We start from the raw sequence: 72,089 nt of genomic DNA on the forward strand, positions 1-72,089 counted from the left end.
CCTAAAAGGCGACCACGCAGCATCCTACCTGGCAAGGTAAAGTTAAAGCTATGTCCTGAAGATTTATATTGATTTTTCTATGAGATGGCTGTGGGGAACTCAGTATGTTCGACTGTTTTCCCCTCTACATATTGAATATCGCTTGCAGAACAACCTTCTTTGTTCCCTCTTCATGTAAAGTTGTCTAACACTCTCTGTGCTTTCCAATGAGCGCTACTGTTGTCCAAATGGGTGGAGAGAGGAAAAGGAGGGGAGAATAGTAGTTTGTTCTTCCTGCAATTAGCATTCACGGTTAGCTAAGCAGAACTAATGCAGCGAATCTTTGAGTCTCACATTACCTGTCCTCCACTGCTGGAGTAACTGCAGGGCAGATTAAACTGTAGCAAGACGACAAACCCCCGTGTATCCATTACAAGTCTTTTATTATTAGCTGTGTTATTGGTAATTCCTTTTGAATTGCCATGACAAAAACTATGCAATGGCTAAGACGGGCTTCAAAAAATAGGATACTGCATGGGTGTGGATAACGTGCTAGTGATACTGTAATTTTGAAAACAAATTGAGAGTAAGAGTTACGCCTGCACTGCTGTGGTATTGTTTGGCAGTGCTGACGGAAGGCGTAACTCCCAGCGGCGCATTTTGATCTGGCCTGTTTTAAGTGATGGGCTTCCCATGACAACAGTTAGCCCTGTCACATGTCAGGACAAGAGGCATCTGCCCTCAAACGTCAACCCTCCTCGACTTTCATTCATATTTTATGGCCCTGTCTTTCTCATCTATTTTTTTAATCTTCAACCCATCAGAGATCAGTTCGGTCAATTACTTTTTACTCATGAAAGGAGCAATTTGCATTTTCTCATGCAACATAAATATAAAAGTTAGTGAATTCAATCAGTTCAGTAAATATTATGTTGCAGAAGAAAATGAGAAATTGAGACAATGGGCTCGTGCACAGTATGTTCTTTAACATCTGGGTCAAAACTGAATCTCATGACTCCCTTTTCATGTGGGGGAGGATCAGGGTATGGGCTCTGCGTGTCAACATTATGGGATATGGATGAAACTGTGGTGATCTCATGAGTCTTCAGTGACAACAAAATACCCACTTACTACACCTTGTCACGCAAGAAAATATCACAATGCAATTTTCAGCTTAAGGATTTGTGTTCTTGTTGGGCATTATAGTTAAAACACCCCTGTCTAATAAAATTAATAATTGTGTGTGTGCGTGTGTGTGAAGCAAAATAGTGAGAAAACCAAAAAGAAGTACTACAGTTTAATTAGAAGAGAATCAATGTTGCTCTTCCATATTTTTCTTCATTTGCTCCTCCTGAGTATCTTGATTTGCTCTGTTTATCCTCAGCTAATCATTATCAGTTGTCTGAAGTGCTGTCTTATCAGTTACAAACAGGTACAAGCAGCACAAGTGCTCCCAATTGATTCACTAAAGGCCCCCAATGTGACGAGGCCACTGTCTAGTCACACGGAGCCCAAGAAGAGACACTGCTCAAAATCAATAATTCTTCTTGTGTCACTGGCTCTTCTAAAGTCCACACTTCTTGTAGCCCAGCATTGATGATATTAACTGCACAAGTTGTTTTATGCAATATGAAACCCAAGTGATGTAAATATAGTTTGAGTGCACTTTGAAAAACTGGTGTTATGCTGGGCTACTGGAATTGATCTGGATATATGTTTGATTTTATTTTCCACTTTTTTTTTTTTGGTCATGACTTCTTCTACAAATGTCTCCTCTTTGGCTTTACCTGTGCTATACTGCAGTTCTCTCGTTTATTATTGTAAGGGACTAAAATATGCTTTTCAGTTTTAAAAAAAGAAAGAAGTAATAGTTGTTGCAACAATCAATGGGCAGTAATTTCTGGAAACGGTTATGGCACATTCTACCAAATGGTTAGAGGCAGTTTCATTAATTAATGGTGTAGTCTGTGTTTGACGTACATGGTTTTAGCAGACAACTGATAATGCTGCTGGACAGCCAGGCTCAGAAACCTGATGCTATTTGCAGGGGCATTACAGGAGAATCTTGTTGCAGCATATGGATTTAAAAAATAATAATCACATTTCACTTTGATTGCCTGGTGGACACAGCTTATATTTGACTCGGTGATTTAGTTTTAACCAGAACCCGACCAAATTTGACTAAACACAGAGATCTGATGGGTTTTTCAAAATATTCCGCGAATATGTTTTGAAGATTGAGGTACAACTCCAAGTGCTTCTGTCTCTCACTTACATATTTCTGTTTGTATCACCATGTCTCCTTGTTGAACCACAGCTACTTCCCTCTACTTGATGTGCAATCTAAATAAAAAAGATTGTAATATAATAAAGGACCCATAGTCCCTACTTATACGGTGCTTATTGAGTGGAACATTGAGATTTATATAACTCCTCTCAATGAGAGAGAAAAGGAGAGAAAGAGGGAAAGAGTATTTCTCCATGATTGCGAAGGGGGTTTAAGGTTACCAACTAATTTCCCAGTCGTTACTGCCGACAGTGCCACATCCGGCTTCCTCAGTGTTTTCAACGGGGAACAGTACAATCTGTTATACTGGAGGGATCATCAGCTCTTCCTCAACCAATGATTACAAGTAATTACCTGTTTTTCGCTCCCTCCATCCATCCCTCCTCCTCTATCTCTCTGTCTCTGTCTCTCTCTCTCTTCTCCTTTCTCCCTTGAGCTATTACCCTAACTGGCTGTTGTGGAGCAAAGAGGAGGTGTGTTGAGAACAAGGCAGGCTTTTATGGACTCCCCACCAGCGCCACTCCACACCGCTCCATTTTGAAATTATCGGGTCCCCTTGCTTTTGAAGTCTCTGTAAGCGCACCCTCCTATTTACGAGATGGCTGTGTACTTAAAGGTCACAGATTGATCAAGAGGTCCTAAAGATGGCCTTTTCACTGAAAGCACTGCAATACTGTGGCTTCCACGGGCCACATCTGTAGGGAAAAAAGGAAAATAAAATGTATCACTCCCCCAAAGTCAGGCATATTCAGACTTTAATGTACAATTCCATTTACCCTGGAAAATGCCACAATTGAGTATGGAATTCACAATGAGCACAGCAATTTATCAGTGCTTTTTTGTCCATTTCTGCTGGCTCGGGCTTAAGAATATTTTACTTACTGATTACCTGCAGGTCATTTTATAAATGTGTCAGACTCTAACTTTGTTTGAACAGGAGACCTTCACTCCATTGTTTTGTCCATTTTAAAAAATGCATTTGACACACTCACAGGAAACAGCAGCATCAATATATTTGACAGTGTCTATGCTAAAAAACAACAACAATGATCTGCCAGCAGTATCCTGAATTTTATAACCCAGTATGATTTTATTGTAAAATCCCCAGTTAGATCATTTTACACCTTCCGGGATATCTATACCTTTTTTTGTCTTCTTCTTATTTTTAAATGAATCAAGAATTATTTCTAATTCCTAAATCAATGACGAGCTTGTTTCAGTTTTCTTAAAGTATTTTATGCAATATGAACATGTTTTAAGTACATTGCATTAACAAAAAACAGGTGCAACATTTTGTATTCATTTAATATTTTTTTTGTCATTAACCAAAGCATGTTGTAATTTCCACAACATAAATAAATATATGATTTCTAAGAATAATGACAAAGCACCGTATGGAGACTGAAAAAAAACTCCTACAGATTTGTGAATTTGTTCATTTTTTTATTTTTTTCTAGGCTGTCAGTTTATATTTTTAAACTCAGGTCTGTGTTACAGATACAAAATAATGCTCAGTGCAGAAACGTCACTGACTTTAATTTATGAAGCTTTTTATTTTTCTGGTAAAAGCCCCCAAAAGGTCAAGGTAAGGATTTTTTTTTTTTTGAAGACTTTTGTGTTACCTGACAAAAATGCTTGCTTTACTGCCTTTTGGATTACCACAGAATACACTTTATGTTCCTTCTGATGCATAAAAAAACATTAATATGTTCATCCAGTCATTGCATCCTGCCAGTTGAGAGACCCCCCTCCTCCCGGAATAAATAGGGTAAAGGAAAGATGATGTGTCACTTTATGTGATGCATTTCGTACTCATTGCTCATTTTAAAAGGCTGAGAACAGCATCCAGCTCTTGGTTTTGATCACACTCTGGCTTTTCTGCCTGCCTGTGACAGGCAATATTAGTTGTGTCTCAATCTATGGTGTTATAATCTGAACCTGCGATAAGGCGCACCAGTTCAAGATCAAGGCAGCATCATATAGTCAGTATAAAACTTATTAAAACAACCCATTAACTTAACTCAGGTTTAACAGAAACTATCAAAGCCACAGGCTTTGATAGTTTCCCATCCTAAAAGTTGCATTAAAAATAGGTCCTACAGTGGGTCTTAATTTAGATCTGTGCACATTCAGCCACAGCTGAGGGTGTACTGATTTTCTCTGTATTCACAACCACTGGTGGTGTCTTTTGTCCCTTCTGCTTCCCCTCACTCCTAACCGGTCGCTGCAGATGGCTGCCCCCTCCCTGAGGCTAGTTATGCTGGACGTTTGTTCCTGTTATAAGGGAGTTTTTCCTTCCTACTGTCACCAAGTGCATGCTGATAGGTTGTTGTTTCATTGTTGGGGTTTTCTCTGTATTACTGAACACAAAAGATATTTCAAGAAAAAAAATTCTTCCAAACTCCCGATGTGATTAGAGATAATGTCGCTATTAGCGGACCAATCAAAACTGATAAAAAAAAATAAAAATCATCTATAGCGTTTCCTTTTAAATTTATTTATCTAGTAATAATATTTACTCTCATTACAAGCAAGAAATAAACCAGTTCCAGGCTCCAACTATTTAAATCCCAATGGGATGTTGTTGTTTTTTTATTATACCAACAGTTATCGCCTCATATGAAAATTTCTTGCTATAAAAAAATCAACAACTGTGTTACCTCAGTGGGAAGATGGCATTTTAAGACAACAAAGTTAATTAACCAGTAATGTATATGCTTAGAATATTTCAGCAGAGTTTATCCAAACAGGATAGATGGACTGAGGCAGAGACCATGGCTGATCCCAGTTGTATTTTTGTTTTATTAATGTAATTAATCTGAATGTTTGTCTGAGACTTACTCGCCCAGAACACCAACATGTCAGCACTAAAAACAAAAAACGAAAAGCTGTTCAAAGGCATGCAAGCTTTGTTCATCATAACAGCCTCAAACTTAACTCACTCTGTTATTATTATTGATAGTCGGTGCCTTCAGCGTGTCTTATTAACCCACTGGGAATGAATGAGAAATAGCCAGGCAGCACCATGCCAATTTAACTCTGTTTTAAAATATGCACGCAGGATGGGTACCTTGGCAGTGGGGCTGACTCTGAAATGTTATTGATCGTATCACTCGTTGATAATATGACGCATGTCGCATTCAACAACGATATAAGAAGAGGGGTCAGAGCTGTAGGACTAATGAAACTGTTTTGCGAGGTGAGAACGGAGAGATGGATGTTGTTTTCTACAACATTAACCTTGCAAATGGCTGCCAGAGAGCAGCTATGTCTCACGCCACACATGCGCGCACACTCACACTGTCAACTCTGGCAACTTCCTGATGGTTGACATTAACACCACGCCAAAAATCTCAAACCATTAAAAACACCTGTACTCATGCAGGGAGCTAAAATGAAGCCATATATTTCCAAATAAATGAAAATCTTATTAGCATCACAACAACGCTCGTGGCAAAATACTGGGTGATTTGAAAAGTGTCTCCTGCTGTCTGCTAGCGGGGATGACAGATGAGGTGAGGACGATGTAAAGGAATTGGTGTGGAGAAGGGTTGGGGTTGGGGTGTTTGGAGTGGCTGCAGAGAAACAGACCCTGAGTTAAACCCCTTCAAAATGAGTAATCTTACATAATAATATCCTCATGTGTCTTGATAAGAGCAAACCCTGAACAAGCCGACAGCATCCATCAGCATATCTATGAAAACCCACTAACAATGTTATGGATCCTGAAGGCAGCTATATCCATGGCAAATATGCTCTGTGAACCTCTGATTTGGAAAGCATATCTTTAACGACACCATTACCAGTGACTATCACGATTACTGCATCCACAGCAACAATCCTCGCAAAATCCATGATGTGAAACCACATTAACGCAGCTCCCATTGGCTCAGGATGTTGCTGTGCTGTTACACAGATGTACAGGCTACAAAGTCAAACAACCAAAGGCATTAAATGGTCTCTACAGACTGCATGGGCTATCCACTATTGTTTTAACAGGGAGGTAATTAACTGACTTTGTCAATAGGTGGGATGGAGAGCCAGTCTGCAAGGTGTTTATAGGTCCCAAGAGTCATTTCTGGGGTGAGGGGGCAAAGCAGAGCTCATCTATCCAAACTCAATGACCTGACAGATCCTCAACTAAAGGCTCACACTCATATCAATTATTGATGAGATAAAAGAGACTTTATTTAGGGACAAACCCCCCCCCCAAAAAACACTGCTGTCACCACTGTGCAATTTGAATGATACAGATTTGTCTGTGTGCTTGACTGACTGTGCCCATGTACGATACATGTTTGTTGGAGGACGTGTTTGAATGTGCACAACTGTGTGGGTGTGTGTTAATCAGACATACTGAATGTGCACCCTTTTTATTTTCTAACACTCTGTATGGAAAGGTGCTGCGAATCAGTAAATGGCTCCCTTTGCTAATCATCTCTGCTGTAGCAAGGGAAAAAGGGAGAGATAAATGTTTGAGTGGAGAGGTTGAGGGCGTCTCTTTCAGACCTGCCCCTGCTGTCTGTGAATAAAAGCCTGAAAAGGAGCTACGACGACAGGCTAGAAGTGAGTCCAACTGGGCTTTGAAAATGCTGCCTCTTCTCCAGGCCTTGGTGCTAATGCATCTGACTCAAAGGCTGTAAGCCAGCGAGAGAGAGAAAGGCGGGAAGAAAGAAAAAGAGGAAGAAAGGGGTTGAGAGACAGGGAACTGGTGCTACAAAGGACAAAGAACTCCAAGGTGTGCACTCGGTATTCAGTAATTGGTAAAAGAAGCTTCATTTCTTGCAGTGATTTCCTGTCTTTTTACCGTCTCTGACAACCGTGATGCTTTTAATAGGGGTATGAGTAGGGGCTATTCTGTGCGTCCACACCCCCCTCCCCTCGAGTCCCCTCGAACACCAACCTGTCTGGCTGCTCGGTGCTCAGCCTGACCACCCCTCCCGTCTCCTTCTCTCCTCACAAAATAGAAAAAGAAAAAAGCATTAACCATATTCTTTCTGTCATTCTCTCTTTTTGAATACCTCAAACCCCTTTAGCTTTAATCATTTCTGGATCAGGCTCAGTCCAAATAAGCCAAGCCATTTTCTGCACTCAATTACTCCCTTAACAGCATCAAAAAGAGAAAGGATTCAGGTATAGTGAGGAGAGAAAGAGGGTGAGAGGGAGAAAATTGTGAAGCATCTTCATCTGCCGAAATGCTTTGAATGCTTCAAAAGGCTTTCTTTTTTAATGAAAAACCAGTAATAAGAGATGGTTCTGACTATAACAAAATGTTTACTGTCTGTTCGCTAGCTGTGAGCTCTTCACTCTCCCCAGATAAATTGTTGAAGAGGGAGAGGGGGAATAAAGGCTTGAAGAAATGGGCCTCCAAATTACTACATTTCCACCGAATCCTACTTTCATTACCAAGGAAAATATATCAGAAGGTACTTCACTCCGAAAGGTATTTTAATAATACATTACTTTTCTCATAACTACTCTTAACCTTTAGATACAATGCATTTTGGATGAATGCATCTGTCACAGCTTGGTGTACAGATAATGAGACATCCAAATCTTATTTACTGTTGTCTGCCTGAGCAAGATATTTCGCACATTGTACCGTGTGGCTGGCCCTTATCCAACCATATATGGCATATGTATATATATATATATATATATATATATATATATATATATATATATATATATATATATAACAACTCAGCCCAAACTATAGGCCTGAATGAACTGAATAAAGGGGCAGTTCCATCCATTGCTTCGGGGTATTTCATGAAATGTATGCAGAAAGTGCATCTAAATAGGTTCCTCTTTTTCATGAAGTAGCACTCAATCTATAAGCATGGGCTCCGGGCTTGAAAATGCTGCCCTGTTTTTCCTCATTGCCCAAATTGCCCACATTGTTCTAAATGCCCGCCAGTAGATACAAATCAAGTATGAAATGTGTGAACACCAACAGAGGTCAATAAAGCATGTCCACAGTAATATAATGTGATTGATTTTTCTCTGAAGCTCTTTCTATACTGGATTCTGCAGTGTGCACATTGCCGATGATAACACAAAAACTGCTGATGGTTAATCATAATGGCTCAGGGTGAGCACTTTACTTTCATACTCCCTCCTTCTCATACCCCGCGCTCATTTCCCCTCTTAGCCAGCTGATGGCCAGTAAGGTCAACATGACATGCATGCATCCCAGAATGCCATCCATACAGGCAAGAGCGGAAGCTGCTGTTTGGGTGCCTCACAAAGAGCCTCTACTGGCACTGGTAGTTTCTCTCTACAGTCTCTCATTATATCAGTAGTGATGCAATGGGGGCTGAGGTCGCACACTGAGCGCAGGGTGGCCGCTTTTCTAGGGTCCTCAACAGAAAAATAATATCTTTGCCTGCCAGAGGAATGCAAACAGTAAACAGAGAAAGTAAACAGGCAGATGTGAACCTCTTGTGCTGCAATCAATACCCCGCTCTGGACCACCAAAGGAACAATTCCATCAAGTGCTCACATGTTCTATTTTAAGTTACTTTTTATGTTTTGTTATTCTTGACAAAATGTTACAGTGTCATCCTGTTTTATGCACTGTTTAATTAAATTGTTATCTTCAATTTGAGTCAGGGAGTTGTGTGTTTGCTGCTAACAAACCTGAGGATTACACATATTCTTCCCCTAATTAAGGCAAATTACAAAAACAGGGACAGGGAATGAGTGCAAGGGTAGTATACTGCGTTGGAGTCTAATAGGTTACTTTGGTATTTTAAGCTGGCAAAGAGAAGTTATGCATTTGGGCTATGAAAAGAAGGCATCTGCAATGTCTCTGCAAAGCACCTTTTAAAAACATACTCAAAATTATAGCTCTCTTCTTTGCTAAGATGATCATTTACAGCACACGAACAAAGCTGCCAGCTATCTAGGGTGTTAATTAAATCTGGATGCCTTTTAATGCATTTAAACACCCACTTTATATTGTCCGCTCTTCATCTGTCCACAACGTATTTTACCATTCCCTTATTATGCTCTTTAAAGAAGAAAATCTGGGCCAAATGAATGTTCACAGAGAAGAACAGAAGCTTTGACTCTTAATGGGCATGTTAGCACGGCAAAGTCGCTAATGGACGATGTTAATTATCACAAGCTTGGAAGGTCTCACAAAGGGAGTGGATCAATATGTGATGCGCTTGTTCTACTCATTCATAGATGTTGGATGATGACATTCGCTCGCACTAGACAAGAGTGCATTGTATGGCTGGGATGATGGCAATGACTGGGAGGGTGAGGACCAAGAGTGTTCTGCTCTTTCATTTCCAACGTGTGTTGGCTAATGCTTACATAAAGGCAGACAACGGGTGGGGGGAAGAGTAATGTGTGCTGGTGGATAAAGGGAAACGAGAGCCTCAGTCTTAATGAATGTGGTTGTAGAAAAGATGTAAACAGGTAGCGCCTAGAGAGAAAAGTGGTGCAGGAACTCTTGAAGATGTGTTAGTCATAATTTTTCACAAGCTACAGCATATGCCTAAATTTTTAAAAAATATATATTGTTCATTGTGATCATTGATTGATCATCATAGAGCTATAATTGTATTAAAGTGATATGCATTTATCTTCTGTCTACATGATAGAGGCAAAATATCAGGATTTCCATGTTGATGCCACAAATCTATCTATTATGAATGTATGCCTGCAAGAATTTGATTGGTTAAGACAGTGCGTTTACCCTATTTTGGCACTTGTTCATGCCATTTTCAAACCTACTAGTTTTCCAGATTTATAGTGCATCTGCAGAATTGCAATCTGCCAAGTGATCATGTCTTAAAGAAAATGTTATCAGGTAGCAATTCCACCACCAAACTTGAACTAAACTGAGTCCAGATAGACCTTTTTTGTTCTTTACATTGTCTTTCTAGACCTCAGCAGAATAAACCTTGTTGAACACTTCTGTTTTATTGTAATCTGTAATACTAGTCTCAAAGCCATGTAGGTGTGGGGTGGGCATACAGCCAAAACAGACAAGTGAACATTCAAACTGAAACATCTGAACAGGTAACTGGATCCCACACAACTTTGGGGGTAATTTGGACATGGTGTGGCACACTTTCTTGGGGGCAATATCCTGCTCTGGACCCCTCCTCCTTCCTTCTCGGCCCAGAGAGACCCATTGATCCACTGTCTGGTGAGCCCTGTGTCTCCAGTATCAGGATAATTCCAGGTGGGATTGGTTTTCCCTTGTTACCTTGTAGTTGGGAGCCCTATTCCTGCCCCTTCCTAATTCTCTCCGCCTTAACGTCCCAATGGCAGTGGACACGGCTAGCAGACAAGAGTTTCTTTGTCCCTTGTTTGTGGCAGGAAGTAGAAGAAATTGAGTTGGGAATTGAAGAGAAGTAGCTGAAAGGTCTAAAGAGGCAGCTTTTTCTTTATCAACAACATGCAAAAGTACTAAAAAAATTGTGAAGGCATGCCATTGTACTGTATGAAGTACCTGAAAATCCATGTGAAAAGTTCTCTCAGTTATCCAAAGTTATATTGCTGAGACTGATTTTTGTGTGACTGAAGTGCTATGCTTCCTGAGAATTACAGTAGCTAAAAACAGACAAAATTTTTGTTGTTTGCTACAAGATTTTTAAAAATGTAATTTAAAATGTAATTAAAAGAAGACCCAACGTTTCAGTATTTTGTAATACATCTTTGCATTCACAAGTTAGATCGCTATTTTACACAAAAGTAATTTGTTATACTACTTGTTAAATTACTTTTATGTTACCTGAAATGCACTGTCACATTTTCCAATAAACAATATACACCCACAGGCTCACACACTGACACAAATCTCTATCTTAATGAAGACACAGCAGACAAACTTTCTTTTAGTATTTCAGTGTAAAAACAAAGCAAAGTTGAAAAAAAAAAAGAGACTTTCGTGCAATCACCATCGATTCTACTGCAGCTGTGCATGTAGAAATAGAGGCTACAAAGCTATGACCCTAACTGCTCGTCTTAGTTACTGAAGATCAGGATCTGGCTGCTTAGTTTGGTCAGCATATACTCAGGTTTAACATCACACTGGGTTCTTCACAACTTTTGTGTTAGTGTAGTACCTGTGCAGAATGCTGTTTTCTCTGACCTGGATGCAGTTTGCTCTTTTCCATCGCACACTTGTCCTTTCAATCGATTAAAAATAAAAGTTATGTCAATATCTGCATTTCCAAAAAATTCCCTCATCAAAAGGTGAAGACCACACCACCATTTTCCTGGAGAAAATTTTTTTTTTTAAAAATCTTTTTTATCAGTCCATCCTGCAGATGACTGAAAAACCATTGTAAGAAAAATAACAATATACATGTAACTCTAGCATAATTAATGAATTAAGTACAGGATTGTGTTATATTAGTGTGTTACTAAATAAAATGTAATGTGATTGCAGTAGAACAAGTGATAAACAAGTTCAAGTTTGGTTAAGACATATCTTTAGGTAGGGTAAGGAAAGGTATCTTTGGATTGCTTGGATTAAGTTGGGTTGAAAACATATTATGACCAAAGTCTTCCTATAAGTCAGTTTCACCCCTTGAACACGTGCTTAGTTTTGAGGCATTATCTAAATTATTTTAATTTCAGTTTTCACAATGACAAAAAAGGGCATGTGTGGAATCACCAAAGACATGTAGAAGCTATACTACCATCATCTTTACTTTCCTCAAATTCTCAAATTACCTGGCATCTGCCAGATAGATAAATAAATAAAATCTAAATAATTTTCAACAGATCCTACAAGTCACAAGTCACATGGAATATTCCTATTCCATGTGACTTGCCATAAGGAAATTTAATAGAAACAAAATCAAAAAGAGCAAGGGTTATATGGCCTAAATATTATTTCATCTTTAGAGGTAGAACGTATAGATGAGTGCTAACAGTACAATGACTCTCTTAAAAATATAGTTATTTTCCAAAATAAGAATTTGGGCTGCCTGTGACACTAGACATCTCTTTTATCCTGCTCTTCTTTCCTCTTGCCCCAAATAATGCCACGAGAGCTTTCTCTACAAAAGTTCCCAGCACACAGGCAATTCTTATTTTCCTTTCATTGTCCCTGCTGGACAACACAAACAAGCAAACAAGCTTGAAAGCGCATCATTTCATTTCCATATAGATGAAATGTGTGCAATGAAATAAGCAAGTGTCCATTTGTACACAAGGCACAATGGTTTTCATCTTGATGCTTCAGTATTGTTCAAAGTGCTCCATGAATTACCTGAACAAAACACTAGATAGGATACTATTCACTGCATTGAAATTCTCAAAGGGTACTAATAGATTTTGCCAGTGTCCGAGCACTTGAGACATGAAAGAGGTTAAAGCAACACTGGAACTGAGATGATAGTACCCCTCTTCATTCATTCCTATTTACACCAGATGTCATTATACTCACTTATCCACACTTGTGAGTGTATCCAGTTCCTTTTGGGTCTTTTACTATTTAGTGTATGTGCAGTCTAGGAAAGATTCTGTATGGATCAAATTGTAAAGCTACGTGAACTCTTTATCCCCACTGGGCAAACAAATATCTTTAAGACTGAAGGTAACCTTCCAACCTAGCAACTAATATTTTTCAAGTTTTATCAAAACAGGAAACCTCAAGTTGTTGTGGCAAATGGTCCAAAATAACATCTGCTTATGCGGAACAGTTAAAGCTCTGAAATGATTCCATTGAAGAAGGAAACAGTGCGAATTTGATTATGCTGGCATAGCCAAAACATCCAAGAAATTCCGGTATTTACAATGCAAAGCGAGCGGGCGCATCATGCCACAACACATTTTAGGTAATTTGCACTGAATATTCCCCCTTCGATGCCTTAGTCGACAATATAATTCACTGTTGACTATCTGAACTTGGGCAAATTAACCACTAATAACTTCAAAATAAAAAGCCTGCACACTGGTCATGCTCCTGAGCTAATGCACCTTCTTTGGGCTTGAATACTGTGAGCTCCTACACTGAAAACTGACACTTTTTTCTAGGTTAGAGACGGAGATCCACCTCTCGTCCGTGTAATGGCCCTCAATATAAGAACTGGGTTTAACACAGAAGCTGCTGCTTGCTCTCTGTACGAGGTGTATGGACAAGCAGACAGAAAAAGGATTTCAGGGTAGAATTAGACTGCTTCTGAATCATTTTCTCATGGACTAGCTAAGAGCCTCAAAAACAAAACGTTGCTACATTCAACGGGCGTCTATGCCCGTTGAATGTAGCAAGCACAGTGGAACAATGGTTAGAACTGCCGCCTCGCTGAACCTTGCATGTGGTCACTGTCCCTGCAGCGATTTGGCTTGAATCACTGAAAAGCACAACTTCTGTTGGAGCTATTTACACTGTGAGTTCCCCTTTTTATATGTATTACTTATACACTGAGGTGTGGACATTTTTGTTCTTTGACTAAAGGTATGATTCTCATTGCAACACGGCATACGGTGTAAAGCCTATAGTGTACATTTTACAGGAAAATATTAAAGTCTTTATTTTATTACAGTTACCTGACAGCTTTGGTGAGTAAATATGTTGCAGTGGAAGAGGCTGAGTAGGTTATACTCTAATCAGAGAGTTGGTGGTTCAATCTCTGGCTCCTCCAGTCTGTATACCAAATATCCTTGGGCAAGATACTAACTTCAAGCTGCTCACTGATGACTCCATCAGAGAGCGAATGTTTGACAGAAAGCACTTAAGCATGTTAAAGCGCTTTGAGTGCTGAGGTAGAATGGGAGAGCGCCATATAAAACTAGTCCATTTACCATATTCAAATTTTGACATGTAAAATACACCTGTGACGTGTAAATATAACTGTATACAGGTGAGGTGTTGAGCAGATATGCTGGTAAAGTACACAAAATATTTATGACACCTGCTTTTTACATGTGCCAATTTGTTAGTTTCCCCCTTGATAATTGATAGGTTTAAGGTGCTGGAAGGAAAAGCAAGCAAAGTCACTTTGAGTGCTGGAAGTTTTTCTTTAAAATTCAAAGGTTTCTGACACTTACTAAGGCTGCAGCAAAGCAGTTTGAAAAACATTAAACAGGCAGCCTTTTCAAATGCAGAGTGTCACTGGGCACCTGACAACTGAACAGAGCATCCCTCTGGTTGAACCACCAACTATCACATGACAGTCTGAACACTGTCATATGGCAAGAAACACAGGTCAAGTTTTTGTTGTTGTTATTATGGTTTTCCTTTATTTTTTTAACCTCTGGGCCTCCTCATCCGTGAGTCCCACAAAAGATATACATCAAAAACGAAAATGTCTGAGAGCTATAGGGTTATTTTGTTTATCTTTAACAAATAGCCTTTGCTCTGCCGTTTGCACATCCTGGGTGTAAGTGAGAGATAAGGAAATCTGGGAAAAAGTAAATAAAAAACAGGTAAGCACTTAACTAAAAGCCCTGTTCTAAATTTTGATGATATTATTCAATCTGAACAAAATGACAGACTGAAATATTGGTGAATTTTTTTTTAAAAAGTTCAGACTTCAGAAACCTACACACAGCTCTGATAGATGAATGATCAAGGTTTATATTCCTTTGATCTGCACAACCCCAGTTCTTTACCAAACCTCTCAAGACCAGTTTCTGGGCTTACACACACCAGTATCTCTCATCTTATGATGAAAAAGCTTGTGCGGTACACACAGCTAAACAATATTTCACTCCCAGGTTCCAGGTCCCATTTGAAGAGATCACATCGGGACATGAAAGCATTCTTTTTTCCTTATATCCAACCCCATTCATGCTTGCCTGAAGCGCCGATCCTCTGATGGTGGTAAATGAGTTAGAGACAATCCAAGTCTTGGGTAAATGGAGTAGTGAGCTGTTAATGCTGCTCGAGTGGTTGTAACAAAGCACTGAAGAGACATAAAATGCAGAAATCGAAAAAAACACCGTACTGTCTTAGACATGTCGAATGATTGGAGATAAGCACAGACAACACATTAGTGAGACACTCAGATCTGAAGAAAGCCAGCATGTGCATTAAACTGGACCCTAAACTTACTACAGTTTTAGTATCCAACTGCTGACAACAGTTGTTAGTCAGTTTTCATGATTATTGTGGCAATGTCTAATTAAGCATCCCGGGATAAATTATGCTAATGTAACCGTTGAATAACTTTTCTCCTCTCATAAGAGGTTAGTTGTTTTTAATCTCGCCCAATTAGCACATTAAACACAAAGCGCTACAGAACCGAGCAGCACTGGAGCAAATGAGCCCACCAATCTAATTGGGAATTAATGAATGCTTTAAAGTGCTAGAAGCCGGTGCAATTGTAATTCAAAACAAGACAAAATTAATCACAATAATTTCTGGGAAAGAAAGTTAGCATTAACATAATTGAAGCAGAGAGGATAAAAAGGCCACGGCAGCGTAGGGGAGTGTGACGAATCAGTAATCCTCTATGGAGGAAATTGTTTGTTATTCCAATTAATTATCCACCGTACTTAATCACCTAAATTGCAACTGAAATCAATTTTTTTTGGCCTTTTTCTCTAGCTTTCATATCACAGAAGATGAACTGTCCAAGAGTGTTTGCTGGTGGGTGGGAGAGAGGTCACTAAATTGGCTGCAATGGGAGCAAAAGAATCTGAGTGTGCTGTGACAAAACACTTCATGTACATGGTTTAATCTAATAACTAGCAAGTTTTAAATATGTATGCATTCCCTTTTCTCATTCTTTTCCCCTTACTTCTAAAGGCATCATTGCCTTTCAGCTTCCTATGGGATAAGATCACACCCAATGCTTATGAATCATCAGCTTGAAAAATTGGAATTCACTGGCAGCGTTACAGCCTTCTGTATATCCTTTGTTTTTTACAGTCCCATTGCAGGTATGATAGTCCTAAACAAGCAGCAACATTTATCCTGGACATGGGCATGATTGTAATGATGTTGTGAGAGAATGTATCTGTTGCTTTCAGAGCATCTGTTGCCAATGCAGGCGCAATGGCATTAGCAGCAAAAAGCCATGGAACATTAACCGCTCCCAACAGAACTTCCAGATGGATTTTGTTCTAATGGCATCATTATACGCTAAATTAAAAGGCGGGTAAATGGAAGTGTAAAAATTTAAATGACTGAGGAAAAAAAAAATCTCTCAAGCTTGAGCTGTCTTTAGTGGAGGCCTCCGACAGAGAGATTGGGAGCTGAGCCATGCAATGAGTGTTAATCATACGCATATATAAAATAGTAATGAAGAAATGAATAGTACAGTAGGGTTGCAGTACACATTACACTCTGTTATGTTTAACGCACCAGCTGAGGCTGAAGCGTTGGCTTTGCAGACGATGCGTAAAGCTTACATTTCACTTGTTAACCTGTTAGAGCTTTATCAAGATAATGTGATGTCTCTATTAAATCTTGAGTTGTATGTTTGTTGTCACCGATTTCCTGTTTGTTTTCTTTATTTGCAAAATCATTTATTATATCTGTGAATATGGTTTTTGGTTGTTTTTACTGTAACAGTGTTCATTAAAAATAATAATAATGAAGAAACCTTACATCCATCTGTGAATTTTCTTCCACGTGTCTGATTGAAGTTGGCGGGGGGTAATGGAGCCTAGGGGACACCCTGGATGGTCGCAGGGCTAAAAGAGAGAGAATTCAGACAATTCAGACAAATATCAAAATAAAGGATCTGGGCGTAATTTGGAGCTGTAAGAGTTATTGTCACCCTCAATTCTAATATTACTATTATTAAAGTCCACTGTATTACATTATGCTACACGGATACCTGAAACATGCCATCAAAAATCATATTTGCAACCACAAATTGAGTCAAAAACAGAATATTTGAGTTTTAAATGCCTGATTTTCTCCTGGTGCAACAAAGAAGGGAAGCCACAGTGAAAACAGTGCCTAATGCACAGACATGAATGCAACAAGCAACTGTGAGTGCAGACCTGGGGTCATTTGGGGTCTTGACCCTGACTGAGACCTTATGACCTCTGTCTGTGCTCCAGCAGACACTCGTGGCCTTAACCTTTACCCTTTGACAAGCTGTTATGTCCAAAATCATCTACAAGATCCATGTCTAAGGTCTGGTTCCTTCCTGGATCGATCAAGCTCAAGGAAGGGACGTTTCCGAGTAAGGATCAAGGCCTTCTGCATATAGAGGTCATCACACGATACCACAAATCTTATCTCCTGATTAGAAGCTTTCGACCACCCTTTAGAAAATACTCGTTTCTCTAAATTATAAAAAGCAGAGCTATTTGAACCATACAATCATAACTAATAATGCCTGATTTATATACTTTTCATGCAATCGCAGATTTTCTTTGTTCAATCCACTCTCGGGAAAGAGCTCCAACGAAAAGTAATTGAGGCAATGTTTTACACCAGCAGTACAGAGCGTTCTGTATTGCTGTGGGAAGGGTCGGCAGCACTCACTGTTGTGAAGAGGGATGAAAAAGAGGGAGTTTGAGCTGCTACCCTCTGACCTGATAATTAAAAAGGAGAGATTCAACAAAACGCCATTATCAAAACAACTCTCCTAAACCCATTTAACACGACTTACTTCCCGAACACATAACAGCTAATGTAACTGAGCAACCCTCTTGGTAATGATTGTGACTAATGTTCATATTGTCTACATTTAGCATATTTTTTTAATTGTGTGAATATTTTTTTTACTCACTGCACTCATGTGGTTATGACTGCTATCATTCACTCTTTATCTCGTCAAATAGGGAAATTTCAGTCATGTTTTCTCTGGACCCTGCATCACAACTATGCTGCCATTAACATTTATGTGAATTTAACTTTCATGTGAAAGATCATTTTTGAATGATTTCGCCCATTTCTACCTCCTGCTCCTCACCCAGTTTTGAGTGTCCCTGCACCATGTTTGTCTGCCTTGACAAAAGCTTCATTAGAGAGCCCCAGCCATCTCAGTAATTGGGCCCATTTATTTCAAAGGTACATTTAATGGTGTCTCTTATTTTTCAGCGGCGTGTTGAGGATTAAAGTACAGTAGATCACAATGCTCTTTTTCTCGTGGTTCTATTTTCTTCATTTTAGAGGTGGTCAATTATTAAATTATTTTCACTTTTTCTTTCATCTCCAACATACAATAAATTGTACGAAGCTCTTTGGTTAATGGCACTGGCAGTGGGTGTCTGTGTGTGTTCACACCTGTGTGCACTGCATGTATGTGAGAATGCATACTGTGTCTGTATTTGTACATGTGCTTTTCTTTCCCCCTTTTGGTTATCTAGTGTATTGTATGTACTATAAATGTGTGTTTTTTCTCTCATGTGAGACTGTATTTTTGTGTGCACCATGCATACTCTGTATCTTCTACATTTACTTGTCTCTGTGTGTGTCAGTGTGTGTGTGTGTGTGTGTTTTTAAAGGGCATTTCAATATCTACTCCAAAGGCGAGTCGTGCCAGACACCCCTCAATCCTTTTATTATACACCCCGAAACATCAAAAGCCACGTAAGCAACCAAGGTGGAGAGAAATTACTTTGTGTGTGATTTCTCTGCCTCTGACTCTCCTGTCAGCTCTCCCCTTTATGTCAGTAATTGTGGGTGATTATTTTAACTGTGAAAAGGGTAGCAGGTAATAGAGGCTGATTAAATCCAATGGACAGCAGCCCAGACAACCCTTAAGACACAGCCGTGTAATAATAGTGAGAGCCGGCATCACCTACACAGCCCGTCCACTCACCTTATTTTCAGTGACATGAGGCCACATGCAATTTAATGCATTTATTGTGCTGTTGGTCCATATATTGACAGCTGTAAACAGTTGTGGTTAAACTGAATCTTGCCGTCCTGCCATAGTTCTATGGTAAAGCTTATGATAGTGACACAATGTGCTGGTATATTTCAAAGTGAAAAGAATACACACACACACACACACACACACACGCACACACACACACACACACACATAAAGGAGATGATATACTAACATTTGGCAACCACAGACTGACACAACAGGGATTAGTGTCAGTGCCGAGATCTTTCTTTGAAAAAACCTAATATGAAAACTATTATTGCCAAGAAGCTCCTCATTTTTCATTCCCAAACAAGACACCTTGTAATCTCAACTCCACATATCCAGTTAAAAGGCCTGTTGGAACAAGTGGAGTACAGCCATAATAGATAAGCAAATGACTCCTTTATGTAAGGAGATTATGCTATGCCAGTTTATGTATCTTATTCAAGGGTAGCATTTACGTGACTGAAGACACAATGAAAAACGTGTAACTGATCAGAGGCTACATACTTAAAATTACACACATTCAATGTGCAACAGAAGGGCAGAAAACGGTACCTTTACACTGCAGATTACGCCATTTCTTTAGCTACAACACATGCTTCAGAACTGCTGAGAGTTTAAATTTCTTAGACCAAAACAGAGATTTTTTTTTTCAAAAGCATTCTGTATGGAACCGAAAGAGTTAAAAAAAACACTCCACAAAGCTTTGAATTAGTGGCTTTCTAAAGGTGAAACAGGCAGGCAATAGTTTAGCTGAGCGTCAGAAAGTCCTCATGAAAATGACCTTTCGTGTTAATGGGCAGTTGAAATGGCTCACTGTATTGTTGGTCACAGGGCTTCAAAACAAATGGAAACTTCCTGTAAAAAATATGCAACATATAAACCTCTATTTTTTCCACGCAGGAATTTCCAAACTCTAAAGCCAAAGAGAGTTGTATGTTTGTGCTAGCATACTGATATCTCAGAGCTCCTTCTTGCATCCTATCTCAAAAAGTTTTACACCAGGAAGAATAAAAAATCAGTCCTATTGCCTCAAGCCACTTCCAAAACGTGGGTGACTATTTATTTAGAAAAACTCTGCAGAAATTAAATCACCATCTACTGAGTTTGGAGTGAATTCTAAATGTGATCTTTATTGATGAACAGAGCTGGTTGAACAGGCCACGAGCACAAAGAAGTCAGTCTGTTGGTGGTGGTTCCAAAGCTGATATAAATCACGTCTCCTCCATGCTATTAACTTTTGGAGCTATAGGGAGGTTAGGAGTGAGGCTGAGACATCCCCTACAGAGACCCTTGGTGGATGGGGGACTTTACACCCAAGTAAACAACTCACCCTGCCCAGAGGGCAGCACCACCAATATCCCATCCATTACAAAGAGTAGAGAAAGAAAAAGGGTGGGAAACAAGGAAGGGAAAGAAACAACAAACATTTATTTACTGTCACTGTCGTCATTTTTGCAGCCATTTTTTTCATGATTTACGACTGACTCAGAGAAAGGCTTGAGGTGAATTGATTGGGTCAGGTGAATTGGTTAAGGTATGGAAGCTGCTCAGAAGTTGCTTTTGGAAATATCTAGAATATAGGAGGGAATAAGAGAGAGAGGGGCAACTTTCATCATAATGACAAAAACGTGAAAACTCACTTTGTCAAAAGCTTGTAGCGCTGAGATACAATAAACAAAAGTAGGAAAAAAATGCATGTTATTATGTCAGGTATTACCTGTAAGTAAGTAAGTAAATACTGCATCACAAAGTTCTAAATGAATATATCTAACCACAACTATATCATTACAGAAATAAACGTCTTGTTGTTCAGAAAACAAAGCCAAAAAGAATCCCTAAATCAAACACAATTCTTCCCATTGATGAATGAGACCCACCTGTCATCTTCACGGCTCTTGCGGGTTATGAATTATGCCTCTTGTCTCCTGTGGTTTGTGCGATAATGACAGTCTGATTATTTTAACTACTGCTGGCCACCAAGCGCCTCAAATGAGGAGGATAAACTCACATTCCAGAAATGTCTTCAGATGTACTATAACTTCTTAGGATAGCTTAGAAACCGCTACGGCGTTACATGACATCCAATCGGCCTGAAATTGTGTTCGCTGAACACACACATACATTCATAATGTGCGTATATTCAAAGGATTTTGATCTCTTGGTCGTATCTTTGCAACATGCACGTGTAAATCAACAGTAACAGATCATGTATAATACAGTATAACCCTGTCCTCTACATATGAAGTTACCTGGATTATGTGACCTGGCATAGAATGTAATATATATTTATTTTCAGTAAAGTCCCATGCTGGAGCTATTAAATGAAAGAAAGAATGAAGTAATGTAAATACAGGAGAAAGTTACTTGAATTTTTGTTTTTGAATCTGGGAATCTGAAAAGTTTATATAAATTGTCCCACCTTTTTTCTCTGTATGTGTTTCATTTTCTGATGTCTCTACCTTAAATGTGACACCGTTCACTTCAGACTTGAAGTGCAACAAACTTAGATATAAGACCAGCATGTTTTTGTTTTGTTTTTTACCTTCAGACTAATGCAAATGGTACATACCTCAAAGGAGCTTTTTTTCCCCACGACTGAAAAAATTGGATAAAGGATTGAGATAAATTTTAGGCTTTACTTTTAATTCTTTCTCACTATTTTTGACAGACGGTTGACCTATAAGCCAAAAGTTGCGATGAGAAATAGAAAAACAAAGGTAAAATGGCAGTGTGGAGAAAAGGAATGGAAAGAAGAGGTACCGCGAGTGATTATTGAGAAGACAAAGACCCCGCTGTCCTGGGCCTGACAGCACCCTCTACATCAGGTGCCCCCCATCCCTCCCTCCATCCATCCGCAAGCTCACCATCCAATTCCATCGAGACAAGGGAATTTCCTCCTCCCCACCGCACACCCATCATCCATTTATTCCTCCATTCATCTCTCTGTTCCCCAACAAATGGAAATAATAACACACAACAACACAACAACCAACAGTTCGCTATCCCTCCTTTCTCCAACCTCACATCCAAATCTCAGCTCCTCAGGATGATGGCTCTTTTGATCAGAGCTCTCAGCTCAGTCCCAGTGGGGGAAATGGATACATCTGAATCATGCAAAGAATGTAACTGGCAGGTTTTGGTGTGGTCTAGTCATCCTGTCTACCTGTGAATTCCACACAGTGCAGGCCAACAGTCGAGACGCCTGTGCTAAAGCAAGTATTTGGTGTCGCAGACAAAGCTGGTTTTACATTACATTAGATTATTCAGACACTTTGAGACAACCGGCCAACTCACAATAGAATTACAGATGAAGCGCTTGCTTATAGAGGTTTACATTCTTAAGATAAGCAAGGACAAGAGTTGTTGACTGTGTGCCTAAACACTGTCTGGGTTGGTTTCAAGGGACGTGAACTGACTACTCTTACCTGTGGATTTCCCCATGCCTTCAATCACAGCTCAGGCTGCTGTTACTGAATAAGGTGTTTGTGAAGCATGAGCCACCCGAGAGCGATTTTTGACTCACAAACACCAATTGTAGCTTTGTGTGAAAGGTCAAAGAGTGTAAGAAGCTTTGTTGACTAATGGTACAGATGATTATTTAACAAGCAACGCATGCAGAGATATATATGAATATTGTGCAGCAAGTCTTTTCTGTTTTCCCCAAATCAAGACACTTTTTGCTGGCATCGTGAAGGTTTTCAGGCTTTTTGTGTTGTTCATTCTACTTGTGAAAACTTGTCATTGTAATTTTAAAACCACACACATGCACACACCACACATTTCACATGCTAGGTGTGTTTCGGACACATAATGTTTCATTTTGAGCAACAGGCAGAACAAAACTAATATACAGTTTTTGTAATGATGATATTGACCAACTAGTGTATCAGTCAGGTTCTAATGGCTTACAGTAGAGTAAAGATAGGATGGCAACCACCTTGTGACTGGTGGTGGAAGGAGACAAAATTCAACTGTTGACATGGCAAAGGCTGCCTGATGGGAAGCAAACTGTCTCCAAACCATCATAGACCAATTTGGACAGACTGTAATCGCTCTCAGACAGACTGGCAATGGTTTGTAAATAATCTGTTGTCCAATTAAAGCAGAGAGATTATTAACAGGTTGCAATCAATCGCAGTCTGTGCTGATGAGTGCAACCTATTTGCAACACATTTCTTTGTAATAGGGGACTCGACTTAACCGGTTGACCATAGATTGTATTCTGGTTATGTTTCAAAATTAAAGCTTAAAGTTGCCAACTGCCTATGTTATTTTGCAGTTAAATCATCATCCTGCATCAACTACTTGCCAAGGAATGTCTTAATTTCTTCAAATCAACAAGTTTCTGTCTGGATTCTGAATGTATGCAGTTAATGTGAAATTATGTGTATGCAGACAGCAACAGGTTTATGATTTTCAACCATTCATCACAAGTAATCGCCATATTAACCCAAACAGATTGCATTCACCTGCACGTTGATATCAGACTAAGAGCAGAACAAGACTGCAAGGTCACTGCATGCAATCATGATAACTTTGGCTATGTCACGATCTCCAGCATTAACAAATACCATTAAGAGATATAAATAAGAAGTCCAATTTTTATAGCTTTCTTTTAAAAGCTTGTGTCCATCAAACAAGAATCGAGGTGTTTAGCACAGAAAAATAGTCTTTATTAAATTTTGGCTATACTTTGGTATTATTTGTACATAGAACCAATTCACTGTTAAAAACTTTCAGCGCACTAGTATGCTGCAGCCAGTGCATTTAGAAAAGGGTGCATTCCAATATCTTTCCCAGCTAGGAGATTTAAACCCTAGGGGCGCAGACGTTGGACAAAAGAGTTTTAGCTCACACTTGTGACCCAGTGAGCTATGTGCCCTACAGCGTGAAACACAAAGGGAACAACACAGGTGATTCTACACATGCTCCTGTCCTGCCTTTTCAACACTTGTACTCTGTGTCTCTGTCACCCTGTGCTACTCAGTGACATCAACCTTTGGCACACTGACAGCCTAGTCCAGGTTTCAATTTACAGAGCAACAGTAAGTATACAGATATCCAACGACCTTTTTAAAAGTAATTCTTTCACAAATTTCGATTAATTTATTTACAATTTGTATTAACTCTGTGACGCCCACAAGTATCATAGCGTGTCACTACATAGATGACACACATCGATAAAGTCTTTGATGGAGAAGATGACTTTTCCTCATTTTATTTGGATGATGGTGTCATTTTCTTCTTCTCTAAATTTAGTTTCAATTGTACCAACGGACAATACAGTGGTCTCTGGAGATATGACAATAAGAGGTCGGGACTTGAAACTAAACCCATGTCCATAGTGTTTCAGGCGTGGCCAACGTTTCAAATTATTTTTATCCTCCACACCAAAACAAATACTACGCTGGATTAATGTCTTAAATGCTTCTTAACGTCTCTCTTCCTAATTTGACTATTTATAAAAAGCTAAAGCATCACAAAAAGCCCCTTTCAGTCATGCAGTCATTTCCATCCATCTGACGGAAATGTTGCTACCCAGATTTACATATCGCATCAACAAAGCACAGGACTAAAATTCATGCTGTCAATTTAGTAGACAGGCATTCGGTTTATTGGTAGGCTATATACTTTTAAAACGTATTTTTACATAAAGGGTTTATTCTGATAAAACTGTTGTTCTTATTCCCATCATATTTCTTTATTGACTTATTTATTTCTATTATATTTAGTTTTTTTACTTGCTATATTATCACATTTTTTGTTCAGGTCTTATGCCATGTTTTTATTTTTATAAGCCTTTTTACTTTTAATTGTGAGCTTTTTTTTCTCGTTCTGTATGGCACACTGAAAACTGTTGGAGAAAAGTTTCGTAATTATTATTACTATTATTATTAGAAAGCCTCAGATCAGCTGAAACACTCAGTTTATTTAAATCCAGGTTGAAGACTCACCTGTTCTCAGCTGCATTTGAATAAAGCACCAAATCCACACTTTAAGCTTAAATTTCAAAACTTACATTTAACTACTGATTTTATCTACTGTTCTGATTTTATCTGTTTTGATTTTATATACTGTTGTTTGTTTGTTTGTTAATTAGTTAGTTAGTTTATTTGCTTGTTTTAATCAATTTTAAATCATGCTTTTTATTTGTTCTTGTTTCTAATGTCTCTGTAAAGCACTTTGAATCACCTTGTTGTTGAATTGTGCTATACAAATAAACTTGCCTTGCCTTGCCTTACTGCTACTGCCTAAGATTATCATTGCACGTCTCTCATGGCAGGTACTTGGTTCACTTCAAAACCTCATTGTTTTCCAGGAGGCCCTGCAATAACAAACCCATAACACCTTGTCTAACCATCTCCGTTTCTCATCTACGATGCACTCTCTCTCCAGTCCAGAAAAAAGATCTCACCGTCTGAGTTCGTGTGCAGGCTGGGGGCAGCTATAACTTGCTGCTGCAGCAGAAGCGCACATAAAAACACAAACAGACAGACTGAGTTGCTGTGAAAATTGCACGGCGAATTAAACATTCAAAAATGTGATTGCATTTGAGTCGATGCTCAGTGCTCAGTGCAACAGATATTTTGCATGTACTGCGTGTAACCAGTGGCTTCCTCGGTCACCAGCATAGGTGTGTCTGACTTAAACTCTGAGGAACATTTATGTGAAAGTGACTGAATATTCATGAATGACAAAATGCCACCACTTTAACAGATGAAGAATAAAAGAAAGATAAGCAGACAAAGAGAAACTATAGGATTTTATCATAGACAGTTTGACTATTTAACTGGCATTGAGCAATGACACATACTTTGTGTGCGCCTGGGATGTGTCATCACTGGCATATTTGCCATTAGATCCGCACAGGCTTTTCCTTGTTAATTTACACAATAGCTGAACATGAGCATGCATGGGGCCACAGTTTTACCTGGAGCCAACAGTGTTGAGTTACAAGTGAACCCAACTTAGAAAGGTAAAGCTAAACCTGCAAAGTCTGAGAACTACAGTGTTCAAGGAATGAAATATGTTGTGTCTGCACGAACTGTGCTTCAAACTACCTAAGGTATGTGGTGTGACCCTGAAGAGTGAGTGCAAATTAAGAGAAAAGGAAGACATGTCAGAGAGCAGTGACCAGAAATGTGAATCCTTTATCCATAGTGTCTTATTACTATAATACTATGTCTGATGGGTAACTATATTATTCCCCCTGATATAGACACTGCTTTTTTGCCTTTTGTCAGATTTTGGGAAAGACACTGTCTTAATTTAATCCACGTTTGGGAATTCCCAGAGTATTTATGGCTATCATTACCGTCTGGGCTGCATTGTGTGATGAGCTACCTGATGCAACCAGACAAACAGTATGCCTGCACTGACAGCATTAAGGGAAATGGATGAGGCACACACATGGGTGGGCTTTATGTGCATTCACATACAAGTACGCACACACACAGATTTCCCCATTCTGGCAGGCTATATTGCTCACAGTCCACATTCTACTGGATTGTTTGGTCAAAAGCCATCCACTCCAACCCACACCTGCTCTGCAACACGACTTAGCATGTAGAGCACTGAAAACCCTCTACAAACATCTGTTTTCAGCAAAAGCCCCATTAGATGTCTAACGTGCTGTTTGGTGACATGCACCCTTTGCCTTAATCACCAGATTTGCAAAGTTACGACCTCAATCACCATTTCCAACTTTAAAATAGCTCTGCCTTCAGCCCGACTTGGCTAACAGGAAACCATTAAAGCACCCGCAATTACCATTCCCATCCATCCACACGGTCCCTATTTTATTTTAATCTGTTTAAGTGCATTTTCTACGCAAGGTTAAAATATGAATCCCCGCCGCCCCCTCCTCTCCTCAACGAGGCAGGGTTTTTCTGGCTTACTTGAGAGCACAATTTACGACTGATTTAATTTAGCCTCCGCAAACATTTCTAATGACATTAGGCCCGGTACATATACTGACTGCCTCTCCCTCTTATTCCATTAACTCCTAAATCAGGTTTAAAGACCATACTGATGCTGGATGCTATTATGGGTGATTATCAAAACAACAGACAATGGGGCAAAGTGTTTACTAACTGGTTTAGCCATAATTTTGCGTAACCAGGACAGATGGGAACACTACAAATTACAGATCAATCTTTTTAATAATGAAGGACCTTCCAGTGCGCTCACTCGGTCACGTCTATTGTTCCATGAAGCAACACATCATGTACAGTTTTTAACTAAAACATTTTTAAACTAAAATTGTCCTCATGAATAAAACACATCATAACAACAGATGCCGGTTTGACTTTGTGTGGACAGGAACAAAAATACACTCTCGTATGATCAAGAAAGCAAGCTAAATGCTGGACCTTTCTAAACTGTTATCCATTCATGGCTAAAATTTGAAGTGCTCTCTTAGATCACGCTTATTCAGCTTGTTTGACAAGGACTAATGATGGCCGTCCATCTGCATACATGCTTACAGCTGTCTCCTGTCCTCATCCAGGTAATGATTGTGTTATTAACCCTGAACCCCTTTTCAAATTGTTATTAACTGCTGGGGGAGAGAATGAGACTCAAACTGTCTCCGCTCACCTGTCACCAAAGCACTGCTGAGGATGGTTTGATCCCGACTGGCAATCTGTCATTGTCAGAGATAGACTCAGGAAGAGGGGATAGATAGACAGATAGACTCACATCCTCACTTAGATGAGATTTTGAATAATTTTTTTTTAGTTTTCTGAAATTGTGTTTAAAGTGTCTAAATTAGGGCTGTGCCATATCGCATCATTTGCGATAATAACGAAATTAAATTTTATGTGACATCAGTATAACATCACGGAAGAGCTGGAGCCTATCCCCGCGTCTGAATTGGATAAGCGGAAGAGGATGAATGGATTAAGTATAATATCATAAATTATTAATACCGTGACAACATCTATTTATTTCCTTAGCACATATAACAATAAAACAAACCCAGACATGTCTAACAGCGAGAGCCACGAGGAAGCCACATCAACAACTTCCAACAAAGCACAGTACTTTGCAAAATAAGCAAGAAAACCATTCCTTCGAAAGGTGGGAACAACAAACTTGTTTCACCACTTTAGTACAACCAGGCTATGAAGGCGTGCAAGGAGCAGATAATAGCAGCTGGTGATGTGCAACTTAAAAGTAAACAAATAAACAAGTGACTCAGTGTCTGAACACTTAGTAGTTAAACTCGTTATAACAGGGGGAGAAAAACAGTGGAGGGAAATTACAGATGCGGTAAAGCAGGTCTTTAAGCAGCTGGTTAAAAAGCTCAACCCAAGATGCAATAGCTCAGATAGAAATGTTTTTCAACGTCAATTTTATTTTGTGACAATATTCCTTAGGTTCCTGAAGAACTACAAGGTTAAGTTCCTGTAGTTATTATTAGTGTTAAACTACCCTAAACACACTATAGCACTATAATAATACTGCTACTGGCACCTTCTGGCAATAGATTTACACTTTGAATTAGGTAGTCAGTCAATGACAGTTAGTTCAGTGGACAATGGCATAAAATCAGCACATGTGCAAGCTGCAATCACATTAAAAACATTGTTCAGCACTTCGATTTCACCAGAAATATCATTATTGTATCATTATTTGTGCAAATTTCCTCGTGGTATAATTTTGAGGCAATACTGCCTACCCATAGTCTACATATAAGAGGTTGGTTTAGCAGCAAATGATTCACAACTATTAAGTATATTCATATATTTTCTTTTGTATGTACCTGTGAGAGCCAAAAGGCTCACTTCAAATTGTTTGCCACTCCAGTTTAACTGCAAAACAGAAGAAACTCTTTTAAGAGTGAATGCAGAGTACACAGTAAATCCCCTTTGAAAAGTATAAAGTGAATCTAAATTGGAAAGGCACTGACTTTAAAAAAATATATTTAACTTATAGAAAAAATAAAAAAAATAAAATATAGTTTGAAGTAGACAAAGAGTTGTAATATTCATATCTATTACCTACTGAATGCCTGAAAACAATCTTTAAAATTATTTTTACATTATTATCACTTTTGCTGGAACAATGTGTTATAAAAGTGTCAAAGCAACTTTCCAGTCCCTCAGCTTGAATATGCAAATAAAATATACATGTTTTTTTTTCCTATCAGTGTGGCAGAAATTACTGCATTATGAGGCATGCAGTGAATGTTAAAACAAAAACATAAGGCTATTGCACCCGTATTTGTGAAGTTTACAGAGCATGTAAAATTATTTCCTCACTACTTTATGCAAATGCTCCTCTCCTACTTGGACTTGCTATAAAAATGAAAGTTTACCTCTGCATTTGCTACTCTTCCAAACGCAACCACAACTTGAACGGTGGGTTATATGCTTAGATTTGTGCTTTACATATACATTTGGACTTGTATTGTCAATTCCAGTTTGATATGGGATGAAATTTGAGGACTGAAATTTTTGTCAAACTTGATTTCACTCATTCATTCTCAAATGTTAGGGAACAAAGAAACTACATGACTTTACATCATTATTGAAGTACACTTTTTAAACCCCTACAATCACAAATCACTAAGCTGTATGTGCTGTGGTTGTATCTCAAGTAGATATACAGGAATACAAAAAATCTACACCCATGATATATCTTGTGCTGCTACCATTAAATATCTACTTACTATCCATTTTGTCATTTGTCAAGCTAAATATACCACTGTACAGATCAAGGCTGTATCAGAAAAGCATGATGGTGCTCATTGCCTGTAAATACTTTCAAATTTTTCTGACTCGGTTTCCAGAAATACTACCCGATTCCAATAGGTCTATGTGCCAAAAACCAGTAAAATCAAATACACGTGCACATTTCTGTGTGTTTACTGTAAGTTATCCGAGACACGTGAATAAGCTGGGAAAAATGTGTGGTTCTGTGCGTGTAGATCTGAAGAGCAAAAGGTGAGGTTTACAGCCGCAGGTTGGACAGGCCCTTGTGGCCTTTCCCAGTGATAGATATGCTAATGTCCTCCATTCACTCTACTTCACTCCTTTTATTTTCCTCAATTAAAGCAAACGTCAGTGAAACTGTAATTAAGCTGTGTCCAGGCAAAAGACTGCCTGCTGCTTTTAATGAAGCCCCATTGATTCTCTCTTTATTTGCTATTGGTCTCCCTATAACATCAACAGGCCTGAAATAAATGGAAGCTAAAAGTGCAGCTCTTTTTGCCCTAGTTGTACATTGTACAGGACTGTTTAATTAAAAAAAACAAAAAAACAGAGACGATTGCTCTAAGCACATACGGGGATAGCACCATGTGTACTAGAGGTTTGTTCCTCTGTGTACGTGCGCATATATTACTGTGTATCTGAGTAGCTGCATTCATGAGCCAGCCGGTCTGTGAGCTAATGAGCAGAACTACGGTTCCTTCTCAATAAGCCTGAAAGGATGAGAGCCTTACAAGTTTCCAAACAAAAGCAAAGCAAACTCTCTTATTTGTGAAACAGAGATGACCTTGTGTAATCAATAGCCTACAATTTAAAAAAATGCTGAAACCAATTAGCCAGATTGAGCTGTTGCTAAAGGCAAAATTGGTCTGATTGGAAGTCCAATGTGAGCACAATTAAAGATAAAAGGTTTGGTCAGGCAGGAGGGCAGAGTCAAACTGTCAATTGACTAGAATCACAGCTGGAGATACACTGCAGTCATTGTACATTAACCATAATATACATTTCAGTTACAGAACTTAAGTCTTAATCAAACTCAGGATATGCAAGCACTGCCAACATATTAAAAAAGTTCAAATAAAAGTGCATGTAGCACAGCATTACAACACAAGCTGAACCCTGTAAGTTATAAATGCTACATCATTTCTGTAATCTGTATATGTGTGTAATCTTTGCATTATTCTAAACAAGGTCACATGATGCATTTTAGCTATACTTTCACAGTATTTAATTTGAATATGCCTGCATTTGGCAGGTGCTGAACCGGTAATATATTTTTACATTACATAACAGGAAGTGTTGAGAAGGTTTTTGCTAGTGTTAAATTTGCATACAGTTAGGGTCACAGCTACCATGTCGACATTTTCATTTTCATGTCTTCGATGTCAAAATGTGCACTTTCTTCACAACATTATGCCTGTATGACAATGGTAGATTTTTTTTAAGTTCAAACATTTAATATGTTTTCTGATTAAAATGTGAGTTTATGATTATTTTTTTTTTAACACCTTCTGCTTGCTTTCAGATGACTGCCTTTCAGACAGCAGCAGGTAGGTACTTGTGTCAACTTGACTTGAAGGAACAGTAAGACAGGTGTCACAGTGAACTTTGGGCTAAATTTTATATTTGTCAAATTTAAATAAGATTCTCTTTGTAGTACACCTGAATGTGATGATTGATTTCAGGAACTTGCTAACGCTCAAAGACTTGGAAAACATCCAAAAACGTACAGCTTTTCTTGGAAAAAATTAAACAAGTACATTAAACAAAAGCCAATTTAACAGAAACCACCAAATTCAGATAAAATGAAAGATGGCTCATTTTGTATCACTTTTCAGGAAAGACTAATGTAATCAAAAACGGATACAAGTGAAGACTTGTGAAGCACTCAACCAGTTGTTAAACATCTTTTTACTTGAAGTTGAAAAACATAATTCTAAATATTTTCAAAATTTCTTTAGGAAGTTTGGTCATATGTTCCCTTAGATTCATCCATTCATTTGCTTCATTTTGTCCGGGGCTCGAACCAGCAAACTTCCGGTTACAAGACGAACTGCCAACTCTTTGAGCCACGATCGCCCCATAATGGCACTCGAGCCTGTACCAGCTGTCATGGAGCGAGAGGCGGGGTGCACCCTGAACAGGTCACCAGTCTGTGGCAGTGCAAACCCAAGGCTTACATTTAGAATCCCCAATTAACCAAACCTTAATGTTTTTGGACTGTGGGAGGAATCTTGAGTACCCAGAGAGAGCACACAGAAAGTCCCCAGCTGGCCGGTGGATCCAAAACCAGGACGCTTATGCGATGAGGCTCCGGTGTTAACTACCCCACCACCTATTCAATTAGATTTGGGTACATAGAGGTCAAGGTCATCTAAAGCTGGGCATATACTGCGTGATCTTTGGCCCATTTTGAGCCGAGTTTTCAGTCGTGCAACCGTTTTGGGGATCGGCCCGAGTTTCACCTTAATCGTGTGCATCGTGTAGTATACATGGGGCACCGAGAAGCGATTAACACCTCACGACCAGCTCCCAATCAGCAATCGTATGGTCGCAAGAAAATCAAACCTGTTTGAAATCCTGTCGCCCCTGGTGAGGGTATCAACGCAGCCTCTCACACTGCGCACGCGCAAACACAGAAATAAAAGTGAAAAAGACAGAGTGCAGCGTGTGATCTGGACACAAGCCATGGATGCCCAACTTGTAGAACTTTGCCAAGCTCATCTGAGCCTTTTCGATGTGGCCTCACAAAATTATCACGACCACAACAACCGTGAAAATAGTTGGATGGACATTGCTGCTCAATTGCAGCTGCCTGGATTTTCATTAGCAATTTAGCAAAGTTGATGGTGGTGGTGTGTGTGTCTGTGTGAGTGAAAGACAGAGAGAGAGAGCGAGAGACAGATTTTGTGCTGTAAGCTTCATGTTATGGACGCACAGTGTGAGCACTCAGCTCGCATCAGAGCATCGGGCCGTATAGTGTAAGACCCAGAATCGTGACCTTCGAACTTCTAACCCCTGAGATTCAATTGTACAGTTTGAGCAGGAGCTGAATAACGCGACTGAAAAAACCCCACAGTGTATGTCCAGCTTTAATGTAACTACGCATGTTTTGAGCCACAACTCAAGATATCATCATATGTTATAAAACATTAGGAGTTATGATATGTAATATCAAAAGGTCAAAAGGCAGCATCACTGAGGCATCGCAACATTCTGGAAAACACTAAATAAACCAAAACATTTTTCAACAGCGTAACTTTATTGCATGAGAAGAGGCCATGCCTATGTTTAAGTCCAAGAGTTCAGTATATATAATTTGAATTTGAACAGGCATTCATGTAAACTGCAAAGCAATCACTCTGAATTTGGGTCATTTAAATCCGCTTATTTCATATTTCACTTCCTACACAACAGATAGTCAGCTGTATTAATACAGGTGCAAATAGTTTTCACTTCATTTAAAGATCCGACATATTTGTTTAATTTGTAAATATGCAAACACAGCAGTTTGGCTGCACGCCTTTCACCACGTGCACATTTCATTTTCATACTGACTGAAATAAAGATGTGTTTACAGCTTCAAAGCAGCAAATTTGTGAAAAAAATACATTTAAAAAATCATATCAGTGTTCTCAGTGTGCACATGTTTTGACTGTATTTATTTATACCTTGCAATACTCTCATTGACATCAAAAATTCTTCCTGCAGCACACATTTGGATATGCAAATCACTCCTGCATTCAGTTTCTGAAAATCAGCACCACTACCAGTCAAATTTTTTGTTTACTGGCAGGTTTCTGTCGCAGCCAGCGTATATGTTTTTGTGTGTACACCTATGCAGACCTTTGCAACATAAGAAGCTCACTTATAGGAAATAAACATAATAGAAAATAATGTCAACAATTTTTGAAGGCAGTTACAATCTATTGTTGAAAAGACCAAAATAAGTGAACATAAAGACTGCTTGAAACTTCCCAAAGTACAGATGCGGAACAACTGCAAGCAAATTGCTTTTTAAGTTAAAAGACCTTTCTCATTTTGTGCTTATTTTTGACGCTTGGACAAAAGTAATGATGTGAAAGATACTTGCAAAGTGCTTTCACCATTTTTTTCCTTCATTTCTTCCCCCATTCAGTTAACTGGCAGGGATAACAAGGCCAATATTAAAGCACATTTCTCAATACACCGACCTGTGTATTACATTGTAATGGGTATTACATCAGAACTGAAGGTACATTAGTTTAAATGCAGGGTAGAAGCTTCTTGCTCATGCCTCCTATGGTTGAAATGTGCACAGAAGTGACCACAAAACTAATATCACCCTCTAATGGATTAATAGCAATATCTGATTGAAAAAAACCATTATGAAAAGTAAACCAATAACAAAGAAAGATCTGGCTGGTGGAGAAAAAAGCAGATTAGTGTACTAACTTTAATGGTTTTCCACCTGGGGGAAAAAGAGTAATTTACACGCTTATATTGTACTCTTGTTAAGTACATTTTGTCTCACCACAGAAAATGGCTTCTTGTTTTTACCTGGATAAACAAAGGGAATAGAGGCACTCTAATGCACAGCATCATATCTGCCAAGATATCATCCGCAACCTTGAAATAATGCATATCTCCCCAGTCCCCTTTCTCTGAACTAACCACTAAGAAACAACCACAAGTAGTTAATGTAAGAGTCCTCCTGTTCTTTACAGTCTAAAAAGGTTTGGGTAGCAGCCAAATGTCACTAACAAGTAAAATCAACAAGCTTAATCTAAATGCAACCCCTTTAAGACAGATATGAAATGCATTCTTAATAACAAGAGCCTGATGATATCCTGTTTCTCTGGCAACCCTCATCTTCCTCCACTGTTTTCTCCTCCTTTTCCCTTTCCGCCCCCATCGTTCCTAACAGATCTTCCAACAAATTAACTGCTTTTTAGTTTGCAGCTCCGTTCCCCATTAATCCATACGGGGGAAGTGTAGTCAAGTTACACTGGAGAGAAAAGAACTGGTGCATTTTAGCGATGCAATTAGGGCCCATTAGTCTTGGCTTTAATTAGAAGGCTGGAGCGTTGATATTTCAAGTGCTGGTTTGTGCTGGTGTTGTGTTTCCCCGCAGCATCGCTCGTCTCCGTCCTGAATCAGGAGTCTGTCTGGCGCGAGTGACTCTCTGTGTTTTTTTTTACTTTGGTTTCTGCGATGTGCCGTTATGTTCTGATTTCAGCTTAGTTGCATTTTTAAAACAAAGACATAACCTCAAAAAATGGAGGAAACAAGGAAAAACTGAAGGGGAAAAGATATTATAGAAGTGAGGGCATTAGAGGAAATTAGAGGTTAATTTGCCAAAAGGGAAAATAAAAAATTCAGGAGAGAAAAAGCGAGCCAGAGAGATTTTTTTTTAAAAAAAGAAAAATGAGAGAGAGTGGGGAGAGAGAACATGGGTGAGAGATGAGTGAGGAGTTAAAACCTGAAGCCTCAAAGTCAAATTGATCTGCTTGAGGTGCCACATTTAATTGTTAGCCAACAGACAGACATGACATCTTAGCTCTGCCGCTCTCTCCCCAGCCACATTAGCCAACCGCACCGCTTCATGTTCACAGAGTGGAGGCAGACTGTCTGGAGGAGGAGCAACACTCACCATCACTCCATCCTCCTTCCTGACTCATCACTGCTCTTTTGACTCTCAGCCCACAGCAGCAGGGACAACAGGAAAGGTCACAGCAGACCAAAGGCACAGTGTGGAAATCACATCTGTCTTTGTTTAGATTGTCAAATATAAAAATAAAAATATTTACAATATAAATTTAGGCTGAGTAATGCCCAGCTGCCCTTTTACACAAGGAAAGAGCATGCAGTGTTTATATGAAAGCATCAACAGGATTTTTCAACTCGGACTACTCTGTCCTCTACCTCCCACCACTCTACTTGTTCACTTTGCCAGGAATAGCTTATTAAAAACAACTGAGCTCATTACAGCCAATTAAGTCATGATTCATCTGTCTAGATGGCATTAATATGTTAAGCAGACCACAGCATGCACACATGTTAACTGGCACACACACACACACTCACTTAAAAAAAAAAAAAAAAAAACCCACACAAATTTATGTAGAAATAGTGTCGCTATGAACAGCATAAGCACTTATCATAATGAACATTTTCAGTAGTCAACAATTATATTTTTGGTCTCTTTGGTCATCATTTAGACTGCTGACACTTTTTGTAATTACCTTGGAGGAGGTTTTGTTTCAAGCGAGTTAGACTGTACTGTACCCTCATACCTCACCAACATACTCCATCACTGCGGTGCTTTGAACAAACTCTGCTCCTCTGATGCTCAGTCAGGGCCAAGCACCAACCCCGGAGCAACAGACTGTTCTCCATGGCTGCTGCTTGATTCTCAAAGTCTCCCCACAAGCACATTGAAGGCTGCACCAACACTAAAAAGAAAAGAAAAAATTATTGGCGCACCTTATTCAAATTAATGTATTGTTTAGTGGAGTTTTATCTTTCATCTTAGGGTGCACTGAAAAGTCTTCACTAACCAAATATAATATTATTATTAATAGCAAAAACAGTTATGTCTTCTATTTGCAACTACTGCAAAATTACTATTCATATATTACAGTACAGTGCTGAACATTACTGATACTAAGTGTAGCTTCTGTGTTTAACAAAAGAGGTATCCTTAAATATAGTTAATTCATTAATTAATATTAATTACATTAATTCATATTAATTAACTGCAGCTAGCCTACTTCTTCATTATTAATTAAGTGCAATATTAATCTCTTTTAAACCCTACTTTACTTTGCTATTTATTATCATTGGGATTACATTACATTAGCGGTAAATAATAAATTTAACATACAATTTATGTAGTAACATAATGGAATATTCAATGCAATGCCAAAATTTAATTGACCTCACTGAAGGATTAAAAAAAAGTGTTATGCATTTCCTTACATTTTTGGAAAAAGGTTAATGCACTATAAAAGCCCCGAGCAGCACTTACAAAGCTGTTTTGTACACGGCATCTCATTCAGATTGAGAAACCTGTTCGTTCATCTCAAGGCACCAACTGTAAAAGTTATGAGATCTTCCTCTCAGACAACAAATCTGTAACCTTTTGAGATTACGGCGCACCACTGACACTGTCACCCCATTTAAGCCCAACTATTTTCCCATAGAGGTTTTATCTTTCCTCTAAATATGTTGTACAATGTAATTAGGCTTCCACTGAAAGCACCAGCAGGCTGTCAGTCGGTTCACGGACCCGCGGCCCTTATGTTGACAGGCCAAGAAGAGGCCCCGGGGTATGACGGAACCCAAACAACAAGAGTGCGTCTGTGTGTGTGAGTGAGAGTGGGAGACAGAAAGAGAGAGAGAGAGTCTGTGTGCGTGTGTGTGTGTGCGTGTGTGTGTGTGTGTGTGTGTGTGTGTGTGTGTGTGTGTGTGTTTCCAAACTGGGAAGTATTTCATAATAAAAAAAGTAAATAGCAATGGGCATGTGAACATTGCTGGTATGTTGTTAATCCTGATCCCAACTGTCGGTTATGAATATACTTTATTTTCCTCCATTACAATGAGTGTGTTAACAAAGTTTCCAATTACATCAACACTGACAAAACCATCATTTCAACAGCTGTCTAACATGGCAGGGTAGTGGAAAAAACGTGTCAGAGTCACGAGGTTGACTGTGTCCATTTTTCAGGCAGTGAATCTTTGGCAGCTCGGAGTGAGGCTGAGACCAGAGCCCCTTCATGTCTCTTTCTGTTTACAGGGCAGGCAAATCAAAGATGCGTCTCATTTCAGAGGCTGTAAAAGTGCGCCTAGGGATGGATCAGATGTCTCTGATACACCCAATCCTCCCTGAGCAGCTTCTACTTACAGGCTACCAATCCATGTATCCTCCAAATGAACACTGCAAACAAGCTGTGTAATTAATTGTTCTCAAAAATAAACTGTTATCTTTTCAAGTAACCTTAAAAATGGCTTCCCAGTCACGCCTGCTAAAGAGCTTTCAAGTACTTGTTGAAATTAAAATCAACTTTGTCTTGATATCAATTTATATTTGGCAAGTGGAAAATGTGAATATTGCAAAATAATATTCAAATCAACCTGGAAAATTTCTGGCTTGACCGACTATGACATTTTAAACTTTCCACTGTTGCAGTAACACAAACAGGGCATTTCAGTTTATCACATACAGCTCTGTTAGTGCTTTTAGAGCATCAAAGCTATGGACTTTTTCCTCTTTCTATGAAAAAGAAAATCAATGGAGGTTTTTTGTCGAATTTTCCCTGGCAATATTTTGTTTCTTGTGGTGTATTTGTTTCCTGAGTGGTTACAAATAAAGCCTATCTAATCGAAACATCAATTCATTATCTGAAAGTGCTTGTTATAAAGGGAGGGGGGGGACGTAACAAGCGTAGCTTTTTACTGGAAATTTCACAGTCTCCCTTCCGCTACAGGGTGGCTCCAGCTATGTGAAATGAAATACGACTTAATGTTTTTGATGCACTTTCAGTCATCAAGGTTTGTTTCTATGGCGGTAAGAGAAGGAGCCGTTGGCTTCTGTTTGGGCGAGTGGCTTAAACTCACAGAGTGCACACATTGGCTGCCTGAATGAGACAGAAGCAGTCCCAGCCAAGCGCCTGGATCATACATCTCCTGACATTTATCCCTCCTCCCAAAGAGGGCCAGCTGGGAAATAGCAGCACGGACAGGCCCCCCATTACAGACAAGCTAACGGCTTCCATTTACAAATATTTTTTTGTAAATACTATATCATGTTCTTAACACAGCAGGTCCCCTGGGCTGTGCAAAGAGCCCTGTGAGAGTATGGGTGGATGTCAGTCTTGGGGCTTGTATCGAACTGCAAGCATCTGGAGGCTGGAAGTCTATGTCCCACATTCACGTGGGGAGTGAGGGTCCGTAGAGAACATCCTGGGGGATCTTGCCTTCTGCTGCTTTGAGAGATTAAGATGCTCATCATCTCCCTTGCTAACACATGGACACATGCACACACACGCACACACAGTGCCCACAACATGTGGCGGCCCTCTACCTCTCTTCATCCTATCCAGCCCCATTTTCAATACACACACACACACACACAAACATACACACAGCTGAACACTCCCCCCTCTGATTAGCTCATAATGGACGACTGATGTCCCCGAGACCCTCCGGACCTCCCCAGGGAGCCCTCCAACTCTGACCCCTATCTCCACCCTGCACTCCAGCTTCTTAAAACACACTAAATAATCCTTCATTTGACAGGAGCTTGAATGAAATTCAGCTTAGAGTCGCACCATTTACCCTGGACAATAGAATATTGATAAACGAGCCACTTTAATGCCATCTTTTTTTTCTTCTTTTTGCACATGTAGAAGAAAGGATAGGCAGCCTGTTCTTAGCACATCATCTTGTTAACAATTATTGCATCTTGGTCCATGATTATGTTGTTGCTGCATCATGTCTACTAAGTGACTTTTCTCATTATTCTTAGTTGTGCTGTGTCACGCACATCAGTGAACAGTGCCTAAGTCCATACAGTCAGTGTTTTAACATGTAATTCCATGTTATAGAAATCAGATCATGAAAGTAAACATGTTTTCATAAACCTTGTTGTGGCTGGGCCTGTGCCACTATGGAAACAATATCCAGCAGATTCATCAGAGCAAGCAATTAATCACCTCGTTCTAAAATAAACAAAACAGGGATCCTAAACATGTGCCTATTAAATCAGCAAGCAGGGTTGGATGGCTGCTTTTAGATGCAACATTTACATGTAATTATCTTCTTATATAATTAAGTGCATTCAGTTAACAAGCATCTTGCTAACGGGCCACATTGCTTACCCAAATGAGCGGCGGGCAGCCCAGAACGCTGAGTGAGTGAGTAATTAGAGCTCAGCATGCCAGTGTTAATGGAAGTGATCTAAAAAAAAAAAAAAAAAAAACCATCACTAGAGAGATGTGGGGGTAGATGAGGCGAAGGAGAGAGGGAAGGAAAGAAGGAAAAGATCAGAGTGGGTGATACAGAAAGGAAGTTTTGGAATTAATGTAAAAGGGCATCGTGAAAGCTGAGTGGGTGTAGTCATTGAATTTTTGGGTTGATGACCCCAAATTTCAAACCAGAGAAATTAATATCACTCAACATGAAGCTACATTTTTGCAATTAAGTTGCAATACGCTTCAGGAAATACTCCAAAATGAGCAAATATACTGAACCTTAACACTTAATCTCTAATTGCAATACAAACAAATGCCTGAGTACTTCAAAGTATAAGTACAAATTGCTAAAATTAAAAAAAATAAAATATTGACCAAGATGAGGAAGTAATTTAGCCATTCACTTTATTAGTCTGCTCTTTGAAGGAAAGTTTGACATTTAGGAGAACACCTTTACCTACTTACCTGTTAATTATCAAGCCTTAGAAATGCTGACATTTTCATCTTTGGAAAGTGCCACGCACATCATCTCCTCTGATTTCACTGTTTATCCAAAGCTACGCTAACCATTTCATCACTTAACCTTGAGATATGAATGTGGTATTGATATTCTTATCTATATATCTCTAAGAATATGAATACACCAATTTCCACAAATGTTACACCGTAAAATGTTAAGTGACGCATATTTATAGTAAGAAAACAACACCCGTACCTTGTTACTACAAGGTCTTGTTTGCAGAAAGGCATATTATACGTGCCCTGTGACACTGATAGAGTCATTCAATAAACAATAGTGAATGACTGCTGTGTGTGCTGCACTGATGTTAGCTCTGACACGGCAACACTAAGGCCCACCCTCGGTTCAACACCTTTCTTTGATTCTGTACTGCACAGCCATGAGCTCATCCTGCCTCGGGTGACACAGGGACAACGGCATGAACTTTGTCACACTCTTCTCTGCACTATCGCTTACTTATCTGTCTGGGTGTGTAATGCATGAAGTACATGATTCCAGGTTATTGCTAAAAGAAATCCTCACAACTTGTAATAGAATATTTGGAGTGAATTCTGATCTTTATTTTATTGAGCTGGTGGAGTTTCTTTATAATTGGAGTGCTTTAATTGCATTACATTTCGCCAACTGAAGAAAAAAAGCATGAATTCCCCCAAAGTTCCATACCAATCTAGTGGAGATAATTTTGTCTTGTATTTGAGAAATATGAGCACTTTCTTTTTCTGCGTGGCCTGCAGCTCTACACCACAACAACAGGCAGCCTTTACATGTCATGTCAAACCACAACCCTTTCAAAGCTCACCCCACTCTGTCAACCCTGTCACAACCACAGCAGATAACCCACTAATGCTACACATAAAAATCCCAAATACCCTCAAAGTCAGCACCATTGTTTGGTTATTATTGGTGTTCAAGAGTGCCCAGGTAAAACCCACAATACAACTGGGCCAGCTCGGGTTCAAAGAGCCACACTGAATGGCTGCCAAAATTCCTCACAATGCGCTGATCGCAACAACTTATAGTGAAATTATGATACAAACTATGCAGCAAGTGAGTAAAGAATATCAGGTCCCTTTGTCCCGACGCTTTCTATTGAGTTCAATAAACACTTATGCTCTCTAAAGGACTGAAGCTCAAGAAGGGACAATGGCTCCCTTCAGAACTCGACACCAGACCTTTAACCATACAAAATACTCTATCCTCCAAAGACTAATTGATGTTATTTGGCTTTTGATAAGTCAGATGTAGGCAGACGAAATAGTAAAGCATATACACGGTGCTTTTGATGGCACGTAACACGAGTAACTGAAATACAAAGAGTGGGGGAAAAAAAACAAGAAACAAGTTTTTGGTTGCTTATTACCAAAGCCGTGATCATTTGTTTTCAGGGCAACAAGAGTGTAATTTGAATAGGGACAGACTTTAAAAGGGGGATCGCCACTGTGTGCTTAGAGAACTTGGAACCATCGGCCAGCAGCCTGTGAGCATATTGGTTATTGATATTCTCTCCCTGTGTCACACACACTGCATCTGGCCCTGAACACAACAGCAGAAAAAGCCCTCAGAGCTAGGGTGAAACAAATACATTTGCACTTTTTTCTTTGGCAGCCAGAGCTGGCAGGTGAAATTGCTGGCCGTGTAGCCTGAAACTTGGCTACAGTGCCATCTACTGGTGACAAATGCCAGGACTGAAACACTTGGGGAAGCAGGAGCTGGTTGGAAAGTGCAGAAGAAGCAGTAAAAGGATTCATATTAAGCCGAACAGGTTTCAGATATCACTGTTTCATTTTCACCTGCCTTTTTCATTATGCATGCTTTTTCATTAAAGGTCTCACTCAAGAAGCCTGCATGTTCCAGAGCAAAGGCAATTTTAGAGTTGTGGGGGCAAGATCATATCTTACCCAGACAACTACAGTTCATATGTTGAATGCTGCATCTGCTATCAGGGACCATAAAGAGGAGGAGAAAGGAAGATGTGACCCTTTGACTAAACGGCTAGGTAGCTCTCCAGCTTATCAAACCATAAATACACGGAACATCATCACAAAATCAACTTTTATTGCGGGTGACAAGTCTAATTGAGGCTTTAGCAGTAAAATGTGTTTCCTCACTCAATCGCCACAGACATTTGCGATTCGTGCATAAAAAGATGCAATGTAATACCATAAATCAGCTAAATAAAACAAACACATAACAATGCACAAACATACGACAGCAATCAAATTCAGATCTGCACAAAAAGGTTCCTTGCATCTACGTTTTACCCAATTTTTTTCTTACGCTTATTTCAGTGTCTTTATCACCAGTTAGTCAAAAAAGAAATATATATATATATATATATATATATATATATATATATATATATATATATATATATATATATATATATATATATATATTAGGGGTGCAACGATATTCGTATCGATATTGAACCGTTCGATACAGTGCTTTCGGTTCGGTACGCATATGTATCGAACAATACAACATTTGTAATTTATTTTATCAATTTTCCTTCTGACGATGCTGTCTGTGTGGAGCGCTCAGTGAATCTGTGTTCGACTACTCCGCCTAGGCTGCACTGTCGAGCGCAGATCCACTGAGCGCTCCACACAGACAGCATAGTCAGAAGGAAGAGCACAGGGCAAGCTAGCGAGACAGAAGTTAAGCTCTCCTTGCAACAGGCAAATTGACCCTCATTCAGATCTGGCGTTTGGAATTATTTTGGTTTTCATGTGACGTATGACCCTGAAGGTAAGCGAGTCATGGACTAAAGTAAAACAGTATGTTGGATGTGCCATGCAATGCTCAATTACATTGGTGTGAACTAGTGTGTTAGCGCAGTTAGCTCGTTAACGTGTTGGCCGTCTAGCCCCATGCACAGAGCGATCGGCGGTAGCTCGTTAACGGAGATTTGCCGTGTTGTGGCGTTAAGGTCATTTCAACGAGATTAACCTGAAAGCACTAGTGGGAACACAACAAATATGACTGCACATTTACACCGACATCATCCTAGTGCAAAGACAAAAACAACAAGCATGCTACTAACTTTAGCCGAGTCATTTAGACAGCTGTTAGCACATGATTCTCCTTATGCTGCTGAGAATATAGCCCAGAAGAAGCGGATAGTATAGCTTTTATTTTGGAAAGAGCCATTTCTCTGTAATAAACTCTCTTTTCCAAAGATGAGTGATTCCTCAATCAGATACAGGGCTCGCAATATCGCTAGCCCGACGTCCCGGAGCTAGCGATTTTTTCAGTCGGGCTACCAAAATCTATCTCTTCCCTGCCCGTCGGGCTATTGTAGGAAAAATATATGTCAATGCTTTTGCATTCTTTCAGAAATGTAGCTGGGTAATTATGTCATTGGCATCGGTGAGCCACTGTCAATATGTGACATATTGAAGTCGCGTTTGAATTTGCGCTTGTTTTTTTGCTTTCACTTTGCAATCGTGCGAACTGTGTATAGAGAGCGACAGCACTGATCTGTGAGTGATGATAATTTGTGCACCAATTCCTCTGACATCGTCTTATTAATCGTTAGCTTACTATGCAAACATGACATGTGAAATCTCCCGCAGCAAGCTTAAACATGTGAGAGGTTGATCGCGCAGAGAATCGCTGAGCTTATGTGAGTGCGCGTGTAAAAGCATTTCAGTTCTGCTGAGCCAAATAAGACAGGTCAGGGTGAAGAAGTGACAGCCAAATAAAAGCTTACCACAAAACGGAGAAGTTATGACAAATCAGACTATAAGGCAAAAAGAAAGTGCAGCTTTATGGTTTCATGGACAAAATAATTTCTGTGGCTGCAATATGACGAGCTAAATAACCAGGGCTGCACATAAGTGGTCCGCAGGTGCGCATTCGCTGTCAAAATAAAAAACGCGCACAAGGGTTAGGGTTAGGGTTAAATTTAAAAACTGTACTTTTGAGTTAAAATATATATTTATAGTTTTAATAAATGACAAATTAAAAATGCATGAACATTTTTTTTGTATCGAAAAAATATCGAACCGTGACACCAAAGTATCGAACCGAACCGAACCGTGAATTTTGTGTATCGTTGCACCCCTAATATATATATATATATATATATATATATATATATATATATATATATTAGTTTTCTACACAGCATGCAAAGATCTGTAATACATCACCAAGCACCACAATGAAATGGGACATTAAGGCAGAGATGACATCATGCAGCATGCCTCCAGGACAAATATAGATCATGTTTATCTTTAACAGATGATTCATTTGGGACATGGTAAAGAGATCTGAACTGACTGCTAAGGAAACGTCTGCACATTTAACAGGTAATGATGGTGAAGACCACTGCTGCTACAGCGAGCTGAAAAAGAACAAAATTCAGCTTTAAGTGCAACGTACTTTTTTCTAAAGACGGAGTATTTTAAATAGATGTTTGTGCATGTTCTGTCCTGGGCTGTTGGCGAGGCAAAATTGCATATTGATTTACAATTAGATAACCAGGCTGAGAAAAGATTATTATGAAACTTAAACTACAAAAATAGACTAGGGACAAAAACAAAAGGTATAATACACTTTTTCTTACACTTCAGTTTTTTTTTTTACATTTTGCCTCCCTCCTCATCCCCCAAAACCCTTGGGAAGCAGCACTCCGAGGTCTTTCATTTGAGCTTGCATTATGCCCCTGTATCTCTGCTCATTTTTCATCCGCATTGCATTAAGTATTGATATTGATTTCTTGTAAATGGTGGTGAAATGGATGGCTCGCACTTTTTTGTGTTATTGTTCTGCAGCACTTGTAGGTAATTTATTACGGCTGAGGGTCCGGTGAGGCCTCCCAGTTCTGTGTCCCTCCTCCTGATGGAGCGTGCCAACCTGACTAACAAAACACGCCATGAACTGAAAGGCCACTCATGAGAAGAATGAAGCATGAAGAAAGTGTGCATGCACACCAGCACCAGCGCACACATGCATGCACATTGTATCCCTCTCCCTCTCACTCTCAACATCGCTCACATTCATGGTCCACCATAAACCGGCACACATAAGAGGGTCCCTTGGAAAACACACAGCAATAAACTGAAAAACGCTAACTTTACAGGCATTTCTCAGTCTTAACATGAGAGTTGTGTAGTGGGCAACTATTTTATTTCTCCTTTCCTCCTATTTTTGAATATTATTCTTTTTAGTGCTGTAGCAGCACTTGTACTGAAATCCATTCCCAGTTTTGTGACAAAGCGTGGCCTTCTTGACAAACTGGAGTGGTTTACTTGCATTGTCATCCTGGCCAATTTCTTTTCCCTGCTGCCACGGCCCCAGCAGTCTATTTGCATTTCAATAGCCTCTCTGTCTGCCTCTATATTGCCTGATATTATGTCTGCCTTGTATGAATTCGAATTCAATGTCTGCATCTGCTGTTCCACTCCCAAGCAGTCCTCGTAAAAGGTGAGCCATATGAAATAAGGCTTGCAAGCAAAAGGCATTGATGGCGTGTGGTGATGTAAACCAAGAGAGACGCATTATGCAGGCTTGTGTATGGATTTCTTTAATAAAAAATCTGTTTACATGTATGTTCTGCTTTTACATAAAACTGCAACAGAACAACATTAGTGAAGGTATTTGGAATCTCCATGATTTTAACAGCGCTATTATTATTTGTGGGCCTGACTGCAAGTTTTTGCTTTATCATCCCCCGTCTTAGCTATAGTTGCAGAGTTATGTGCTAAGAGATCTCTTCTGAGGTAAAGAAAAGCGCTGCGGTAAAACTGATACGCCCTGTTTACGGTCTGTGTCACCACAACACCAGGACCAGCCACAAACCATGGTTGGTGCCATGGTGTCAGACACCATGGGTCAACATGACAGAGTCCCACAGAGGTCCCTCAGGTCTCCCAGAATGCCATCCTTTTTAGCTGACTTTCTGTATCTTATGGGGTGGGATGCCAGAGGGGCACAGGCAGTTACTATTAAAGTTGAAAGGATTTACTGGAATTTCTATTTTAAAAGATATAAAGGCCACTGGCTGATTAATCTCCGTTCATGGGGTATTGGAGAGAAGATGTAAAGATGAATATCAGCTGAGTGGCACATCTTGAGCTCCTGAGCTCCAGCAAGCTGAGCTGTGATTACTGGGACCACAGTGGTGTCAACAAGGCTTTTACCAAAACCACAAGACTGAGAGTAGATTTGTTCAATTTAGATAATATTCTTACTTGCACAAAAAAAAATCTAAATGGTAAAAATGCACATATGCTGTTTCTTTATATCGAGGCATAATGGCATGTTTCTACCCCTCTTCTTAATATTAACCTCTGCCAAATGTAGCTTCTGTTCAGAAACAATTAATGCCAACCAGTGTTCGGGTGCACAGGCAGGCTAACAGCTGTGTTTGGGCCACTTGTTGTGCCTCCAGCACAGATAATTACAGCAATCGAAAAGCAGAGCAGCCGCTCGGGGAGTTTAATAATGTACAAGTAGTCGCTATCTCTTTATAGATCATGTTACTGCAGCACTCACTGACGTGTAATTTAGATCAATCAAAAAATATGGCAGGGCTATGAAACCAGTGCCTTTGATAATAGTTGGCAGGTAGTAGTCACCCCCTGTTGTCGAAGCATCTGATATAAAAGGCTTCATTCCACCCTCCATCAAGGGGCCTGGTGTGCTAGGATGTGTAACCCAGGCAACAGATACATAAAGCATTATGGGACTTGATTTAATTTGTCTAAATGGGAGCTGGAGTATCTTGGTTCTCAGTTCGAATGTCCCTGTTAACCACCACTACAATGTAATGGGCTCCTCAACTTGGAGCTGCTGATTGAGTCCTGCTGGTATAGGAGGTTTTCCACTATATGATGTTTTCTGTTCGAGTGTGTGTGTCCAAGTATGCTCCATGCTTGTGTCTGTTCATAGGTGTGTACATGTAGTGAGTTTTGGTTATAAAAAAAAAAAAATTAGACTTCAGCAACTTATTCAACTTAAATCTCGGCCAGGTTTTTCACACTAGCATAACAATAGAGTGGTATTGTGAATATGCCTCAAATGATCATGGCAGGATTTTGTTCCTTGATGCAGTCACCATCTGCCTTTAAAATATTCTGGGGTCAAAAACCTAGTAATCTAGCTCATGCTTTACTCAACACTATGTAGCTTTCAATGTACACAAACGCCATGAAAGACAGCGTGGGTCAAGCTTTGTTCTCAGCTATTAAGTCCTTTGCTCAAGTTGGTCCATTGTGTATTTTCATATACGAGCTCACCGTTTTGGCCCATTTTAGGACCTATTTGAACCGAGACAACTTATCCGATAATACCTGGGTATCCTTTTCTGCTTTGCCTGCTACTCTCCCTGCCTCTGCCTTGTTTTAAACCATCTGAACCATTCAAGTGGCTTCCTCTCCTTGTCCTACTCCTAACTTTCCCTCTCCTCCTCGCTGCCTTGCTTTCAACCCATGGGTCTTTGTTTTAAATGGCAATTCATCCCGTTCGTCCGCTCAGCCACGTTAAACATCAATTTCCTCACCGAGCACACATTACGACCCAATAGAAGAAATAAAATCTCAGCCATTTATTGTGCACCCCCCACCCGCCTTTTCTGGCACTGCTATCCACCACTGGAACTCTCATCAAAGCAGCCCACATCCAACAACAAGGGAGCAGCTACACAACAATGCTGATGCCATTCGACTTCCTCTTAAGTCGTTTTATACTTACTGCAAAACAGTAACGATTTCAAGGGCCTTTGAATTCCTCCAAGAGGCACCAGCTTTATAAAACATGCATGAGGTGCTCAGTAAACAATGCCCAATGGTCTTATTCCTTTTAAATAAAACTATTTCCATGAGATGTAAGAGAGACTTTAATATTGCCTTAAATATTAAAAGAGAGAACTGAGCCTCATCAATTTTTCATTTATTGGGCCTGCGTGTAAGGAGTCATCAATCTCAAAAGAAATTACTGACATTTTCATTTCAAATAAAAAAGGGTACACTTTATCCAGCGGTAATAGGGATTGCCACTCTAACACAGGGAGCATTAAATGGCTTCTGGAGTGCTGAAAATGAGAAAATTTTCTTTTTTTGGTCTCAGAACAGATTGTGGTTTTTAACCTTGTGAGGCAAACATGCATGAAATTGCTAAATAAAATGCAACATATTACCTTGCTAACACTTTAGCCTTTAAGGGGAATCAGGCTCATTACAAATCAATAATAGTCTACCAAAACAAGTGCATATTCCCTTCTTCAACAAGCCCCAACTCACTGAAGTCATAGGCACCTGGTTGTTTTGCTGTTCGTTGATATTGATATCCTGTGACTTAAATACATTCTTTGATTCTACCGCTGTTGTGATATATTGTTATAAATGTCTCCATCATTACAGTGCCTCTCCGCCTGTTTGCCTTTAGGCTTGAAGGTTTGTAATTACTGCACAATAAACAAATGGTTTGGGTAATGGGGGGGAAAAGGTCTGGAGCCTACAGGCACTTGGAGAGGATTACAGCGAAAGGAGTCCACTTTTCACCCCCCAAAACCCCTCAACCATCACCACAAGACCTGTCCCATGTCTCACCACAACTCCCCCTGTGGAATCACCCTCGCTGAATTATAAATCTCTGAGCTGTGTTGATATATCATCAACTGAGCACATACATCGTAGAGGGGGGAAATAAGGGTTACAGTAGGCTTGGATTTATAACAAAAGCTTGACATATGCTGCTAATTCACCTTGACAACACTGTCACTTCCTGCACGGTGAGTAATTGCTCAACAGAAGAAGAGTTTGTATGCACCTTCACTGCCAGGCACTTCCTGAATCATGTGACTCCTCCCATAATGGATGAATATTTGTTTATAATTTCTATACACAAGTCTGGTTGTCAGTCCCCCGCTCACCACCGCGCGCTGCTGTCTCATTTGCATAGGTAGATTGAGACGCCGCGAGCGTAACGAGGTCGGCCAGCGTGTTGGTGATGGAGGACGCTGATGAATAGCGCTCTCTCTATATCATGGCACCTTTGTAAATGTTTGATTAGTTTTGAATGGATTACTGTTAGATTATCGGGTTTGGGGCCCAAACCTAGACACGGCTCTGCGGCTTGGAGACAGTCCCTTACGGGTGTCCTGTGACAAAACGGGGGCCGCGACTTGACAAAGAGTGAGAAGGGTGGAGGGCGGAGGCCATGCTTGTTTATGCAGAGTTGTCAAAATGTTTGATAACACTGTTGTTCCCCCTTATTCAAGCTTAAATATTGGGGTTTAAAAGCAGTGAGGAACCTCAAGGTTAGAGGCATCATCTAGTGAAAGTTGAGTGGACACAGCGCAGAAGGACAGAAATAGAAAACAAAAGAAGCTTTCACACCAATAATCTTTATATAGAATAAGACTCAATAAAGGTTTGCAGATTTCTAGTTATCCCATTGCCTTTAATATCAGCTCAGCATTCCAGCAATATTTAACGGGTTGGTGGGAATCTCATAGTCAGACAGCTATAAATTTCCCGGGGCTGCTGTGAGATGCTCTTATATTGCTTGTGTGGCAATCAGACTGGTGATTATATGGGTAATGAAACATGTGCCTCCTCCTGTCTGCCCCTTCCATTGCTTGTCCCCCTCCATCTCTTCCCCTAACTTTTCTCTCTCTTTCTGGTTAAAGCTGGTGATGGATGGGGCGTAACTATTAGAGGGAGCAGTAACCCATCAGTTCTGAGGCCTATTACGCACAGCTGGACGCTGAGTAAAAGGAGTACAAGGCGTGGAACAGCGACACCACAGCCGGCTGCCTCACAGGTTAGCGCTAACCCTGCTGCCCACCCCTAACGCCCCCAACTCCAATCAGTTTTCTCGAAAAGCTGTCTTGCCTCTTGACAGCGCCTCCGCCATTGTGCTCCCTCTCTTTCAATCTGTTTAGCTTCCTGTTGTGACCTTTCATACAGTCAAATATATTAGCGAGTGGTGCACTCTCATTAAAACAGTGCATTAACCAAAAGACTCTTTGGAGTCTAAATGACAGCCGAAGGAACTGAAAGCTAATAGCCGTGGGCAGTTGGGGAAACTTAACTCATGAATCAGTGCGCTAATGCCGGAGCAGCGAGCCTGGAGCGCTGCAAGCGTGCAGCACAGTCTCCAGCAGCCCTCCCCCCCATCCACTCTCTCTCCCTCTTGCTTCTTTGATCTCCATTTTCCTCAGCAACTCCCCTTTTCTCTCTCCTTTTCCCACTCCAACTGCTACTTATCTCTCATATTCACCATCACTGCTATGTTCACATTCCACTTCTCTCTGACGCGTTTATTCTTTTCTCTCAGTCTTTAACTTGATCATCCCTCCCCTGTCCTGCTATCTTATTTGTTCATTTCATTCTCTGCTCATGTCATTTTTTGTTCCCTTATTGTATTGCACTTGTTGGTGCCATCATTTCTACTTTCCGCCTCCCCCGCTCTTACAGTTCTTTCCCTGTTCTCTCCCAAACTCTTTATCCACTCTTGTTTTGAAAAAGGGTGAAAGGAAGAAAAAAAAAATCCGGAGCCACAGAGAGATGAAGACAGAGAAAAGAAAAAAGTACGAGGAAAGGGGGACGAGTAAAAGAGGAGAGACTAAAAGCTCATTACTTTCTCTCTGATGGGAGAAAATGAGTGAGGGGGCAATAATAAAGCTTGAATTTTTCAATACTGTTAAAAATGGGGCTCTGACAGCTCACCGCCAGTGCAAGGGACAGGCGCCGACAACGCATGGTGAGCCACCGAATTAGCAATACCATATATCATAAAATCTAATTAAATCAAGGAGCAGAATCAAATTAGTTTTCTGTGACTAAAACCGCCCGCCAAAAGGGCTCTATTAAATGAACTGGAGAGAGGGAATTAAATAATTCACAGTGAGGGATTTTGCATTTATACAAAAATTGTGCACTTAATTGTCCGTGCTATATTACAGATTTGGCCTTATGTTAACAATGAGCCTAAAGCACACTTACTCGTGTGCACTGGGCACACATTAGGGCCTACATGGTCGACAAGGCTTCAAACTAAGGGGATATTAGAGTAACCACTGGCTCGATGGCACTAGTATAGTAGGAGCATGGCAATCTAGAGCAGGTAAAGAGTATACTGATTATACTCCACCCCGCTACAGTATGCTGAATGAAAGGCAGCAGCGCTGAAAATAGAGGGATTTAGATGTGAATATTAGGTAAGATATTACATTTGATGCTTCCAAAGTTATGTTTCGACATGCGGTATAATGCAGGCTTTGGACTTATTGAGAAACCTAGAGGCAGACCATCAAACTAAACATGTCAGATGAAGTTCTGTCATGAAAATGGAGCACTTTTGTTACAGTGCCATGTGAGCATTCAACCATCTCAGCTATTCTCTTCATCTCTCACCCCCATACACCCTTTCCTTCAATCTCTCCATCTCACGCGCTTCCCTCCCTGGCATCAAAACAGCACAACTTTATTATAGTCGCTGTCAATACCGTAATAATAAAAGAACGCAGAGGGGAGAGACTACCATATTACACTTTTAACGAGAATATAGCAGATGCACATTGAGTGAACATTGAGTTTTAAAACTTGTCGGCGAGTGATTTGTGGCCTTGTCAGTACAAATATTTTTCAATGTCATGGCAGCAAGCCGGGGCTGTCACTTCGGCGGTCAGCTGGGATGGGGGGGGAGGCAAAACACAATGATCTGGCCCTTAATGGAGAACCGCTGGGACTGGCATGGAGGTGATGAAGCACTGTTTAGTTTGCGACGGCCATATTTCTGCTTGGGGACACTATTATAAAACATAGTGTTATTTTGTCAGATTTCAATCATGAGCCAGGTTATTTGTCACCAACTGTCACATTGTTAGGGCAAGTCAGGCTGACGGTGAAAAATGTCCTGTCCCAGTCCAACCCCCCGCTCCGGAGAAGACCAGAGTTTTCTTTAGTCTAGAGGTGAAACTAAAAGCAGCTGCTTGCATGTGTTGTTCTTTTCAGTCGTCTGATTAGAGAGTAGAGATGCAAAAGGAAAAAAGAAAAAATCTGCAGAACATGAATTATTTATCTTGGTTTTCTAGTTATTTGTCAAACAACCCTTTTATTCCTTTTCTTTAGTTATTTTCATTTCTGTCATACTGTGTAATCACTGGTCTCAGTGAGTCCGTGTTTAGCACCAAAGACAGAATCAAGTTTAGTCATAGTGGAAGCCCCAGGGAGTCATGGTTTAATTTAATCCAATAAAAAATGCACTTAGGTGGGCTGTACACATATATGACCTTCTTTTACTTTCTTTTAGGCAAGGTATAAGATAATAAAAGTGCCCATTCTTTCTTAACATGTCATATTGCTAACAGGAAGTCATAAATGGACCACGTGGAGTCAAATCCAAAGGTCCTTCTGTTCTTGAAACTTTACTGCAATTCTTCAGTGCTTAAACCTTCTTGCAACATTGTCTCATTTAACAATATCCCACTCAATATTTCCGGAACTGACTTCATTTTTTGTTTGATTACAGATTAGAGGCTGATTCAATAAGGTTCAAGGAAGCAAGCACTTCTGTGACATACAGTATGATGAACATTACATGCCCGTGCACACTTATTCTTGAGATACCACGTAGAAGGCTTTGTAATTTGCTATTTAATTTTCCCTCTCAGCGGTTACATCTCCTACTGAAATGCAGAGGAAAACAAGAACCTGGCTCGTCATTTGCTTACTGACATTGAAATCTGCTTTTCAGATCACCGTTCATGTCAGTGACTCAGACACCCCTCAGTAACTTCATTTTCAAACCATGTGAGTTTTATTTCCTTGTTGCCCTTGTGTTTCAACAGCATGGCCTCCAGTATAGAAAAGGTATAATCCCAACTCTTTAAAATCAGATATTTCCTGCAATTTATGCCAAATGAACTATGTATATGCACCATTACTTCAGACTGTTTGTAGATGCTGTTGATACCAAACTATCAACCAATATAAAAGTATGCAAATAGAATTGGATTACTTACAGTGCCTTCTGTTAGAAGAGAGACAGGGACGACTTTGTCAAGTTCATGAATAAAAGCTGTGTTTTTGCGTCCGAAGGCGGGTCAGCTCTCTGCGCACGTCTCGTCCTTTACCAAACTGCCTTTGTGAATTAACCGAAATATGTAAAGCGAGACAAACTTTTTCCTTGTTGACTGTTTTTTGTTGCGTCTCTTTGCACTTTAATGTTTCCCTCCTTTCATTCACGGTTAAAGGGGATGTGAACATACTTTCACATGCACAGACATGCACGAAACACATGCAATGCAGCGCACATATGTGCAAACACACACAACAACCATTAGCTTTGGCTGACACGGTAGCCATTAGCACACCGTTTCTAGTTGTGCGTGCTCTATTCCAAAAGAAGAATCATTTACATAATGTGTGTTTTCCCCAAACGGTGCGAACAACCGGCACTCTGTGTAGGTTTCCTGCTGGCAAATGTTTCAAACTGACCTCGGGAAACGGTCCATCCACAAACGCTGTGCTGTTACATCCATAATGGGCCTTTTACTTGTTTTTTTTTTGTATATGTGTGTATCTGCAAGCAGGCAGATGTGTTTCTGAGAGACTGTGTGCCTTTGCATATGCACATTTATGCATTCCTGTGTGTGTACGCTTATCTACAGCTGATGACTCTGTGCCAGTTGGACAGCTTTTATATGTATTAATATTAATATGTGCTGTAGATGAGCTGTAGCCCATCACATACCTGCCCTGTGGTGCAGAATGTCCAAGGGTGGCCATTATCGTCCTGCTCTGACTGTCAGTGAACCTGTAGGAAAGTAAGACAGGCGTGTTGACTACCGTGCTGGGGTCAAACAGTCAGGCTAATACAGCTCAAACCATCACCAGCATATACTATATTTGCACTGCAATTTCATATGAACGCATTCCTTTATGGATGCGCGCTTAAGACCTACACAATGCCTTACACACGCACACTTTGCTTCACCAATATGCACCCTTTCCTCGTCATAAATTAATGGGAAAAAAAAGGTATATTATAAAGAATTTCCTTTATACTGATGTTTATCTTGCATGTACAGCATGTGACAAGCAGTATTCCTTCAAGACTAACTTGGTGCCTTGGTCCTCAGGGCGGTATTGATGATAATGTTAACCATATCTCATAAAATCAATCAATCAATGGCATATTAAATGTGTACGTCTCGGAGGTTGTCAGTGGAGCGCTCAGGGGTGAATCTCCAATAGTGTGCCCCAGCTTTATTGCCTTTTATGGGGGATGCACCAACGCACTGTTTCCAAGAAAATACACCTGTACAGTATATCAAAGAAAGTGACAGAAAGGGAGGACAACTAAACACTCCCCATCTCTTTCCCTCTTTCCCCTCTTCCTTTTATGCACGCAGGCATAAAAACACCCCACTACTGCACCGCAAAATAGATGAATTTTGCTTCAACAAAGGGAGTATGGTAATTAAATGTAAGATAAGGCTATTCAGAATGCCCAAGACTGTGCCAAGCAAATATCCTGATCAGCTTAAAATCAACCAAGTGGGACAAAATAACAAAAATCCAAATTGGTTGGTCTAGATCAGCTTGATAGGGCTTTCAATATAATACACAACAATGGTCAAAATGAATAGGAATCAAATTACAAGAGCTGTGATATGGCATGAAACTGCATGGGGGAATTCAAGCACAATCGCTTTTCAATGTGGCTTCCAATATTGCAGCCAATCCTCGCACGATTCATATCCGATCACAAATAATGTTTATCACCCTCATATCTCTCTCCCTAATGGAAAAGGCCTAGTGTTGGGGTTTAAGGAGTGCATTTATTTTTAATGAGGTCTGGGCATTGGCCAGAATGAAATGAACAGAGAGTTTTGGGACACAGACTAGAAAAGGCTGGCTCTAAAAGGTCGATCCATCCTTTTTAATTTGAACAGGTTATGTTCAATTCTAAGTCGCTAAGCTGTTTATTACAGCTGAGCAGCAATTTCACTGAAATGTTGCAGAATTGTTTTGAAAAGGGACAAAGCACGCATGCTATTGCAGAAGATTTTTTTCCCCCATGGTAGATGCTTTCAAAGGCTTGGGTCGCACTAAAAACGCATACTGCAGCAAAAGTACAGGGGTGTTTTTTGAGTGGTTTCAAATCCATAACGTTACAGCTGACACCTTTGGATAACTTTCGTTGTGGGTATACGTTTTCCATTTATAAAACTCTCCAAGTGCCATGTGAATTACTGTTGTAAGACTCTGATATTCTGGATGTTCAACTTGTCATCAACTGCCAAAATTATGCTTCAAGAGGGCTAAAAAAGGAAAGCAATATCGCTCGAACCAAGTAATACTTTGACGTGTTTGCGAGTCCAAAACGACCATCAAATTTCATGTAAAATAAGCTCCCGCACAGGAGAAGACACCCATATTTTATGTCTAACTCTGGAGCAGAAGATGTATTTCCTGCTTCCCTAGGAAGCATGATTGGTGTGTGACTCTGTATTATGATGAGATCACTTGGTGGGGCTGAGGATAAAATGTCGCTTAGGATAATGTGATTGCCCTTAAGGTACAAGGAGGTGAATTATATTCCCTGATTTATAATCTGAAAATTAAAGACTCACTCATTTTCTAATTTAATTCCACCTTCAATGGAACAATGTTCACTCTGAGCCAAATTGGCGAATAATGTTACTAATTCAGATGCAGATGTAATTTCTATTCGGGGGGCTGCGGCGTGTGGTGATGAACGAGTCCCGGATGGATCGTTGCCACTCCTATCTCCCCGTCTCGACAATTCCCCAGCAGTTGTGATAATAACCTGAGCAATAAAGGAAGGATAGGCAGTGCTACCCTGTTCCACTCCTCATACCCCAAGTCATCTGATACTTCATCTAATAGTATTTCTGTCCTTTCTTGTGTCACTCTGTCTTAAGGCAGCTGACACCGTGCTCTTCCATACAGGAAAACAGAGCACACCGAATATTACATGGGTAAAACTGCATTAACACGAAGACTCTTAATAACCTGCATAATTACTGCTGCCTTCTGCAATACAAAAAAGTCATTGCAATAAATCTGCTGTTAAAAACTTGATTGAATGCAGGGTAAATGTCAAGGTAATTATGAGGCGGTGAGGGTTAAAAGCAACGTTAAATCCTCCTGCAGTGTGGTGACATTCAAGCAAAGGAGGAAGAGATACTAGCGGAGGAAGGATGAGAACGACAGAGCTGAGTTTGTAAATGTAGCCCATACGAATCTAACAGCGCCTCAGTTGTTGCTGCCCTTTTATTTATGAACGTGAACCATTTGAGATATGACCTCTCTTTGACTGGTTTCTTCCTGCATGCTACTGGGTCCATTAGGGAAAGAATTCATCATGTAAAATATCCTAATGACACAAACACAATCACTACTTGCAATTGGAAGATAACATGAAAAGTCTTGATTTTGCCATTTCTGTGTTAGTCCTCTCGACCAAGCTGGGAAACCTTCATCTGTGTTTCCAACCACACACTGTGGAAGGTTGCAGAGTGGAGATGAAGGGGACAAAAGGCACCCACTTCTGAACCCATTTTGCACTTTAAGCCACCCAGAGGATTAGAAAGGAAGTGTGAAACATCCCTCTATTCATTTCAAAATCAGTCAGTCTTATAGATGCTGCAGTACGTTTAGCTGAGGCTGCCAGAGGTCGGTTCATTTAAGCGATGTTTAGCCCTGATGAGGAGCAGAGGGGTCAGGTGGGGGAGTTGTGGCACATCTGAGAGGTTGTGGGCACCTTGTCTTGTGCCTCCTCTTCAAAGCCTAATGATCTGCTGAGCATAATGACCCCAAGATGACAAGGCCCATAAAAGCCTCGACTAGGCCTCCTCTAGCCATTGCTCACACTCACTTCACTTCAAAAATAATGTTAAAGAAAAGACTTTTTCTGGTCGTTTTGTTCTCCCTGATCTCTCTCCCCCCAACTCCCAGCCACTGTACAAGCCAAGGCTCCATGACAAAAAGCCAATAGAGTTAGCTGCCAAGGCTTGGAGCTCTGAGAGGGATAACTGGCGCAGAAGGTTAAAGCAACAATGTGCTCAGCCCCATTGAGCTGCTCCTTCTGTGCTGATGGTGAATGTGTATGCGAGTGTGTCGGTGTGTGCGCGCATCTCAAACTAAGTGTGTATGTAAGGTGTCAAGGGTTGTTAAAATGTATATGCTTTGATATATCTAAAAGAACACCTGTTCACTTGTCTACTCTACAGCTCCCCATATAAAGAAGACCTAATTTGATTTCAATTAAACCTTAGTTATGAGTTTAAGAGTTTAGGAGAGACTGAGTGTATGTTTTGTTAGACGAAAAGAATATGAAGAATATGAGTAAAGCAGACAGTGAACTGCCTCAGTAAAAATGCAAATTATTGGCTTCTTTTATTTTGAAATGCCCACTGAAACGCAGTAATTTGACAGACTCTGAAGTGAAAAGTAAATGTCTGGATTTCGAGATTACAAATGGCTTTCTCTCACAGAAATTCACTATTTCATGGCTACAGCTTTTCCACAGAAGGGACGCAGCTACAATGAAAGGTGTGATATCACCTCTCTGCAAGCCATAATGGTGCCTTGTTTGAAAATGACAGGTGTACGAATGAGGCCCTCTCTTTTCCTAAGTACGGCAAACCGTGGTCATTCACTCTGCTTTGTTTTTAGCGTAATAGCCCCATTTACAAAATGTCGGTGAAATTAATGTGGGACAAATGCAGCGGTAACCGAGCCAACTAATTTTTGCTCATTCGACTTGAATTATTAATAGGTGAGAAATATACCATATGCCTTCAGAAGAACGGCATACATTCATTTTATACAGAATTGCTGCTGTTTTGTGAAAAGTGTAAGTAGCTTAACTGCTCTTTTCAAAACGGGTGACTTATATGGAGGCCTTAATGATGTATAAATTAGCCTATGTAATTATGCTTCCAGCTGCTGCCTTGGGCCAGGCTGAAACTATAGGCCCTGAGCACTGAGACTCAAGCCTTCATCACCTGAATCCCTTTTAATCAAACAGCACTAGTTTTCTCTCCTCAGATCACATTAGAGGGAGACGGAGAGAAAGAGGAATGCATTGTGTGCCAATATACATGTTTGAAAGAGTGCACTCTTCACACATGTGCTCAAGCATTATTTTTTTTCTTCACGCTTTAACGCAACCCCCTGTGCATTTTTAATTTTGAACTTTAAACAGACACACAGACAGCATCTTTGACAGTAACTTAAAAGATTTTGTCACGCATGACTCAAACTTTATCACTCTACTCGGATGTACGGCCCTGTCACTACAGCTTTAGTGTGGAGTTTGGCCGAAAAGTAACACAATGTGTTTTTTGTCTTGGTAAAGAGACGGGGCACCACCTAGTGCACAGTCAATGCTACAGCTTTAAGCCGTCCTTCTGAAATCTTTGTTGGTGATTACATTGTTTTCCAATCTATACCTTCAGCATCCAGTGAATTGCAAACTAGTTTAGTTGTCACTCTTTACAAGTTGGCTAAAATTTATTTTTTTTGTAACGGCTTTCATTTTAAAGATTGTGTTTGTCCATCTGTTGATGAAAGCTATTCCTGTCTAGGGTTACTGAAACATGCTTCAGATGATGAAGTGGGTGTTACATACACGAATTACACAAAAAATCTCAAACTGAGATCCCCTCACATCTTCTCCTCTTGCTTTCGAGTTGCAAAAATGCGTTAATAAGCATCCTCCTCTTGGCATATATGTGCAATGGATTTCATTTGTCTCTGAAACTGTTCAAGAATTACATTGTAAAACACTGTAGGAGTAGTGGTGGTGTTGAGGAACACCTCTGGTGTCTTTGTTTAATAAGTTCTATCTTTAAAAACCCATATTCTTTGCATATACAAACCCCATTTGTTTGGCAGAGCTAAGAAAGATGCAAAGCACTGTGGTCATGTTTTCCACTGACCTTATTCTGGGACAACAACAAAGAGGAAAACAACTGATGACTCACTGTAAATGTACAACAATGTGTTTGGAATAATTCCCTTCCAGAGAAAAGCTGTGGTTAAGTAAATAGTATTGAAATTTAAATGTGGATATCTATCAGTATCCCTTTGTTGTAACACGCAATGCATCAGTTATCATTTACATGTGTGCTTCATTCTGAGTACACAAATATCTTTTTCATGCAAATGAGCTTCTGTATAACCCTGACACCTACGGCACCGACAGTCATTGTTTGAGTAATTGAAAGCAATGTTTACGAGTCTGAGTAAATATCAAGAACTTATAGCCACCTTCACCGAGTTTGAATCATCATTTGTGAGTGACAAGTGTCCATCAGTCAAAGCTAACAGATGTTTTTACATACCTACTTAGAGTCGGTGTTTATTAAAATGACTTATTTGCTCAATTTGAAACAGCAGACAATTCAATATTAATAATCATTTAGGGAAAGATGCCACAATGCAAACAAACTCGCAACTGTCTTTCCATTTGTTTGGTTTTTTTCTTTCCCCCCTTACACTCCAAAGATGTTTACAGCAAACTCTGTGACTGCATGAATGTTTGTGACAAAGATGTGCGTCTTAATCGTGAGTGAAACCATATTGGGATTAATGACCAACCGCCTCCTTGTTAATTGTCGCATCAAACAGACAGGTCTTAATTGACAAAGGTTCTAGCTTGGTGCTAAGTGGACACAGAGTGGGCGCTGCCTCTAGATTGGTCTCTTTGTCTCCTTTCATTAGTGGGTCAAGCCCTTACATTAAGAAGCCCACAGTGGAGTCGTGTTTTCTTTCGTGGGTAATGAAACACACACCTGCTACTCTCGGGCAGTGAATAGAAACTTGAATCTAATATCACCATCATGTGGTTCCTATTAGGATACACAATGCCTGTGTTTTGTGTTTGTGTTGCAGGTTGCATGCTTGTGCCTCTCTTTGTGCTGTAGTTTTAAGACAAAGAAGACAGAGGAGGCAAAGATTAGTATAAGATATCGATCCAGAAGGGAATTAGGGAGCGGGGTGAAGGAAGCAAACTCACATGTGTTTAGCTTCTCTTTAGTCGACGTTGCATCCTCTCTGTCCTCCAATGGCTACCTGAGAGAGGATAAAAAGTTCCATGAGACATAAAACAAACCAAGAGACATTTTGAATTTTACAACTGAAAGGCTCGTAAATAACTTTTCTCAACAAAATATGTGGACAGTATATAAAATTGGTGGATGGGCCCAAACAGAAACAAAAAAAAAAGAAAAAGTTGTGTGTTACTGAAATGGCCAAATTTATATATAAACACACGTGCACAAAATACACACACTCAAACACACAAACATGCTGCTCCATCTTGAAATGCTAATTTATGATTAGCATCATTATGCAGTAGTGTAATTTCACAAAAGCCTTCCCACAGTGGTGCACAAAAGGCTCATTCACCACCAGAGCTGCTCTGTGTGGGGAAGAATTATGGCACGCAGATGAATTCATTCATGTGGGAAAGGATTTATTCGATAATTATAGACCTTCACAGTTTTAATGCCACTTAATGAGGAGCTTGCATAGTGTGATTCCTACTTGGGCTGATGAATGGATGTTGGTTTTTTATTCTGGTGTTTTTTGTTTTTCTCCATACAACATCTGTTAGCCTTTCTATGCTGCAAACTAGTTGAGGCGCCGCTTGTGGGTCCTGATTTTTCTCTCTGTGTACAATAAGTAGGCAGTTAATTAATAGGCTGGTGGTCAGGCATGAATTAATATTATAATAACAGTGCTGATACAAATAGAAAATACCAATGGTACATTTTACTTTTAACAGCAGTATGACTGATGTAAATGAAATTATGATAATTACTGAAATATTTATTTTTTAACTAATAAAAATGATACAAAATATAACTTTACAGTGTTAGTTTGCACCTGACAGTAAATGTCTTGCATACCTGTTCTAGCAGCTGCAAATAAATATCACGCAGGTCAAGGCCGTTGATCTCTGACAACATGTTTACCATAATGTAAGTCCTAATGCCTCATAGCCATGTTTCTGTGGAGAGGTAATTAAGTTGCCAAAGTTTAATTGCTCAATCATCAGCAGTTAACAAAAAGGCATCACTACCCCCCTTATACCTTCAACGCACTATATTTATAATGGCTAACAATTACAGCAAGGGCCCTTTAGCTGGGATAGCACTAGTAAAAGCTGCCGGCACTAATGAAAAGCTATAATCACTCTGCCCACAGCAGTTATTAGTAGGGAATTATGGGTCAGTTGAAGGTCTAGTAGTTATATGCATTAAGATAAATAATGCTGCAGTTGGTGACAAGTACAGAAATAAATGCATGGCGTATAAAGCTCGACTCTTACCCATGCGCATAACTCTTTTATCCAGTATATCTTTTCAGTGATACACCGGCAGTCATTCACTGCAGCTCCGGCTGATCAGAACAGAAAAAAATATATTACAATATATAAATACACATAAATGAAAAGTGATTAACACCTATCCTGTTAAGCCAACGTAAATGATTTAACAGGATCCCAATCCCACAACAACCATCTTCAGAGTGTCATTGGCCAGACTTCTAGATCAATCCCATTTCTTTAGCCAGCAGAAGTATGCTTTGCAAACTCTCTAATTACAGCATTACTATGCAGAGTATAAGCCTTTTCTTCCCACCATCCCCTCTCTCTTTTTTTCTTTCTTCTCATCTTTCTTTCAGTCAGTCTCTCTGCTCTGCTCCGTCATCCCGTCCCGTTGCTCAGCCAGGCTCAGTGGAATGTCTCTTTGATCAAGTCTTCATTGTCGGTGACTCTGATGCTTGGCTGTCTGACGCTAAGGGGACTAGCTAAGAGAGAAGCGTGGCCTCCATGAGGAAGAGGCCTCTCCACACAAGACTGAACAATCACCAAGCATCCTGCCTCCGTTAATGAGAAGCATCTCCATCCGCTTCAATCCCCGGGCAGCATCAGGCAGGTGGAATGTTTGGGCCCTGTCACTCATAGCATTGCTGAGGACTATTAGCAATTCATTAAGTAACTGACTGACCGCCTAGCTGTATCAATTAGGGGATAGTTGATATGTCTGTTATTGTCATACTCTGAGATTGCTCGGCTTTTCATTCAGTGTCTGCTTTCGGTTTTGTACTCAGGCAGAGCCGTTACATTTGTAGTTTGTATGTGTGGTCATGGCAATGTTGGGCAATAACTCAGAGAAGCTAAAAAATCAACCAGTAAAAGGATAAGTAAGGTCAGAATAAATTAAAGATGTCGCCATATTACACGTAAAATAAAGTATTGTTAGAGTCTCTAACAGTGTGTGGTAGCATGGAAAACTGTGGGCCTCCGTTTAAACTCAAACTGCCTTTGTCTTAAAGCACAACCCTCTTCCTGTAAGAGACCATTTCAACAGTTACTGGAGGTAAACAGGTAATTTGGGCTTTCCATTGTATCAACTGACACCCATGTTTGTAAATCAGTTATTGCATGTATTCATGAGTTAACAGGAACAAGAAATAAACAGTGTGCATGCCAAAATTTAAAGCGATCACTGTTAAAATTCTGGCCAGATGTAAGACAGTGTATAAAATTTGCTTAACAGCCAAAACTCTTGTGGCCATACCTGGGTAATATATAAAATATCCCCGAATAGTTGACCGTTGTTTAGAGCCAGCTAGGCAAATCTCAGGCAAATTCCCCTTGTTGTCCACAAACACGATTCCTCATTTCACTCTATGCATTTTGATAAGAGCGTACTTCTTTGCATGCATATCTGATCATTCCATATGTAGATTCAGGTACAGTGACAGTCGATGAAAAACTAATATAAAAGTGTTGTGTAAAAGTTGCCCTGCACATGTCTATTGACTCACCTAGGCCTTATTTGCATCGAAAAACTGCAGAGGCAGTCTCCTTTAGGCTTGGTGGCCTCTTTCACTCTCCTAACTGTCACTGTCAGTTCTGACTGCTGCTTTCAGAGTTACACCCTGCCTGCAGGTGACTTTGCATGTTTTAACTTAGGTGAGATCTAGTGTGACATTTTCTGAATAACTAGAACTGATGTGGAAGAACAAAAAATAATAATTTTAAACTTGGAAAAAGGAAATTATAAATTTTTTGTGTATATTATAAATCAAATGCTTTTTAGGGATTATAATTCATTTAAAAGCCATTACTCATGTTGTGGTTATAATGCTACTCTATATAAATAAGTAGCTTAGATTGCACAAGCGCAATATATGCCTGTAACTCCAAATTAACGTTTTCCACTTTACTTTAAATTTGCCATGTGGCTACTCAAGTGAGAAGTCAAGTCCCATCATGTGTAGGTTTTTATTGCATGCTAGGCTGTCACAGTATATCTTCTTCTGCAAGATAATGCATACGTTGGAAGAACTGGAATAAACCAGAATGTTTAAGGCTTGCAGGCATGCAGTCCTTGCACGTGTGTTACTGCAAGCATATAGGCAAAAAGCTTATCACAATTCTTGCAGTTCAGCCATAAAAATCTTGATCAAAAGCAGCCAGATGTTGGCTACATTCCGATCACAACGATTCATGAAAAAGCAACAAAAGACACGCAGATAATGATAACTCCAATTATCACATTTTGCTCAGGGGTCAGCAGCAACAGCATTAAACAAAGTCACCATTACCTGATAAATGGCTGAACAAAACTCTTTTCTCTCCTGTGAAATTGTTTGGCAGCCATTAGCAATGCAGTGTAATGCCAATGATTGACGTTGCTGTCTACTTAGCAGTGACAAGGGATATGTGTGTATGAGGAGGGGTCAGCAGGCTGGATAGGGGGGCAGAGCAGGGGATTGATCGGGGTCTGCATTGTTGCCAAACGGGGGGCGAGGGTGTATTGGCGCGTAGACAATGAGCCCCGGCCAGCGCTGAAAGGCCCATTCTGCGGATCCCTGTTAGCTGTCTATTATCCTTGGTCTCCAGGGGGCTGCTAAATAGAGGGCATGTGTTAGGCAGACATTTATCATGTAATTACAGCACTAGGATCCGTTTCTGATGGTGTGTGATGATTACTAATAATTACTGTGCATTTCACGCCTCCAAAGGGCCCAGATGGGGTCCCAGGGCGTCAATACAAAGGAAGGGAGGGAGGCAGGACAAAAAACAGAGGGGTGAGGGAATAAAATGTGAAGAAATGAAAAGACAAATGAAGAGAGGAGGGATGGAGTCTCGCCTTAACCATTTAGAGATGCTCATTAGCTAAATGAATTGATCCATATGTGTCTAATTCCTAATTAACTGAAGAAAAGGAACACTTCATTTACACAGGAATCTCAATATGACAAATTTTCATCCCAACATTTTTTTGCAATTTTAATCTCTTTTAGAACATTATTTGTATTTATTTTAGATAAACATTCAATAAATTCAAACAAACACTCATCATAATAAATGGAACCAATAAACCTAAAACCATGGCGCCTCGTTTCATAAGCAGTATATACATTTACGCTGTGCAGAAATAATAGGAAGGTTTCTTGCAGCTTGATTTGTGGTATTGTGACTGATATACAATTGTACTCAAAAGGTTTCATATCTGTAACAAGGACAAAATGAATGGGTTAAGACTAGGGTTTAAATAAAAAAGAGAAACATCCTCTTACGAAAGCAGCCATCTTGGCTTTGTCAAAGTCAGGGAATGGGTCTGTGTGTTTCTGGAACCAATGTGGGTGAAATACAGTGGCTCGCTGTTGTATTTCTGCCCTCTACTGGAATCCTGATAAATCAAGAAGGTCAAGCTGCCACTGATATGATGTAGTAAGAAGGCATAGAGATGGGTTATGCTGTTAGAGTGCATGTGTGTGTGTGTTAACAAGTGTTGAATTGCTGTGTGTCACAGAGACCCACAGTCATTAGCTGGAAAGGAATGATCAACAGCAGGTGTAGCAGGACAACTTTTGCCTGAGTGCTGCAGTCAATTTCTGGTTCTCCTCATCCTTTTTGCCCCCCACAAATTCTCGCATTAAGCCAAACCACAAAAATCCCCCGAGAGTCCTTTATGCTCTTTTTAAGGCCACCAGCTATTCAAGTCTACAAGGTCTCCACCTGGTCAAGGCGAGCTCTCACATGAAACATACTGACTGGCAGAGTTTTACCTGCAGCACAAAAGCCATCTAAATCAGTATGGGAGGGGAGCAAAAGGGGTTGCGGTTGGGGAAGATGAGGACCGTCCTGTTTAATAGAAACAAATTGCTCTCCACTTCCCAGTGACACAGATAGCAGACCATTTGTGCTTGCTGGCCTTTGTTGGGAACAACAGAAAGGAAATGTACTCATCCTGGCCAAGGATAAAGTTCGGGGCTTTTTGTTACACGCCAGTTACCTTAGCCTCTGTGCCCACCCCCTTGAACAAGCACAGCGGTTAAGTAGTTCAGGTGCCTGCTACATTCTGTTAGATTAAAGGTCCCTGCTTTTGGCCTGAGTTGAATTGCCTCAGCTGGCGTTGAAGGGAGTGGAGGGGGCGGGAGGTGGGGTGGGGGGTGGGGGGGTGCAGCAAAGTCGTAGGGCCATGGGGCATGAATGGACATCTTGTGCGTATTCACAGAGGCGAAACGCTTTGGGACAGCGGGACAGCCTTTTTCTACACGAAGAACCTGAAAGAAAGTCTGTAGGGTTGGTTGATATGTAGAGGAGGGGTAGATGGGGGTGACGGTGGGGGTCCCAACTCCTCACCCTCCATGTGCTGCTCACATTATATCTTAACCCACATTTTTTCCCCAGATTGGTGGAAATCTTTACATTTGTGTCTAACTTGGATGAGCGCAAGGTGGGTGTGTGGTTGGATCTCAAACTCGGTTTTTGGAAAGTGGAAGCACATTTTCTGGATAAAGAAAATGGACACAATGAACCCAGGGCATGTGGGGCGGGGTGGGGGGATGGAGTGTCAGTGTAACTGTGCGCCAATGCACACCTGTGCTACCCACTCACTTATATAGAGTGGCAGTAAATTCAGGCAACCCCCAAGGACATGGAACAAAAGGTGATTGAGATATGACACATAGTTCAACTTACAGGCAACTTATTTATTGGTAGCTGCAGATCTGACTGCAAAATCCTTCTCTATGTGGTCAGAGACGAATGGAGATTACAGCTTCCCTTTCAAGAGCAAAAGAGCGTCTAACTTTCAGGACCGGGTGCTTAATATTGTGTACTATAAAGCTGTGCCATCAGTCAAAGACTCTGCACACCTACTTTCTCTCTCCTACATCAGCCTGAAAGTGGTCAAGCGATGATGCATACAAAGCCTGAGCATGTCTGACTTCCACAAACTCATTCCCAAGGTATGGGGTCAAGTACAAGAGTCAAAGGTGAAGTCTGTCCACAGGATTAGATTCCAGTGTGGGGGGGAAATACTTTAAAAAAATTGGAGTGACCGTGCATGAGCAGCAGATGAGTATTTCTGCCCTCCCCAAGCTGTTTTTTAGTGGACTGCTACAAACACTCTCTGAAGTAAAACTGCATTAGTATATCTCTTTGGATAATTATATCTTGTGACAGGATTGCAATAAGGTCAGGGTGCCGTATCACTCTATAGAACAAACCACATGGCTCAGTCTGTGTGACATGAAGTAAATGTTCAGTAATCCACATCTTAATCTTGTGCAGCGCTCAGTGCAGCTTAAAGAAACTGATACTCCTGTGACTACTTTAGCGGCTGATTGTGTTACCTTTACAATTCGGCTTTCCCTCCTTCCTGTTTTGTACCCTTGGAATGCCCGATAAAAGTATCCCCACTGTGGCTTTCCACCTGCACAGGAGAGGACATGGCAGTGGTCTAGGGTCGGAATTAAAATTCAGTCCCTTGGGGGAATCAACATGGGGTTCTCTAACCTAGGTTAAGGGGTTGAGGAACTTAATGAAATAAAAATAATTTTTATAAGTGCTAATATCACTTACATGCATTATGAGACATACAGTATTATAAGATAAATGGACAAACATTTAATGTTAACAACTGATCATGTGAATAGTTACATTTTTTTTTATAGATGTAAGCAGTCGCTTGCAAAGAAACACAATTTTTTTTGCTGCTCTGTAACTCTAGCTCATTGTTTGGTTAACTTGTGTTTTCTGATTGCTCTTTGCAAGCTTTGCAGCTTTGTTTTGATCTAGGGCTGGCAACTAACTGGGGAATGTGGAGCATGTAGCAGTGAACCACAGAGCATATTCGGTGGATATGTAAAAAGGCAACTGTACTATAAAATGTCTGCCATCAAAAGTGGCTTTATATCACTGATGTGTTAGCAGTTGGTTTATACTCCCACTTACAGGCAAAAAAGTCAGTTACCGCAGATTTAAGAAGGGTCTGTCCATTACTGTGGTGTTGTTTAGCAATGCAAATACCAATGCAAATTACTGCATCTGTCCACATTTTGAGAAACTCCAGTGCTAGATTATTAGAATGTTTGAAGTACAGAGAGAAAGCATTAGTTGGTGCAGTACAGTCAAACAATGCAAGTTAAAATCCATTCAGAAGTCAAGGAAAATCTGACCAATACTCCAGGAGTAATAGGGATACTTGCAAAAATGTGCTGGAAAACAAGAAATGTGACCTTGACCTTGAGAATGATTTGGCTAAACCATTAAGTGATCCTTGTGTGCCAGTTCACCAAAATCTGACCAATTCTCTAGGATTGATTCTTGAAAAAATGAAAAATGACCATATAAGTATAAAACCATCATTCTTTCCAAAAACAGTTTTTATTACTTCAGGCAATTCAGAGAATCTAATCTAATACCAGCAACTTGGATATCTAATGAAAACAATGACTGGTTTGCCAAAGGAAAGTATGTATCAAAGTATGTTTTATTTAGATCAGCGGTAAAGAGAACATCAAGTTTCACCATAATAGGTTTGCAAAAATCACTTTTACAAAAAAAAAAAAAAATCTCTTATTTTATTTTGCAGCAACTAAACTCATTTTAAGCTTACTGTGATGTATTTGAAAGGCTGATGATCAACTTTCTATGAATAAGCCACTTGACTTTTCACCAGCATTCAATTAGCTGTGATGCATCATATACTAAATCTGCTGCCGACAGTGAAAAGAGTACTAAGAAAAATATAAATGAAGTTGCAACAGTCTCTGCTAGACAAATTAAGACTGGCACCCATTTGGATACATAATATATCCCAATATGTGTTAACTAGAGCCCAACCAATGCATTTACCTGCAGGATCATAATATGCTAACAATAACTTCTTATGTCAGCTTGACATATTTTAACAGTTTCTCATACTAATGTTAGACACATCACAAAAAAAGAAAATCAAACAATTTTGTGTTGTGATGTCTGGCACAGTTTTTTATACGACTTTCTCCACAATAACAAGTATTCATATGCAAAGCCTGTGGTTATAGTTGTCAGCAGACAGTAACATATTTCTTTTCTTTCTCTAAATTCTGTTTCATTCTATGCATGGGGAGGCAATTTATCTGTCAAGGCTTCCAAGAGAGGTAGGTCACTTTGCCCCCCTCTGCTCCATTATACTGACAGCAGCCTTATTAGCCACAAGGGAAACCAGCCGCCACATGAATTTGGCCACTGTTCACCTATGGGGCCAGGGCAAGCTTCTGTTACAATAGCGCCAATGATGCTAAGATTTTCTTTTCAGTTATTATTTTATAAATATATTAATTATGACCTGGAGATGACAGTCCAATCAGATTGTCAGGCACCAAGTCGTGGGCCCCCACCTCCACTTTGGTGATAAGTTCTCTCAGGTTTCTAGAGCTGTCATCCAGAAGCCCTGGACTTCTTATCAGCACTGGGCCTATTCTAGGGATAATTTCCTGTGTGTTGTAATTAAATGGTGGCTCTTTGATGGTGTGTGCCTCCATTTTTAATGTAGGAACCACTTGATGTTTGTTTCAGTGGGGATGCGTTAGGGTGACACAGACCCTTGATCAGGGGCAAGGATAAAGAATATGGTCTTTTTCAAACCAACACATACAGGAAGCAGAACATCAAAGGTGGCTCCATTTGAGCAAGCACACTTCTTTAAGCATTTATTTACAGAATACAAAAAAGAGTTTTTGATCTGGTAGATCATTCCTGCTAACTAACTAAAAAAAGTGTCTGTGTTACTGAAGGGCAGAAACGTGCTGACATTCCAGATAAACCTAGAAATCCAGTTTCCACTGAGTTAGAAGTATTTTGACAAATACTGCCAGAACAGGCTGGAGCTCCAGCAACACTTGAATTATACAGAAAACTTTAGCATTTATTTTTGGCTTGTGGACTTCTTCAGGGTCATCATCGATCACAGTTACACAGCAATGAGCTCTAAAGCTGCTCCAATTGTCCTCCGTTGCATCTGAAACATTGGCTACCATAGCAGTGTAGTATTGCAACATGGCATTTGGGTCTTCTAATAGGAAAATAGGAACATAAATAGTGCCATCATTGCCAAGACCTGGCCCACATCTGGTTGACATACACCCTGCCATGACACCAGTCAGTCAGAAGTGCCTGCTTGATGCCGGATCTAGGGAAGACCTGTTTTCTATGAGCCTGGGCCACATAAACCAAACCATAATCGGGCGAGGTTACATAAACAGTGCCATCTACGCCAGGCCTGGCCCATATCCGGAGGACATACCACTTACCATGCCAGAAGTCAGCCAGCAGTGCCGGCTTGACACCGGATCCGGGCCAGACCCGTCTGCTATGTGTGTATATAGCACAAAGCAGGAAATAAACAGCTTCAGACATTTTATAACACATAAAAAGAGTCACATTTACATTTGCATGTTTTAGGCAAAGAAGCCAGGTGGATACTGGATGCACACAGATTGTCAAAAGAGCAGCGAATGCACCAGAATATTACCTTTTTATTCAAAAGAACAAAAGACTTTATACTTGGGAGCTGTCAGGTTAAAGACTAAAATTCAACAGCTTTGGATGTATGTATATTCAGAAACAGCTCAAGAATTGTTCAATGTTCAAGAGCTCCACAAACAGATCTCAACAGAACTGTGCGCCCGGTCAGAAAAAGTTCATTAACATGTGCCAAACTGAATCACCTTTTTTTTTTTAACTAACTCACCTGTCAGTTAGTCTAATCTTCCCGCCTGCAGTCTGAGAAGGATAAAGACTGTTGTGACATGCTTAGCTAAATAGTAGTGGTTTGAGGGTTGAGGTCAGGCATGAGGTCAAACGCTGCATAGAGGACCAGGAAGTGAAACAAAACAACAAAAAACAGGCTGCTCCACTGTGATATGTGAAATATCTGCTGCACACAATATGATTGAAATGTAAATACAATACACAAAAGCACAGTATGACCACATATGCAGTATTAGCAACTGATAAACCATCTAAAAATGGAAATGCATGCCCCAAGCAGGAAGTACATTCAAATCCTTCCTGAGACACGTGTGGTATGCTCTGTGCAGTATTCTTGGAAATGGATATGTGACACAGAGCTCTCCCTGTAAAGTAGCCATGCTGCTGGAACCATCGAATCAACCACCGTGCCATTGGGTCTTGTCTGACAGCCGTCTGGACTTTAAAAAAGGGTGATAACTTAATTTCTACTCATGTCAACACTACTGCGGGGGCCAAGAGGAAACTGTGGGCCTTTTGTGTGTCTGTCATATCATCCTACATTTTGTGGCCCCAAGAATGAAAAATATTTAAGTGACTTTGATGTCCCGGATCTTGTTGAACTACTCCGATGGCCTGAAAGCATTTGTGGTCTGCTTTCTTTGATGCTCATCTCACTTATGTCTTTATCCTTAGCATGTAAATTAGAAAATGTGTTTGTTTCCATCCGCTCAGGGTTAGCTGTGAGACAGAGCCAGCAACAGTAAAAGGTACCCTTGCTGAAGCAGACACAAGTGCAGGTTTAGTGCTGGAACAACCCTGAGTTAAGGGCGTTGACAGCAGCTTCTATCTGCCAATCTCCCTGTGGATATTGTTGCAGTACTGGCAGACAGACAGCCAGGGCTTGTGGGCTGACAGATGCCCTCTGTCATCAGGTTATCATTTCCAATTAAACCCTTTCATCTAAACGTACAGTCAACTCCTTGGCAAGCCAAAAAATGACCTGTATAAGACGTTATTAGTCCATTTCAACAGGTCCCCATTTTTCCCCCCCAACCTCACCACTGTATCTGGGGGGGTTGGGTCAATCTTTTAAAGCATTACGGTTCTAGATTCTTCAGCTATCTTGATCCAAATAGTTCAGAACTTCAGCCGTCTACGGTGGTCACGTTCTGTTTAGAGATAAACTTTCATAATTGCTTTGGATTGACACACCGGCATGCCCTCTCTAACATGTGTACTAGCACAAGGGCCTTTTTGTCTTGCCTTGTTCTGTCAGGACCCACTATGGACAGCGTTGTTCCTGTCCAGTATGCAGAAGACATGAAGGAATGCACGCAGAGCTCAGTAACTGTCTGCTGAAAAAAAAAAACTCACAACGTCTCATTTCCTTTAATAAGACGGCCTCTAAGGCATCCGGATGGCCCGACTAAATGCAGATTAACCCCTCAGAATCATCAGCAACCACTCAATCAACGTGACTAACTCAGTCATGGGTGTGTGCAAGCATACCGAAAACCATAACGCACACTTCAAAAGTCTTTATAGTTATCAGCAGTAATAAATAAGGATCATTTAAGGATTAGACTGGGCTAAGACAAAGAAAACACATGCCTTTGTTCATTCCAAAGCAACAACGAACTCCAGCTGGAAGCTGAAACAAACTTTATGCAAAAAATAATTTAAAAGGAACATAATTCTTTCATTTTAAATTTAAATTTCATATTTCACACTAACGTAAAATAAATCCAAACTGCATTTACTCAGTTTGTTTTTTTCTTACATCCAGAACAATAAAATTGCATCTTTATACAATCCCCACACATACAAAAAAAT

The sequence above is a fragment of the Mchenga conophoros genome, linkage group LG13, assembly GCF_057382185.1.
Source record: "Mchenga conophoros isolate Kocher_MC1m ecotype Shallow Benthic linkage group LG13, M_conophoros_male_GT1.1, whole genome shotgun sequence".
NCBI classification, from domain to species: domain Eukaryota; kingdom Metazoa; phylum Chordata; class Actinopteri; order Cichliformes; family Cichlidae; genus Mchenga; species Mchenga conophoros.